Here is a 72,089-nt window from a genome sequence, read left to right as displayed (position 1 = left end):
ATAATATTTCAATACAATAAATAATAATTTAAATAATACTATGTAAATTCAATCTTTAGGAATTAAAACAACCGAAAAATGTTTGAATATGGAACAAAAACATTCTTAAAATTATAAATTTTAAAACATAACACGGCAACACACTATAGCATATTTCTGTCATTTGGATGTTTTAGTACCATATTATTGGTTGGCAACCCGTACAAAGTGTGACTTTAGTAGCAGAATATTGGTTGGCAACCCGTACCAAGTGTGATTTTGGTAGTAGAAGTGGGTTATTTTTGCGTGTGCATTAGTGGAAATCTTAGGATTGGTTACTTGTAGATTTATACAATGCAGTTTATCGTCAATTCTGATTTGTTCTGGTACTCGTGTTCGCCACACTGCCATCTACCTAAGTCTGATCGTACCGACTAGACATATTTGCAGTACCAAACGCTGCAAGCCGTTCCAGATGAACCACCTTCATTTTATCCCTTGGTCTTCGAATGGTTTGTATGCAATACACTACATCGTTGAGTCGTTTAATAATCTGATATGGTGCTTCCCAATTACACAGTAATTTGGGAGACAGCCCTTTCTTTCGTTGTGGGTTATATAACAATACCCAATCGCCTTCAATAAAACCCTCAGAGTTTATTGCCTTGTCGTATTTTGCTTTCATCTTATCGCTCATAATCCTTCCTCCGTTGGCGTTAATTACAAATTTTAAATTAATCGGTAGTCGAAGATCATTACCAAAATTACCCTTGCTGGAGTCTGCCCCGTTGTTTAATGTACAGCAGACCGATAAGCTATCAGAAACAAGGATATATGGGTATCCCAATCTTTTTGATACTTGTCCACAACTTTCCTCAAATTTTCTTCCAAAGTTCGATTGAATCGTTCTACCATGCAAACGGACTGCGGATGTAGTGCAGTTGTACGTGTTTTCCGGATACCCAGCTTCTGGCATATCTCCTGTATTAGAGCTGAATCAAAATTTCTCCCTTGGTCAGAATGTAATTCTATTGGAACACCATATCTCGATACCCAATTGTTGATGAATACATCCGCTACTGTTTCTGTCTCTTGGTTAGGAATTTCGTATACCTCTGGCCATTTGCTGAAATAGTCCTTACTACTAAAACATATCTGTTTCCTAATTTACTGATAGGAAATGGACCAGCTACAACCGTGGCTACTCGCTCAAACGGCGCACCTGAATTGTACTGCTTCATCTGACCATGACTTCTAGACCGCGGCCCTTTAGCAGTAATTCACTCGACGTAATTGGCGATCCACTCCGTAACTGATTGACGACAACCAACCCAATAAAATCTTTGTTTTAATTTTTCCAAAGTTTTAATGATACCCATGTGTCCTCCACTTGGACCGTTGTGCAGCTCGTTGAGAACTTCAGGAATTCTTACTTTTGGAACAATCATCAGAGCTCGAGAACTTTGCCCATTTTCGCTTTCCCATACGCGATACAAGCAGCCAGACACTAACTTCAAAACATTCCATTATGCCCAATAAGCCTTTGTGACTGGGCTTTTTGCAGTTATTCTTCTCTCGTTGGACGTTTATTCATCTCCAATCCGTGTATTACACTTTTCAAATCTGGATCCTCTTGCTGACATTTCCGTAGCTTCTCCGGATTCCAGTCTGATGTTATAGTCATTTATCGGACAGCTATAATGTCTTCTTTGGCCTCAGCTTTTGAGCAATGTCTGCATTCCAGATTACAGGGACGGCGGGACATGGCATCAGCATTTCCATTACTACCACCTTTGCGATGTTCTTTAGTGAAGTCGTAACTTTGGAGTCTCTCAATCCACCGTGCCAACTGTCCTTCTGGGTTCCTGAATTGTAGAAGCCATTTTAATGCGGCATGATCTGTTCTCACCCCAAAATCGCTGGCCATAAAGGTACTTATGAAAATGTTTGATACACTTCACCAACGCCAGTAATTCCCTCCGAGTAACACAATAATTTCTCTCTGGCTTGCTTATGGTCTGGCTGTAATACGCAACCACTTTCACATGCCCATCAATGACTTGTGAGAGAACGCCTCCTACTGCAAATCCACTAGCATCCGTATCCAAAATAAACGTTGATCCTGGGACCGGGTATGCCAACATTGGTACTTAACCGTTTCTTCAGATTTTGGAAAGCCACTTCTTGTTCTTTATTCCATTCAAAAACTCTGTTCTTTTTCGTGAGTTCATGGAGGCTACTAGCTACGCTGGCAAAATTTGGAACAAATCGTCTATAATAAGTACATAGTCCAAGGAAACTCCGAAATTCATGTAAATTTTTAGGAGTGGGCCAATCTCTTACTGCCTCGATCTTTTCATTAGCTGTGCAAATGCCCTCTGTTGTCACTTTGTGTCCTAAGTAGCTTACTTCCTTTTTGAAAAGAGAACACTTCTTTGGACTCAGCTTCAGACCAGCGCAAGCTATCCGTTGAAAAACCTCTTCCAAGTTCTTAAGGTGTTGTTCGAAGCTTTTACCCAACACGATAATATCGTCGAGGTATACCAAATAGGTCCTCCAATGTAATCCTTTTAATAACTGGTCCATAAGTCTCTCAAAAGTAGCAGGAGCGTTACATAATCCAAAGGGTATTACGGTAAATTGCCATAGACCATCTCCAACGCTGAAAGCCGTCTTTTCTTTGTCTTCTTCGTTTACCTCCACTTGCCAATAACCACTTTTTTAATCACCATTTTGTGCCTGATAACGAGTCAAGTGTGTCATCGATTCTAGGTAGTGGATAACTGTCTTTCTTCGTTACATCATTCAACTTTCTATAGTTCACACAAAATCATAAAACCATCTTTCTTTTTCACAAGTACTACTGGTGAGCTCCACGGACTCTCTGATGGTTCGATTACGCCGCTTTCGCTCATTTCACGTATGCTCTGGCTTACAACTTCACGTTTTGCTAAAGGAATGCTCCGAGGAGCCTGTCGGATTGGTTTCGCATCACCTGTGTTAATAAAATGTTTCACAACTTTGGTTCTTCCTGGTTTGACATCGTCTTTATCAAATATGGATGAGTATCTGAGAAGAAGTTGTTTAGCCGTAGTTTGATAGTTTGTCTGTAGTTCCTCAGTCCATGCGTTAATTTCGCTCGATATCGATCACGATCACGGCCTCAATCTCTTGACACTGCCCTAATACAGCTCCTTTGGAGAGTTTGATTGGTAACTTGCACTCATTAAGTACTCTTACTGGAACACGTTTATCTTGTCTTGTCGTAGCCCGGGTTTTGCCTATAAGTAAGTTTGGTGTAGATTCTTTTGTGGCCTCAACAATCCACCACTTGTTTGACCCATAGTCTCCATCTATTTCTGCCCAAATAACCACTTTTGATGTTGGTGGAATCTAACGTTGTACTTATTATCGTAACCGAACATAAGTGGCACTTCCATATTTCTATAGGACATAATCCTGTTTTCATGTCAATTTTGATTTCTGATTCGCTAGAAAGTCTACTCCAATTATGACTTCGTCAACGATATCTGCCACTATAAAATTGTGTAACACGGCTGCCTTTCCAATTACGATATCGCACGTTACCTTTCCGAGAACTAGGGTATCTTCTCCAGTTGCAGTACGCAACTTTGCCCCAGCAAACGATCTCCCTTCTTTCTCAACCAGATCAGATCGAATTATGGAATGTGATGCGCCCGTATCCACAGTCAGTATGCGCTTTTTACCATCTACACATCTACTAACGGTAACGTTACTCGTATTCCTGCTTATTTGTGAAATGGAGATTACAGGGCATTTGCTTGCGGGAGTTAAGGAACGTTTACTTATCCTAAACAAACAAACATCAAAACAACCTTATCTCTGAATGAACAGAATGTATGAAAACAACATTAAACAAAACAACCTTATCTAAGAACAATGTAAATGTATTTAAACAAACAATATGTTATGTGTAAAGAAACTATCAACTAGTGAAAGTTAAAAGGCGAATGTTTTTAACTTTATTGATTGCGATATCTTTATTGATATATATATAAAGAACAAAAATAAGTGCTGCTAGTTAAAGCAACGTTCCCATCAGGATGTCGATCTTTGATGACTGCTGAATGCTGACTGCTCGATGGTAATTGATTTGCCACAGGGTGGTCATTCGTTTACAGTCGGCCTTTCCTGACCAACTTGAGCGACCTCGATCAATTCGTTGTTGTCGATATCTTCTTCTTTGGCATCGTCATCTTCTGGTAACTGACACCAGCGTTTTAACTTGTCGATTGAATAAACAGAAGAATAATGTTTTCTAGTTCGTCGAGTTTGGGGAAGATCTTCGACCACATAACGATCGTGATCAAGAACTTTGGTAACTACGAATGGTCCTTTGAATCGTGGCTCGAGTTTTCTTGACGTGCCTGTACTCGGTGGTTCATTTTCAGCTAAGACTAAGTCACCTTCTTGGAAAATACTCGAAAATCGATGCTTTGCGTCAAAACGAGATTTCGCAGCTGCCCGTGTTTCGTTAATTCGTTTGGCTGCCGTTTCACGAAGATTCGTTAATTGTATTCCATCTAATGCTTCATCGTTTGCTTGTAAACTAAAAATAATTCTGTTGCGTAAAATATCACGTGGTTTATACCCATATAACAACTCATGAGGAGTGCAACCCGTGGTACTGTTCTTCATCGTGTTTATGCACCACTGTACACAGCGTATGTTTTCGTCCCATTTTTTTTCGGTAGAATTCGTCGGTAACAGCATTGACAATATTGTACGATTTGTTCTTTCTGCATGACCGTTTGCTCTCGGTGTACGAACTGCCGTAAGAATGTGTTTTATGTCATTTTCGAAACAATACTTTTCGAACTCTCGGGAGGTAAAAGCGGAACCTCTGTCCGTCACGATACGTAATGGCATACCAACATAACTACTTGCTTCATTTAATGCTTCGATTACGTACTTCGTTGATGTATTTTTAACAGGATATAACATTGTAAATTTTGTGAATGAATCGACGATAACCAGGAGATGTTCCTTTGCTTTTGAGCTTTTTGGAAACGGGCCCAAGTGATCCATATGAATAGTTCTGAACGGAATCGATTCTATTTCGTCGTAATGATACTGCATTTCGGTTTTCCCACCTTTACGTTTATTGTACGCGCAATCCATACACGATAAAATGAATTGTTTGACGAAGTTGCGCATTCGTGGAAACCACATGTAAGATTTCAATCGTTCTAACGTTTTTTCGACACCCATGTGTCCTGCTTTTGTATGACAATCTTGAACCACTCTATAACGTAGTGCTCGCGGTACAACCCATAGAAGTGCATCGTCAACCTTTCGCAAAAGTCTTCCGTTCTGCAATATATATTCCTTATCTTCAACTTTACTATTTGTTTTAAGATTGTGTACAATTTTACATATGCGCTCATCTTGTAATTGCATACTAAAAAGCCAGTCATCCTCATCGATAACTGCTTTATCAGTACGCAAATCTGCTACTTCGATTGTTTGTGATTCTTCATACGGAGTTCGACTCAGTGCATCCACATGTTCCATACGACTGCCCGGTCGATGTTCTATTTCGATTTCAAAATCCTGGATTCGTAGCCACCATCTGGCAATTCGTGGTATAAGCTCTTTCTTTTGCATAGTCGTTCTTAATGCGCTACAGTCTGTCTTGACTGTAATCTTTTTACCGTAGATATAATATCGGAAACGTTCTAGAGATTCTACAACAGCCAGAGTCTCGAGTTCATAACTGTGAAACTTTTGTTCGTCAACGCTAGTGGCTCTACTATAATACGCAACCGGTTTAAAATCATCTTTTTCGCGCTGTAATAATACACCAGCCAAACCTACTGCACTTGCATCTGTGTGTACTTCGTGTTCTGTGTCGATACGATATGCTGCTAGTACTGGTCGTGACACTAATTTGGATTTTAATTGTTCGAATGCGACCTCTTGTGTTTTTGTCCACTCAAATTTTTCGTCTTTGCGTAACAGTTTGCGCAGTGGTTCTGAAATTATAGCGTATCCAGGGACGAATTTTCTAAAATAACCACTTAAACCTAAAAATCGTCGTAAATCAGCCACATTAGCTGGTATAGGAAACTTTGATACGGCCTGAGTTTTGATTTTACCAGGTAAAATACCATCTGGCGTCAACTCATGACCCAGAAATGTAATCGTGCTTTTCATAAATTCACATTTTCTGATATTTAGGGTTAAGCCCGCTTTTCGTAAAACTGTTAAAACTCTGTTTAACTTTTCTAACATTTCCTCGAACGTTTGGCTACCTATTAAGATATCATCCATGTAAATTATAAGGTCATCTTCGTGTACTTGTTCTTTAATTTTTAGCATCAAGCGTTGAAAAACAATAGGCGCGTTTTTTAACCCAAAAGGCATGCGCTTGAATTCATACAAGCCATCCGGAGTTATGAAAGCTGTATATTTTCGACTACCAGGTACGATTGGGATCTGATAATATCCACTATTCAAATCTAATATCGTGAAAAATTTATATTGTTTAGCTTGGTGCAATTGCTCCTCTATATTTGGAACAGGAAAATTCTCTTTTTCAATTATGGAATTCAACCGACGGTAATCTACGCAAAGTCTATCGCTTCCATTTTTCTTTTTAACTAATACAATAGGGCTTGCGAATTCGGATGAGGATTTTGTTATAATATCGTTATCTTCGAGGTCTTTGATCATTTGCGTTAATAACATTCGCTTTGGAGCTGGCACTCGATAAGGCGCTTGCGCAATAACCTTTTTCGATTGTACGACTATTTCAAATTCAATTAAGTGTGACTTACCGATACCCTTCAATCCGTCTGAGAATACATCAATGTAGTTTGTTAGTAAATTTTGAAGTTTTAGTTGCTGATCTTCTTCACTCACATTTTCCGTTAACTTGGTCATTAACTCATCATTAGGAAAAACAGCACCATAATGACAATCAGCTATGAACTTCGATTCACCATTTTCCACCGTGAACAATAAACCTTTACGCGCTATCACGTCCTGACCCAGTAGGAAATCCGTATTTAACATGTTATCGGCAACAATATATACCAACGTATTAACCTTTACTTCTCCAATCACTATATCGAGCACACACCTCTCTTTCATCGTATATCTTCCACCGCTTATACCGTTTAAATGTATACAACACTCTTCATACTTCAGTTTCAATATATCTGCTGTTGACTTTCGAACTAAACTGCACTCACTACCGGTATCGATTAATGCTTCAAACATTAGGCCATTTACGTTAATCCTCTTAATAAAACATTTTTCATTTTGCTTCATTTCAGCTTTTCGAACGTTATGCGTAGACTGCTTAAGACCACAATTGACCGGTTCCCTTCGTTTGTGTACTTTACCACAATCAGGGCATCTCGAACGCTTCTGCTCTTTTGTACATTTATTTGATATGTGGCCTAACTCACCACAATTATAACATATAATTTGCTCGTTTTCATCAATCGTTACTCTCTGAGGCGGTGCGTTCACTACTTTAGCTTGACTTTCAAAATTACGTTTAGGGGTGGTATTTTTGATACGATTTGTTAGCCATTCTTCAACTATTTCGCGCATTTGTTTAGCATTTTCAAATCTTTGCGCTGCTATAGCAATTTGCAAGTCACGATGATTTAACCCTTGCCGTGTATATTGAATAATAGCAGGCTCACTCAGTTGAAAACGTTTTCCTAATGCATAAACTCTAAAACAGTAGTCAGATATACGTTCACCTGTTTTGCGTACCGACTCATTCATAATTCGATGCACTTGCGCTTCATCGTAATTTACACAAAATTCTTTTTTCAATTCCGCAACGAACTCATTCCATGTCGTGTGTACAATTGGTAATGCATCTAACCATATGCGAGCTACTCCTTTTAATCGACCATAAACTGCTAATAAAACACATTTTTCGTCTAACTGGTAAGCGCTCATAACGCTACTGACTCGATCAATAAACTGTTGTACTGTTAACGACTGTGTATTTGTTGGATCAAACTCCGGAATCATGTCTGATATTTCTTTAACCGACTGAAAACCCCTAACATACGTATTTGTAGGGCTTGACGGCGTTACGACTTGTCTAACATTTTCGTTTTGGTATTGATTATTTACGCTCGGTTGTATTACAATTGGGTCACTTATCTGTTGCCTGTTTTGCTGTAACATGCCTACAATAGTTTCCATCATACCACGTAAGTCATTGATCTGCTCCTGCAACCCAGAATTCATAACTATTGGCGCTTCTATTTCATCATTCCCATATAGTTCCATTAAACGTAGTTCCAATTCCGCTCTGGTACCAGACGTAGATACCCCTTTTTCCCGCAAGATAACTTTTAATTGATCAGTTTTTAATTCACTTATTTTCGGCATTGTTGATTTTTATATTTGTATCGTAGATTTATATCAGTTTCGTTTTTTAATGTCTATTGTAACTTCTCGTTTACCATATGTTCACTCGTTCTTATGTTTTAGATTTGTTTTGACTACAAATCACAACTCGTTGATTTTCGTTTCGTTTCCTTTCGTTTTTGTTATTTCGTTGGTACTCGTTTATTTTAAAATTCGTTTCTCGTTATATAACGTAGCTCGTTCGCTGTTATCGTTTAACATTGCTTCCTCTCTTCGTTGATCGTTTAGTGGTTCGTTGTCGCTGCAGATCGTAGATACATATTTACATAAATGTGATAGCTTTCCGTTTCACCTCGATGCTTCGTTTTAGTTGACGTTGATTGGTTTTGCCTGATTACATGACTGATTCTTTCGCACTCATTATCAAATTAGTCTTTTAAATGTAACTGCTGAATCGCCGCTTGCTTGCACGTAATGGGAATGTCGGAGCGCTAGGGCTCCTGCACTTTTATGGCTATACTTTTCTTATTTGAACAACTTTACATGCGTTTGTGCGTTCACGTATACTTTTAGCACTCAGATTCATCCCACTTCTGAACTGAAAGTTAAAAGGCGAATGTTTTTAACTTTATTGATTGCGATATCTTTATTGATATATATATAAAGAACAAAAATAAGTGCTGCTAGTTAAAGCAACGTTCCCATCAGGATGTCGATCTTTGATGACTGCTGAATGCTGACTGCTCGATTGTAATTGATTTGCCACAGGGTGGTCATTCGTTTACACTAGTAATAAGTAACACTAGTTAGTATAAATAGCAGTAAGATGTATGTAACAAGGTAGTCTTAAGAATATCAATAAAGAGTACACATTTCGGTGCAGCTCAAAAGTATATTTCTTTCGACTCATATCGTGTAAACGATATTAACTCGGGAGCCAGCCCGTACCCTTTTCGGCTGGCTCGCTTTAATTTAACGATTGGTTTGATTTGACATTTGCTTGATCTTCTTCAGCTTTGCGTTTACGTCCAACTGGATTATTGGGCTGGTTACAGTGGCGTGCAATATGGCCACTTTTTCCGCAGTTGAAGCATTTAAGCACACCATCATTTTTCTTATGCGCTTCCGTAGATTTTTCCAGTGTTTTCTGCATGTTGTCAATTTTTTCAAGTAATTAGTTCACCCAAGTGTGTTCCTCTATTTCTACTTTGTGAGCTTTAAATGTTTGATTGCAAAGCAGAGATGCAGTTTCCTGTGTCAGAGCATACGAAACAGTTTCTGCAAACGTCAATTTTGGACATGCTAATGCAGCGAATCGTGTAGTGCTATCTCGTATTCCATTGACGGAAGTCTGAATTTTCGTGTCCTCGACGTATTCCATGGATTTATGTGCATAAGCTAAGTGAGCTAACCTCTCAGTCTCTGTAGAAAACTCCTGCAGAGACTCATTGGCTTTCTGGCGGCGATTTCGCAAGTCGATTTGAAAGATCTTCCTGTGCTCACTACCATACCGTCTTTCTAATCCACCCATCAACGTTTCATAACTACTCGCCTCGCAGTTTGGAATGTTTTGTAATATCTCCGCTGCAGATCCTTTAATGCAACGAACAATGCAGCTACTTTATTTTCAACGTTCCAATTATTTGAAGATGCCGTCTTTTCGAATTGAAGCTTAAAAACGTATAACGGAACAGTGCCATTAAAGGAAGGAGGTTTTTCCTTGGCAGAAGCTGACGACATAATTGGCCGATTTAATTGTAGCTCACGGGGACGATCTCTCAATTCATCCACTTCAGTTTTAATTTTATCCTGCTCTTCCGAAATCTGTGAGCACACTTTTGCTAATATACGTGCATCTTGCGCTGCGAACTACTCTTCCAACCGCGTTTCTTACGAGGACAATTGGGATTGTTGTGTCAACATTTGGGATGACACCTCTGGAATTTTTTTATATTTTCGTTGACATTTGCGATATTGCAGCAAAAACCATGTTTATGTTCACAATCTTTGACGAGCATTAAGCCTCTTCCTTTTTTTTCTATCTTTGTTGTCTCTTCCTCTAATTCCATGTGAAAGACATAATCCTCAACATTAATGTTTTCCGCCTCCATGGCCTCTCTCAACCGTGATTGTAATTCAGTTTTTAGTCAATTTAAATTTTTAACAAAAGTTTGCTACTAGAACATTCTGGCAACTACGAATTCGCTGTCTAGTTGCTTCCGGCAGTTTATGGTCAATTCTGATTTGTTCTGGTATTCGTGTTCGCCACAATATAATAACCTTTTGTTTCGAAAATATTCTTGAAAGTTTTCATTGGTATTCTCCTTACAAATACATGTTTACAACAATTGTTAAACTACATTTCTTTTATTTATATAAAATAATATATAAAAAGGCAGATCGATCAGGTGATGTCAGCTGTGTCACACACATAGGAAAACAGCTGATTCTTTGGTTACCTGTAGGCTTATACAATGAATTTGACATCCCTTTATCCCTGGTTTTGACGTTTAACTATTGGAAAAGAGGGACGTCCAGATTGAAATCCCGCAAAATTATTCGAATAGAGACATATTTAATTTTTCTCTCCATTTGTATCGGCCGTTACTACGAAAAATAACATTTATTTTGTAACAAAATTTTTTAAAAAATATATTTTCATTCCCAATTTTAAAAATTGTGTGTGTTTCCCAATTGTAGGTTTTTAGCTTCCTTTGTTAGTGGTACATTACAATGAGCTAAATTTTAAATATTAAAAAAAGGTTTATTTAACAGACCGGTTACTTTAAGAGACTCTAAAGTTAGGATGTTTTTAGAAAGTTTTGTACATATAAATGAGATTTTGGGATTAAATGTAGGTATTTGTACATATTATGTATACTATTTTTATAGTTGTAAATATTTTTTATTCTGTGATATGAAGTGATATTGCTTTTGTTAATTTTATTTTATATGTATATATCTGTGAATTGTTTTCTTTTGTTTTTTACTTTTAGTTTTAATGCAAATAAATTTATAATAAAAATAACTTTGGTAACGCGCCCTTTGGGTACCTCATAGGTGGTATTGAAAAGCCAATTGGGATTTTTATTTGATATGCTCAAAAATAATTTTAATTTTAATAATGGAAAATGTTATAAAAAACGCAAATTTTGAGGCGCTCTCACACTGGAATAAGTTGCACATCCCTTTATCTCTGCTTATGACCTGTTAGTCACTGTTTTATTGCTATTTTTTGCCTGTGAGATATTGATCGCGCAAGCTACGCCGAGTTTCTTTTACATATTTCTACTAAATAGTAGGGAATTACATTAGAAAATGGTGAATTCCCTACTCGATGTTTCTTTGCTCTAGCCGTCCAATCGAGCACCATACAAATTTCGATTATCTAGTATTTTATGAAAGTAAGTTATGTATATAATATACACATAGCATATTACGAAACAAAAGATATATTTAAAAAGTGTGCTTCCTTATTGACTGTGATAACGTTGAAATAGAAAAGGCGTGCAGAAGTTCATAACGTTATTTTTTATTTGGCGACTACAACATCTACAAGCGCGGTGACGCGTTTTCATTGGTCGACAGAAGTACATTTCGTCGCTGTTTTGTATAAGTTGCAAATACATATATCGGATAATTGTGTATCGTAGAGTTAGAAATTTCGAGGTCAATTTTATGTATTCGGTTGAATCGACAATATCAAAAACAACAACGAAATAGGAAGTAATTGAATTTGTTCCCGTTTTCTTTGCATGTGATTTCGCAACTTTTAACGAAACTAGAATTGACAGCGTTCATTTTATTTTGGTGAGTTAGAAAATTTCAGGTTTTTGTTTGATAGTTAAATTTTTTACCATTTTCGTGTTTTTGTTTGTAAACAAAATTGTGAACATAAAATACAACATATGTTCGGTAGGCGATATTTAGTGATAATCAGTCATTCATTCAATTAATAAAAAACGTTGCAATTGTGTTTGTTTTGAACTTCAACTGTCAAAATTTTACTTTTTGGTACAGCAAAATGTAAAATTTATTTACACCATAGGAAGTTTTTTCCTCCCAACTTAACACAGAATAAAATGCTACCCTTTGGCACACAGCCTTTCTCGCACATATGTCAAGGATGAAATGATGCGAGACTCTTTGAATCGAGAGAGAGCTGTCAAAACCCACATTTTTTATAACATTTGCCAATCATGCCACTGTCGAAAGAAAATGGATTGGGTATTATAAAAAAAACTTTTGGGTATTTTGTATTTCAGTATTATTTTTAGGTGCTCCGTCCCCGAGTAGGCCTATATAACGCATATACATCCCTATATACGTGTATTTATATTATAAAATTTTTAAAAAATCATATAACATAAAAAAAATTGCATATAAATAAAAAAAAATTATAACAAAGAAACAAAACAAGTCATAATAAAAGATCATGGTTTTATAATGAACGTTTTAAATTAAATTAACAAATAAAATTTAGTTGCACGTTATTCAAATGTATTTGTGTCGTTCCTTGAAATTTCGTTTCGCACTGCTTTTGTTAGCTATTTTTGGCTGGTTTATTTCTGGCATCCCGTTTTTTTTGACATCAGCTGTTCGAAATTCCCTGATTTTAATAATCAGGGAAAGAGAATAACAGAAAAATCAGCGAAAATGAGAGAGTCTCGCATCATGTCATCCTTGCATATGTAGGTGAGGTATTAAGTAATAAGGTTAGGTGTTTCAAGTGTAAGCACGTTATAATGTGATTTTACCGCACTAAGAGGCGTGTGTTTATTATTAAACGAACAGTATTTTCTTTTAGATCAAATGTCAAAAAATGTGAATGATATTGGCGTGCAGTTTGTTTGCTACAATAGCTACTTTTGCGAATTTGGCTAATGTAATTATAAATAGCATTGTACTATATGTAATTATAAATAGTACATCACAAGTTTAATTTTTGGATTTACATCTACATTTATTTTCACTCAATTTCTACCAACATTCATAAAAGTTGAACAATGGTTATGTTGTGGAAGCTACTTAAAAGAAAACTATCTTTGTGTTGGACAAAATCTAATGTGCAAAATAAATAACCGATAAATGTATGGGCTTTGTTGTCACCGATTAAAGTAATAGTGATATATTTGTGTGTATTTCTAAAACAGTGCATAGTGAAGTGTAATCTAGTTCATAGAAATAGGGAGGTGTAAAATAATTAAAGAAACCTTATACATAAAAATTTTTGCCACAAAGGACTGCAAATGAGAATGTTATAAAAGGGGAAAACTTCAGTATAACGTCCCACGCTTTCGGGGATAAAATGGGTATGGGCGGATATAGGAGATCCTCCAGATCAAGAATATATATAGATATAGCCGCGGGAAACTTATAGTTTTCAAGATAATTGGGTTTAAAGTTCAAAATTTCGACTATTTAAAGTACGCATTTTTCCCATTTCGAATGAGTTATACACTTATATTTTCCACTTTTATATCCACTAACACTTCACTAATTCGTTTGTACACATTTATTTTACATTATATAGTGCAAAAATAGTTTAATTCAATAATTGAATTATTGTTAAATTCTATTAATTCTGACCATAACAAAAGGGTTGCAAAATTTCAAATAACCAGTGTTACCTTATCGACATCTTTTGTAATTGAACTGAAAGAAATTAAAACAGATAATACCCCAAATATAGGAATCCAAAACCTAGAGAAATAAACTATTACAAAGCATTGATGTTAAGTAGTATGTTATACCCTCAATGACAATATTACTTTTTTCTTGTAGAACTTCTTTTTGTGTTGGCGGCCTTCGGCCGCGCTTCAAAATAATAACCCTGGTCGGTCCAACACCGAGGTGTATCAAAATATTTTTCGCGCAGAACTTCTTTTTGCGTTGGCGGCCTTCGGCCGCGCTTTAAAAAAATAACCCTGGTCGGTCCAACACCGGGGTGTATCAAGGTTTTTTTGCGCAGAACTCCTTTTTGCGTTGGCGGCCTTCGGCCGCGCTTCAAAAAAATAACCCTGGTCGATCCAACACCGGGGTGTACCAAAGTTTTTACGCGCAGAAATTCTTTTTGCGTTGTTTCCTGTATCTAGGGTACAATCTCTCTGTTTATTTTATTTTTCTTCGTTTACAAAATATATTAGTATGGCAACAATGATGTTTGGACATTCACAACCATTTTGTTATTGTCAAAATTAATAAAATTGGACAATGATTTAAATATTGAAATAAAGCTATTTTTGCAGCATCTAATATAAAAAAAATTTCTAAAAACGAATTAGTTAAGTGTTAGTGGATATAAAAGTGCAAAAAAAAGTGTATAATTCATTTTAAATCTCAAAAATACGCACTTTAATTAGTTGAAATTTTGAACTTTAAACCCAATTATCTCGAAAACTATAAGTTTCCCGCGGCTATATCTATATATATTCTTGATCTGGAGGATCTCCTCTATCCGCCCATACCCATTTTATCCCCGAAAGCGTGGGACGTTATTCTAAAGCCGACCCTATAAAAGCGTTGAAAACTTAATTTTTATAAAAATTTAGTGCACCTAAAGCAAGTGGACCAAGTACTTCTATAATGGAAGATGTTCTATGATTGCGATTTTTTTTGTGTTGTTTATTTTTTTCTTTAAATTCCGTTTATTATATTGTTTATTTTTTTGCGTAAATGGTTCCTACTCTCCTATTATTTAAAAAAAACTACGTTTATATACGTATGTTTATGTTTATTGGCATTCATATACAAATTATTATAAATGATAAGTATTAGGCGATTATAATTTCAAAATGCCAATTAAGTAGTAATATATCACCGTGATTAATATTTTATCGTGATGATTTTTTAGATTACATATAAAACATAAAATTAATTTCAACGGAAACATGTGTTGACTGTTAGTTAACATTAACATTTAAATATGAAAAATCAGTAGTGTGCGAATATAATATACTAATATTCAAGATTGAAGTGCGTTTTTATTCAACAACTTTGATCATCCACATTATGGCATTGTTGAACAAACTTTTCTTTCCAACGGCCAATACGTCTACCATTTCTACAACAAACTCATTTACAACGTCTGCAACTACATCTGGTACTCCATCAACATCTCTCCACGCTGTAACCTCTGTTCCAGGAGTCCCTTCAGTAAAATCTTTAGAACATTCGCGAACTTCAGAGTCTATCTTCAAAGGAGTAAGTGGAATATCTAGTCAACGCGTACTTAACAACAATCAAGCAGTACACTCTAAGAATTATTTAAGGTAATGTAAATTAACAACACAATAAATCCGCAGATGCTTATACGTGTATATAGTCATTATTAAGAAAATTTAACTTTAGAGCAAAGGAAATTCTTAAGCATTTTAACAGCCATTAAACATTGAAAATACCATTTAATCATTATTATCTTCTGATTCACTGTGATATATGATACATGTTATAATGGTATATTATGGTATAAACTTCCGCCAAAAAGAAAATTAATCGATCTTAAAAGTTTACATACTATCAATAAAACCCGAGATTAGCAGGAAAACTACAAATAACAAATATATTTCGGTAGTTCATAATGTTTTCTTATTAATCTTCCACAAAGTACAATTTTTTTTGTTTGTGTTTTGAATAATGAACGTAACATATTTCCCGCAGCAGCATCGATTGTCCAATATACAAATGAAGTATAAGTTGTCGACTAACGAAGTTTGTTATTGTCGTGAGTTATGGCTTATTTACATGCAAATTTCCTTGGTTTGATTAACCATTGATACTTTGACATTGAAGCGAAAAAAACCAAGTATATGCAAGAATGAAAGCTTAGCTTTCTCTGGGAACTAAACTAATAAACTTATTTCAAAATTGTATGTTGATCCAATTAAAAAGTAATACAAATAAAAGAAATAAGTCATAAAATAGCAACAGCTGTCTGTCAGAGAATAAAAAGATGAGAGTTGTCCAATATTTTGCTTATTTTTACTTTGCTTCGTACCGAAAATATTTAACGTGAACGTACTCATACAAAAGCATATTTGAAACATGGTATTTATCAAACCCAAAGTCTTAACCAAAGCCATAGTAGTATGAGAATCAGTTATTATTCTATAAAAATAAAAACAACTACATAGTATCCTTATCTATTTTTTATACTCTCATAACCTGTTGCTACAGAGTATAATAGTTTTGTTCACTTAACGGTTGTTTGTATCACCTAAAACTAATCGAGTTAAATATAGGGTTATATATATATAAATGATCAGGATGAAGAGAAGAGTTGAAATCCGGGTGACTGCCCACAAAACGCCATTAAAAAAAAAAAATTGCCATAACTATGCTCCACAATAAGATACAAGACTGTTATTTGATACACAGGATCACATTAGGGAGGGGCATCTGCAGTAAAAATTTTTTTTCAAAGTTTTAATGTGCATATTTCCTAAACCGATAAAGCTATAATAACTAAATTCACTGGGAACAAATGCTTTTTGCACCTCTATCGACAGTGTGAGAATCCGTTCCCACGACAGTCGGGTCTAAGTAACCGGAACGGACGCGGATTTTTATCCGGCCAAGGACTGTCAACTCAGGCACCATTCCTCGAAATTACTTCAGAAATGTTTTTTTGCCGCTACAACAACAACAACAGTGGGCAAATGCCCATTCCCCATATAACGGTACTGCTAAAAACTACTAAAAGTGCGATAAATCAAACACGCCAGAGCATTAAATTTTATCTCTGGGATGTTATGAGATGACTTTATAGGAATCGACTTCGAAATTAGACAGTAGGAGTGACACCGCCCACTTTTAGGTGAAAACCCAATCTTGAGATCTGCTTAACCGATTTCAACCAAATTCGATACATAGCATTCTTCTCATATTTCTACAAGCACGCCTATTTCCCATATAACGCCATTTTAAATTCTATCTAATTCTTTCACTTTACTCTAGGCAAATCAAGCAACAATGATTGTATCGGGGTAAAACTTTGCGTGAATAATGCGTTTAAAGTGTGCTGCCTTGTTACCTAAAAATTGTTTTATTTCGAACCAAAAATGTTCAAGCCCCTAGGTAATGAATTTGTGGACCCCAGTGCCTAAAGTGAACTTTTTACCGAAAATATCAGTAAATAAATAAATGAAACCTTCGATAATAGTATGTTTTGTGTCAAAAATGGGTTGAATCGGATCAATACTTTAATAATTTTTCCAACACCAGTAATTTCCCGGCTTTGATCCTTGCAAGTTGCGAGAGTATAAAATGTTCGGTTACACCCGAACTTAGAACTTCCTTACTTGTTTTAAATTTTTTTTTTTCTAAATGTATGTGAGTCGTAGATTGGCCAAACTATATTAAGTGTGTCTAACAAAGTATTTTATATACATTTTATATTGTATATGTATTAGTAAGATCAGACCACGCGTTGCTGGGGCTGTGGAATACATTAAATACAAAATAATAATGAAATATTCAATACGGTATAAAGGCGAAAACGTTATTGAATCCATAGATTGTACTTGAGGTTTAATAATGAAAATTATTCATACAAATATTTCTCAATGGAAAAAATAATGAATTTTCTATTTGACATTTTACTGAAAATTATAATGGTTTTTATTTAATTTTTTTTCGTTTTGAACACAGTTTATGTTTAGAAATACTTTTTGTTTATTTATGATTTTTTTTACTTGTAACATAATTGAGATATAAACTATCCTATTTTTTAAGTTGGATCAAACTCGTCACAGTGTGTTAAATTTTACTAACCGCGCAGAAAACGTGACACCTAATCTGTATAGTTATATGGTATATAGATATGTTTAAATATTTATTTTGACTGTGAATTACCCTTATTTACTGCTCGTATTATTTTCTCTTCAAGATATTTTATGTGGTTTGTTGATGTATAGTTTATGAACCCGTATTAGAGGAATTCATCCAAATATTTAATATTTTGATATTTTGCAAAAATGGTTTTAATTTATGAAAATATTATTAAATTACGAAATATAAGCGTAAGCAAACTTTATTTACGAACATAAACATATGTATGTATGTAGGTATGTTTATACATTAGTAGTAAAGCGAATGCAAATTGGCACACTGCCACATAAGCTAGTAGCCTTTGAGTTGATGCGGTCTATTCATTAATTCGCAAACAAGATCGCAAAATAAAAATGTGTATATTCGTATGTATGTATGTATGTACATCTGTAATCTGCAATATAATGATGCTTGCTACCTTAGTGTTTTTCGCTAACGCGTGCAAATGTTTACATATATACAAATGTATATGAGAGCGTTTGTAAATAAAAACAATCACATGACTCGCTAATCGGCTGCCACCCGTGATTATTATGTCATATGTTCATATACTGGTCGCTTGCTGATATTGCCTTTTTACTTTGTTTCATTCGTATTATTTACTCACTCTCTTAATGTTCCCAGTGTGTTTAGAGTTGCCAATAAGGTATAGTAAAATTTGTAAAACTAGATTGCTAATTCAAAACTTAGTATATAAATATAATATTATATATGAATGGTTGAAATAATGGATAGTTGACACTTTAATCACACACATTAATCTCGTCAACGAGGAGACTTGCAGCTAATCTCCCTGTGTAAGCAATGCATCTGAATTCACCTGGCAATCGACTTCCTAAAAAAAATGCGTCTATTATTTCCATTCCATTAAATGGAAAAACAAAACAACTTTTATAACAAAGTACGACATTACAATATTTTCTTTTAATAAATATTGAACGATGTGAATTTTTTAATGTCTAAATGTTTTATAAATATATAACGGCAGTGAGGACAGTCTAGATTAGTAAATATATTTCGTATTAATAATTGGTGAAAATGCAAATTAACAAAATTGAAGTGATCTGTATTTATAGTATTTAAATTAATCAAATTATTCCAACACTTTTTGAGTATAATTATATTCCAAATTGCTTCAAAACCTTAACTCAATAATTGGTTTCACGAATTTAATGGATTAATATATTATAATTGAGTTCGGTGTTAAATTTGTTAATCAAAAATTCTGTACAAACCGTATATATTTATTATATGCATCTTTAATGTTAAAAGGCAATATAGTTTTATATAAGGAGTTTCTTTCCTACCCGCAAATCAATTTTTTTATAATTTGTAATTTTTGTTTGTATTCTTGAAAATTTTAATTAAAAATTATTTTTAATTTTTTAATCGAATGCATATAATTAAGAATTAAACAAAGAACATTTTTCGCATGTAAGTATGCACATCGCAAAATCGGAATTAAAAAATGAAAATTACATTTTTATTCCAAAATCATGGATTAAAAATAATTTTTTAATTTTAATCCCAACATCGGAATTAAAAATTGGAAATTGAAACAAAAATTTTTGAATTGAAAATTCACAACCATGTAGCGAATATTTCTAAACTTTGTTAGATATTCAACAGGAAGAATTTGTGAAGCCAATTGACAGAATTGACAAATAGTGTAAAGGTTTCAAGCACTGTATGGTTTGTTGCAGCGTTTACTGGGACCATTAATTACATACGAACCCATTACAACTGCGGCATGCAAACCACAGCAAACAGTTACTCTTTTTTTTTTTTTGGATGCAAGGAACCTTTTACATTCTTTGCCCTTCAAATTTTGTTAATTTATGCACCCGCTAAGCTAGAGGAATAGTACCTATTTGCAAATTGACCCTGTAATCTACATGTGATAATTCCTATAAATCATAATGAATTGTTAATAATTGCGGCGTGATGAACCAGGTTAAAAACAAAGTAGTTCAAATGTGCTCTTAGACTCTACTCTAGGTCAGATAGAGTGGACAAGGGCAAGGGTGCCCTCTAAGCAAACTCATCGACTTTCGAGTTTTCGGCGAATCCGCAAATAAGTCGTATAATAAATTAGCTTGGTGCTATTGTTAAACAAGTAAAACGCAGTTCGTCTTTCTTTCAGACTACTATCGGTGAGCTTAATTTAGCTGCACTATTCGAGTGAATGCAAACTTCTCTGAAGGAAACTACATGTCGGAGTAGTACATCTACAACTACCTTGATGGCAGTCAACTGTGCTTGAAAGACACTGCAGTTGTCTGGTAGCCGGACTTTAGAGTTTCCTTGAGCTTTAATTTATCCATAAAAAAGCTCATGCTCGTGGTCCAGGTTATCAGCTTCCCTAAGTCTTATACCAGCCTTCGTCGTAATGACCCCAGCTACACACTCCCTCATAACATTTCTGTCGCAAAGTATAGATGAGGCGCTTGAAATCGTAGAAGGAGTCGCTATTTAGAACCCTCCATTTCGAATTCAAGGGAAGAATTTTGCAACACTTTTGTTTTTTGTGAATGAGTCGAATTTAATTATGATTCTAAGATATTTGTGCACTATTTAACATGAAATAAATGTGCGAAAGAGTAGAGCGTAAGTATCAACAACTTGCATTACTATTTTGTTAATTTTGCGTTTGAGTGATAAGTTATCATTGCTTCATTAAATTTGGTTGGCCAATAAAATAGGTGTAAGTAATATTTTTTAGAAAATAAGTGTTAGGTTAGGTTAGGTTAGGCTTGGACAGCTTAAGACGCCAGTCCGTTGTGATACCTACAAAACTCCTATAATCTGGAACAAAAGACCCTTACAAGTCGACGAGACGCTTTGTGCTTACTACAAACTTGTTAAGACGGCCAATATCCATTTCGGATAAGTATTCAGGTCCGCCAAAAGTGTGATTGCCGAGATATTTCAATCGCAGCCTAGCGAAAGCCGGACATTGGAGGAGAAAGTGCCGGGATGATTCCACTTCGCCCTCCTCCATGCACCGCATGAGTGCCCATTGGACAGTGTCCAGTGAGAACTCCTACCATAGCGGCGAGATGCACTTTGCTCAGGGCGAGAAGTTCCCCCGACCTCCTGCGATCCATTCTCGGCCAGAAGGATCTCGCGGTCGCACTGGACCTAGTCGTCGACCAGCGTCTGATGAGTGCACGCGAGGTCCATTGATCCAAGGCTAGAGCGCAAGACGCTAACGGAGATCCAACCCGATCCTATTCCGATCTGAGCGGGGCAAAGGTGTCCCCCCTGGCTAGCTCATCGGCTGTGCAGTTTCCAGCGATTCCGCTGTGACCAGGCACCCGAACGAGCCTGATGTTGAAATAGCCAGACGCTATCTCTAAAGAGGACAGACACTCCTTGACTAGCTTTGATTGCACGGTACGCGCGCTCAAAGCTAGTATAGCCGCCCTACTATCAGAGTGGATGCTCACTTCTACAAACAAGGCTGCACTGCGCAGCAGTACTTCTACCTTGATAGCAGCCACTTCCGCCTGAAAAACACTACAGTGATCCGGTAGCCTGAAGCTAAGACTGACGGAGAGCTTCTTGCAGAAAACCCCCCCTCCAATCTTCCCTCCTAGCCTCGATCCATCCGTGAAAAAGCTCACCGCGCCCCTTCTCCAGCGGCTTCTTCCCATCCACATGTCCCTCGTTGGAATATGAGCGGAGAAGGAGCCGCCTTGAGTGGCCTCAGTGACGCAGTGATCTATATTTTCCGGAATGCCGCTGAAGGAGGAAAGAATTTCGGAGTGTCCTTGTTCGGACCTTTTCAAAAGCCCAGCTTCCCTGAGCCGTAGAGCACATTTCGCGGCAATGCACCTACCGGCAATGTTCACAGGTGCTATGTTTAAAATAGCATTAAGAGCTATTCTAGGTGTGGTCCGCAGTGCACCGGAGATTCCGATGAGCGCCGCTCTTTGGATCCTTTCAAGCTTTTTAGCCAGTGTGGACCTTTCGAGCGCCCTCCACCAGACGAACACACCATAGAACATTATTGGCTTAACTACGGTTTCGTATAGCCAGAACACCACCTTAGGTGAGAGTCCCCACCTTTTCCCTATAGCCCCTTTGCAGCAGTATAGGGTGACCGAAGCAATTCCCACAACAGCCGGTTCTGCGATACCGGAATTGACCCGGATTTTATCCGGCCAAGGGCTGTTATTTCGACGATCTAACCCTGTTTGGATCGGTAAGTTTTAGATTAAGTTTGTCGTCACTGGAGCAACGCCTAGCAGCAGGGTTGCTCCGTATCCTCCTGACCCGTGCTGGCATCGAGTCCAACTCGGGCCCCGAGGTATTCTACTGCTGCGTATGCGCAAAAAGGCTCCATCCAAATTCCACCTCGGTTAGGTGCAATACATGCAATGGATGGAGCCATCTTAAGACCTGCTCGGGCCTTAAGACACATAGGGAGTGGACCACGAGTTACGTGGCCCCATGCTGTCAACGCAATAATGCGACATCTGCCTCAACGGCCGTGCAACCTGCACCATGTTCGCGCACTGCGCTGCCACTCCAGTCGAGTGGCCAAAATAGGACCTCCACGGTCCTAAGGAGCTCACAAAGACAGCACAACTCCCAATCTGACCAACCTCCCCCCCACCCACCTTCATCCAGCTCCAATCCCCGTGCGAGAACCACACAGCAACTCCTGGTTCCTCGCACAGTCTGTTCCGTGTGTCAGACCATAATACGCCGGAATGTCACATCAGTCAAGTGCAATTCCTGTACTGGCTGGTGTCACTTTCTGTCGTGTTCTGGCCTGCGCACCACACGAGAGTGGAGTGCGTCGTATGTTGCCCCATGCTGTGGGAGTCTGCCCCCGCAATCACAAACAGTGGCGTCGCCAACCAACACCATAGTGCGACAACCGCCCATGCGGATAGCACAGCTGCAACAACCACCACCTACACGCACCCCACTCACCCCCAGGATCACGACTGGACACCCGCGACAAACGCGACTCTTACAATTTAACTGCAACGGACTCCAGAGCAAGATCGAGGAGATAGTTGCATTTATGAGCCGGGAGCGCGTAACGATAGCTGCGGTCCAAGAAACCAAGTTAAACAGCCGCTCAGATCTTCTGAGCTGTGCAGGTTTCAACGTTTTACGTAAGGATCGCGAGCGAGATAATGGTGGAGGCCTAGCCTTCATATTGCACAACACCGTGCAATATCGTCTAATCGATGTTGACATCGACCGCAGGGACACTACCCTAGAATGTCAGGGAATAGCTGTCCGGTCAGGCGATGTCGAGCTCGAAATATTTAATATATACATCCCCCCAGTTACATGTTGCCCAACAGGATATCACCCGAATATAGATGCGCTACTTCGTGGTGAAAACCGTCTGGTGCTAGGCGACTTTAACGCGCATCACGATCTTTGGCATTCCTGCCTGTCAAACGATCGTAGGGGGATGGAGCTGGCGGAACAGATAGACGATTCGACATTCTGCACAATGAATGACGAACCCCCACCAGAATTATGGGCACCTGTAATAGCTCGCCAGATATTACCATCGCTAGCGGTGGTCTGATTAATAGTATAACCTGGCGACCTATGCTAACTCTTGCATCAGACCATCTGCCCATAATTATCTCGATCGAGAAACCTCCTGACTTTATTTCTGTGGATAACCGCACCTATGTTAACTTTAACAAAGCTAACTGGGTCGGCTTCACAGAATTTACTGAGAGCACCTTCAACGCACTATCCATTCCTACGGACGTCATCGTTGGCGAGCGTCAATTCCGCAAGGTGATCGTTGCTGCTACAGCTCGCTTCATACCGGCTGGAAGAATAGCGGAACTCCGCCCTAATTTCCCAGCCGAAGCAGCTGTATTAGCAAATGAGCGCGACACCTTACGCCATGCCGATCCCTGTGATCCCCGAATAAGGGATCTCAATTTGGAGATTCGGCAAATGGTAAACCATCATAAGCGGACAAAATGGATAGAGCACCTGAAGTCCTGCAACCTCTCCACCGGTGTGAGTAAGCTTTGGACTACTGTCAAGGCCCTGTCAAATCCGAGGAAACATGACGATCGGGTTGAAATCCAATTCGATGGCCATGCCTCCTCGGACCCGAAGAAGTGCGCGAGCTACTTTAGCCGGCAGTTTATACTGCACCCTTCGACCGACAAGGCCAAACGATGTGTTACCCGACGGTTGCGCAAAATGCCAAAAGACTGCGCACCACTTACTTTCACCGATGAGGAGGTTCAGAATGTCATCAAAAAGGCGAAATCGTCGAAATCCATCGGCCCTGACGGAATAAACATGCTGATGTTAAAACATCTAGGCCCAACGGGAGTAAACTACCTCACCAAGGTCCTCAACCTGTCGATATCCACTCTTCAAATACCCGATGTGTGGAAAGTCGGAAGAGTGGTCCCACTACTGGAAACCCGCCAACAAAGGGGAGTCTTATCGCCCGATAACTCTCCTTTCCCCAGTAGTGAAGACACTTGAGGCCTTGTTACTCCCGTCATTCACCCACCACCTGAGCCTAGCAGACCATCAGCATGGTTTCCGTAAAGTGCACAGTACCACCACAGCACTTAGCGTCATAAACGCCCAGATAGTTCATGGCCTGAACCAGAAGCCACCCTGCGAGAGGACGATCCTCGTAGCGTTGGACTTGTCAAAAGCTTTTGACACAGTCAATCATGCAACGCTACTTGAGGACCTGGAACAATCAACGCTCCCTCCAGGGTTGAAGCGGTGGACCATGAACTACCTGAGCGGTCGACACTCATCCGTACTATTTCGAGGTCAAAACTCCAAACTCAGGAAAATTAAACAGGGGGTTCCGCAGGGCGGTGTCCTCTCCCCGCTACTGTTTAATTTCTACATTTCGAAACTCCCCCAGCCACCAGCGGGAATTTCAATGACCTCGTACGCAGATGACTGTACGATATTGACGTCAGGCAATGGAATCGATGGCATGTGTTCAAAAGTAAACGGCTACCTCTCCGATCTTTCTCGCTTCTTTTCTGCAAGGAACCTAACACTCTCCCCCACTAAATCCACAGCGACCATATTCACCAATTGGACGAAGGAGTACAGACTGGACCTGAACATTTCAGTCGATGGCACAAAAATTCCGACAGTAAATAACCCTAAAATTTTAGGCGTCACTTTGGACAGTCTGTGCTCTTTCACTCCTCACACGACCGCGATAACTGCCAAAGTACAGAGCCGCAACAAAATCCTCAAGTCGCTTGCCAGCAGCTCATGGGGAAAGGACAAAGAAACGTTGTTGGCAACATACAAGGCAATCGGCCGGCCGGTCCTCAATTATGCAGCCGCAATATGGTCGCCTGGATGTAGTGACACGCAGAATAAGAAGCTCCAGACTTGTCAGAACACTGCATTCCGGACTATCACGGGGTGCCTCTTGATGTCCCCAATCGAACACCTACATAGCGAGGCCCGTATGCTTCCGGTTAAGGAACATAATGAGCTCCTCTCCAAGCAGTTTCTGCTGGGATGTTTTCGCAGAAACCACCCCTGCAGACGCCTGCTTGCAGCGGAGCAGCCTCCTAGGAACATCAAGAGGTCCTTCCTTGACTACGTCGACGACATCAGACAGCACGTCGACCAGACTTCGGACGCAACTAACTTCAGACAAGCACTGACCGCCATTCACAGTGGAGCCATTAACACCTTCACCGACTCCCTTTCAGTGAATGGCGTAATACGAGTCAAACCACCACCCATTGCAGACACAGAGCTCGAGTTGCCTCGCGAATCTAGAGTGACCCTCGCGCAACTTCGTTCTGGATACTGTAGCAGGTTAAACTCCTACCTATCCAGAATAGACCCCGACATACTAAACACATGTCCTGCATGCAATGAGTCTCCGCATGACACTAACCACCTCTTTGCATGCCCTACAAACCCCACTCATCTAACACCCCTTTCCCTATGGTCCGACCCCGTCGAAACAGCTCGTTTCCTGGGCCTTCCGTTAGATGACCTCGACGACAACGAATCTAGAATTTATCACCCAAACGGGGATTAGATAATCGTTATAACAACAACAACAACAACCGAAGCCTTCTTAACTCTCTCCTCAAAGTTTGGCCTCCAGGAAAGTTTTCTATCGAGGATGAGCCCTAGGTATTTCACTTTCTCAACAGGTTGAAGAAGTGAACCCCCGAAGGAGGGGAGAGGCACATTTCGTATCTTATACCTCCTGGTAAATAAAACCATTTCGGTTTTACTTGGGTTGACGGCTAGGCCGCTTCTATTCGCCCAGCTAGACACCACGTTCAGGTACCCCTCGGTGAGCTCGTAGACGGTATTCAGGAACTTTCCCTTAACCATAAGAGCCACATCATCAGCGTAGGCTGTCACCCGACAGCCTTGCGTCTCGAGTTTTATAAGTAGGTCGTTTACCACCATTATCCAGAGCAGTGGGGAGAGTACTCCCCCCTGCGGAGTTCCCCTATTCACTTTTCTGGTTGTCTTGGCACCCCCCCACTCCGCTGCGACAGTTCTGTCGCAAAGAAGACCAAAAATAAGGTGCTTGAGGTTAGATTCCACCTCAAACTTTTCGAGGGCTTTAATCACTGCCTCTGGTCGCACATTGTTGAAGGCCCCCTCGATGTCGAGAAAGGTGCCCACAGCAAATTCCATGTGCTTGAGAGCTATCTCCAGCCATGACACTACATCATGCAAAGCAGTGTCGACCGACTTGCCTTTGATATATGCATGCTGCGCCCGTAACAGTTTACCCCTCGGTATTCTGCTCCTAATGTACAGATCCATAAACCTCTCTAATGTTTTCAACAGAAACGAGGATAGGCTGATGGGTCTGAAATCTTTTGCACCGACATGAGAGCTTTTGCCGGCCTTCGGAATGAAAGTAACCTTAACCTGTCTCCAGACCTTCGGGACATGGCCTAATCTGACACAGTTCGCGTAGATGGGGGCCAGCCAGCTCAATGACATCTTAATCGTACGCTGTAATTGCACTGGAATAATGCCATCGGGCCCCGGGGACTTAAAGGGTTTGAAGGATTTCAACGCCCAGGTAAGGTGACGATCGTCCAGAAGGTCCAAGAAGGCTGTACAGCCCTCCTGCAGCTCCCCTAGTGGCACTTCTTCAGCAGAGTGATTAAGTGGAAAATGAGCATCCAGGAGTAGTTTCAACGACTCCTCGCTACTCGTTGTACTACTATCTGCCATTTTTAGATACCCCACTGGAGTAGAATTTTTCGCAAGAATGCGTCTGAATCGTGAGGACTCATGACAGCCCTCTACACTACCGCAGAAGGCTCTCCACGAAGCTCGTTTGGCTTTCTTCAACTCGGACTTGTAGATGGCCAGTCCGGCCTTGTACAACGCCCAGTCGTCACTAGAGCCGCTTTTACGGGCTTTGTTGAAAAGTCTTCTGCTCGAAGATCTGATCTCCGTTAGCTCCGAAGTCCACCAAGGGGGTTTCCCTTTGATTTTCTGAGTTCTCAGAGGACAGGAGCTGTCAAGAGTAGTTCTACTAACAGAGCTGAAAATCTCGACGAGCTCATCGACCGCATCCGCCGATAGGAACAAATCCCTGTCGGGTGCGAGTGGAAGAGCTGATCGAAGCTTCCTGCAGTACAGGACCCAGTTGGTATTCCTAAAATTTCTATAGGTTTTGAGCTCCGGGCGTGAGGCTTTTAAGCTGAAACCAATATATTTATGATCCGAGAATGAATGGTCGTCTAGAACCCTCCATTTCGAAATCACGGGAGCGATTTCCTTAGAGGCTAACGTAACGTCAAGGACTTCCGCCCTGCTAGCAGTCACAAAGGTAGGGCTGTTCCCCCTATTACATATAGAAAGATCTACACTACAAATAAAATCAAAAAGTGACTCACCTCTTGCGTTAATGTCCGAGCTCCCCCAAACGGTGTGCCTTTAATTGGCATCTGAGTCTATTAAGACTCCGGCCCTTTTGCGCCTGGCCTCTGCCAGAGCTCTTCTCAGCTCAGGTACGGAGGTGGCTCCACCTCGTCCTCGTGCGGCATGTAGGCTGAGACAAGCCAGAGTTCTCCAGCGATGTCCTCCAGTCTAGCAGCGACGACATCCTCGTTGCTGAAATAAGGTAAAAGAAAAACGTTAAGTTCGTTTCTGACCAACAAGCAGGCTCTGGTTCTACCTCTACTGTTTGCCGCCAGGAGCTTGTGGCTCTTTGTCCTTAGACCAGAGATACCGTTTCTGCTCAGCCAAGGTTCCTGGATAAGGACAACGTCGGCTTCGTCCCGTCCTAGACGAAGCACTAGATCGGCGGAGGCCGCCTTTGAGTGCTGGAGGTTAATTTGGAGGATCCTCATCGCTCTCCCACTCTCTTCCACCTCAGCTGGTGGCTACGGGCCATTCAGCCCTGGCTTCAGTTGGGAGAATCCTGAGGACGACCCTCTCGAAGCCATAGCTTATGGCCCCCTTTGCAATGCTGAGAGGAGCGAGGGACTCCTTGTTTAGGAGTATCAGCGTTCGCCGATATGGTTCCTCGGTCCTCTCCAGCCTAACCATCTTCCAATCTTGGGTGGGAAGAGATGGATTGCAGTACCGCAATATCTCTTCAATTTCGGTCGGGGTAGAGGGTTCGGCCGGAAGCCAGACACGAGCACGAGGTCGCATCGGAAGATCCGATTTGGCCACCGCCTCGAACCTTGCTCCCTTCCATACTTCCCCCACCCTGGCTACCGCCTCCTTATAAAGGAATGCCGACCGTTCGTCGGCACACCTTATAAGTTTGTGTAAGCCGAGGTTCCACCCGGCACTTTCACATCTGGGGGGTGGGCTGAGGGAGGATTCCCCCTCCTGCGACCTCTGTCGCTTCATCAAGGTTTCTTGCTGAAGGTGGATTCCCCCTCCTGCGACCTCTGTCGCTTCATCGAGGTGTGGGGCTCGCGGAAAGTGGGGCCGTTCCTGTCATTGACGTCGCTTAGCACCCTTTTGGCCCACTCAAGTGTGCTAGCATGCTGATCAGATTTCTGGTCAGCCTGCTTGCCACCGTAACGCTCCAAAATCTTGGTAGCCTGCCGACGGTCCGACTTCAGCTTTTTAGCTGTAGTCAGGCGTTTCCCATCGGAACCCTTAGCTTTCGCTGAGGACCCCGCGCCCCCTGGCGATTCCGCCGCGCACTTCTGCCCTACCTAAGGTGTCAGTCGGCAGATTCCTGCCCACTCCCCCCGCGTTACCGCCCCTAGTGATGGTAAGCCGGGCACCCCCGGAATTTTTCTTCTCACCCTTAGGCGGAGACGGTATCGTCCCCATAGGTGAGGATGCCCCCCCCAGGGAACTGTCCACTTTTGAAGAGGTCGGTTTCGACCCGCCTCCTCCCTCGTCCTTGGTTATAAAGTTGTTATTCATTGTAATTGGGTCCCCACTCAGAGCCGGTATCCGTCTCCTGGAAAGGTAGTCGCCTTTAAATGGTCCCAAAGTTGTCTCGGTTACGAGGCCAAGGCGAGGATTGACGCACGCCCTTATGAGGCAGTGCGTTCAGAGCCGACCAGCGCAAAGAAGGAGTCATCTCAACAAACACCTACCACACCAACTTAATGATGACAGGAGGGAAACGTACTCTGAGGCCTGTCATGGGTGTCACCCCTGCATACTCAGGTGACAGAATACCACGACCACCAGCCCAGGGTTCAAACCGATCCATCTAAGAGTCCAAGCTATGTCCGTGTCGAGCAAAGGTCAAATCCGTAGGAGTTCTAGAAGAGGCCGTGAAGGCCGCAGGTCATTTAGCGTTACCCAGGATGCACCGCGTGGAGGCGAACCTGCTCTACATTCCAAAATAAGTGTTATTTCGAAGTATTTTTCATATAAATTTAGGTATTGGAATATTTATAATTTTATATTCCTTTGAACACCATAAACTAAAAAGGAAAAAATATTTAGAATGGGTCCTAAAAGCCACTGCACCGATGTAGAGCGTCGATTGGTATAAATATTGTGTGATGGAGGAAAAACTTATAGGTTCATTGCAAATACGTTAGAAAGATCGGAAACTGGCCTGGCTTGATACTTTTCGTTAGCTCGCGGACAACTCGGCGTCGATAAGTGAACAGTAATCTATCGGGGCGTAAAGCCAGAAGAATTCCTCTTCTAAAGAAGAGAAAAGCTGTTGCCGCTGAACATAAAAATTGGTGTGGTCCCACTGGAGAAAAAAAGTGGCGAAATATTTAGTAGTAGTGACGAAGGTAAGATTACATTTTATGGAAATGATTATAAAAGACCTGTCCGCCGCCCTAAAGGTAAAGAATTTGATTGTAGATACACCAAAAAGACAATTAAGCATGTGGACGAAAACATAATGGTTGTGGGGATGTTTTTCCTGGCAAGGCATTGGTAATTTATTTTGGATAAACTACATAATGACCGCCATTGAGTACAGAGACATTTTGAAAAACGTTATGCTACCATATGCTGAAGAAAACATGCCGCTGAGAGGGTGTTATCAACAAGATATAACCCGGAACATACATCGAATTTGGTATCTGAGTGGTTTAGGGATGCAAATGTGACCTGTATGCAATGGCCTAGTCAATCCCCTGTTCTCAACTCGATTGAGAACTTGTGGAGAGACCTTAAGAGGAGATTGCGAGCCTTTTCATATCCAAATAAGGAGCAATTGTGCCGGAAAGCAAAGGTACTTTGGGATGCTACCCCATTAGAAACCTGCCAAAAATTAATTCATGCCGAATAGAATTGGAAAACGAATGAAAAACCACGGAGGATATACAGGTTGTTAAAAACCCATGGACCGAAAAAAGGATAACATGAATTTTTTGATTTTATTTAGAAAAGAATAATGGGTGTATATTTTGACTAATGATATTTCTATATATATTATCAGTTTTGAATTTCGGAATGGAAGATTTTCGACATATTTGTGTTTAATAAAAAAAAGCGTAAATATATCCAAAACAAAATTATTTTAATTGTATATATTTCAAAGTTAATATTATTATATTATATTATATATAAATTGTGTACACCTATGAATATGTCCACAAGTGTACATACATATATATGGACGTGTATTTAAAAACTCAGACACATGGTTCGCGTTTGTGTACATCAGGAGAGTAAAAAACTAAGTAATTGTTTCTTTTTTTATTTTTATTTTGATTTTATTTATATTATCTTTTGTTATCACTGATGTATCTATGGTATTGAACATAACAATTTAAAAACTCCGATTTGATTTTTACTTGGCACGAATATGGGTTAAATACTTAGAGAATGAACAATTGAAGTTACTTTTACCCCCTCAAATCAAATTTGCCCTGGACTGCACGCACAAACTGATGTCGATAAAAGTTTTCTTGCTAGATTAATAGAGCGTGTGAAGTTTGATCTCCTTACGTCAATTAGTGTGTGTTTAGCAGCGGTTTGTTTACAACAGAAAGGTTTGATGGTTTTTGGTATCAAAATCGTTTGAATTCAATGTGAATGAAATTAAAAAAAAAGTTAAATATGTTAGAATAGAAAAAATAATTAAAATAAACCAAAATCTTTTAAAATAAAATACATAAAGTTTTATCTCTTGCAATGTATACAAAACGGAAATTTATACTAACATAGAAGGTTTACCAAAATAAAAACTTGATATTAAAAATGTTCTAATGGCCTCAAAATTCATTATTCTTAAATAGATTACAAGCCTATTTGGTATCTTATTAACTTATATGATATGTTATAGACTTTCTTGGTTTGATTACTACGTTTTCTTCATGTCATCTCTAGTATTCTTACCATAAAATTTCGTTTTACTCATATTTTTGACTCACCCAAACTATTAAATTTTTTGAAAATAGTTCCTTTCAATGAAAATATAATATATTCGCAAAAAAATCCCATTTTTCCTGAATAGCGAATTTGAAAAACGAATTTTTAAGAGCATTCGTTAGACATACGCCAGACAAATGGATATACCTACATATGTGCATTGTTATTTTTCTTAATTTTAATTCAACCTTTGCATATTTAAGTATGATTTTTTTTGTTAAATGTTAGTAAGTAGTATTTAAGGAAACGAAAACATATTCAATGCTGAAAGAAAAAGTTCCAAAATTAATAAAACATCATTTTATACCATAGAAAATGGATTTACGTGAAAACTTCACATTTTTAGTAAGGTATTAACTTTAAAATAGATAAATAAACTTAAAAATTTTTTTTAGATTTTTTAAGACATAATTGAGCCACCCTTCGTAGTTTTATCTGATTTGTCATTGAATTGGCTAACTTTTGCAGTAATAACACGATTATCTTTGCCCATTCCTACTCAATGGAAAAAAAATTTTGCGTAAAGTGTGCCCCATAAATCCTCTATTGGATTCAGATGAGCCGGCTACTGAAGTAAAGGAATATTACCCGACTCAAAAAAGGCTTTTATATATCTTGCGACGTGGATAGGCGCGTTATCCTGCTGGAATATTCAGTTGTCGCCATGATATTCCTCAACAAACGTGATCTGCTCACTGTCTAGCAATTCCACATATATTTGGGAATTCATACGACTCAGAAGAAAGCAAATGGGAAGCTTCGCTTTAGCGCTGAAAGCAGTCTGCACCATTAGAGACCCACCGCCATGGTTGCGCTTATAGCAAGTTTGCCAAGGGTGCCGCGGATCCCTCCAATACTTATGATGACCATGTAGGCCATCTAAATTGAATTTTTTCTCATCACTACAGTCTTTTTCCCAGATTTAGCATTTTTCAAAAAAGGACAGGCGTGTCTTTTTATGACGATCTAACAAGCAAAGTTTAGGCACTTTGGATTCATATTCAAGATTTAGGTCCTCTTTCAAAATTTGTTGCACACGTTGTCTAGACACTTGTAAACCTTGTAGGCCTTGATTTTGGAGCAACAAATCATGTCTCGCGTTGCCAACTCACAAATATGCCATTTGGTACGTTAATTATATTCAGAATTAAGTTACGGTTTTTTTCTTTTAAGAATTACAAAAAAAATTTGCACATAAGTATATCAATTTTACTTAGGTAACTTATGTAAAGTAACTAATAAAACCAAACATTTTATTCCCTAAGTATTTTATACACAGGTGCAAAATGTTAACGGACATGTCGTTGTTAATTAGTTGAACGTTATTAATTTATTGATCGATATAAATGGTTTAAAGCTAACCAGATGTTTGAAATTATTAATACAAGGTATATGTGGACTAGGGGTAGTATTTTGTATATTTGTGGTATATCGACATACTATTATCAGAAAAACATGCTCTTGAGTTTCATTATGATACCTCGAAGATTGATCGATATGTATAGTATTGTATAAAGTTAACTAGAAGTTTGGAAATATTTATTTTAGGTATCTGGGTTCTAGAGGAATTGATTACATGGTTTTACCAATTTTTGAGATAAATGCACATTATGATCAGTAAAATATTCCCTCTGAATTTCAATAATATTCGTGCAAGCAAGTTATTAGCTTATTTTGTATGGAAGACTTAGCCAACATATTTATATTGATTTGTTAAAACCTATCTCGGCTTGTATATTGAACTAGAGGCATTGCCAGTTCCTCGTTTTTTTTTTCATTCACAGTAGTTAAATTTTTGTAGAAAAAAGAAGTTTGCAAATCCGACCTTATTTTGACAGATAAAAATTTTATCATTAAAGAAAGTTATGGGCTGATTTCAACAGTTGTTAGACGTGAGATGGAAGGAAATAATTGTTTAAAGTTCTATTTTGATTTTAACACAAAACCACAATTTTCCACATGCAAAACTCTTATTCTTATTTATTGATTCGTATGCTATCAATACTCATCAAAGCCTGAGAAATTACTTCAGGTGTTGGCAAATTTTTTTATTGAAGGAAGCATTGATCCGATTCAACAAATTTTTGACACAAAAATATACTATTATCGAGAGTTTAATTAATTTATTTTATTATATGAATTTAAATTATATAACTTACACATTGACCGATATTTCCGTTAAAAAGCCAACTATAGGCACTGGATGTGGACCCCACATATTCGATACCTAGTGGCTTGAACGGTGTCGGTTCGATTTGGATTTCGATTTTTTGGTCATAAGGGGTGTTCTTTAAAAGCATTATCGTGGTTTTAGTCCGATTTCGCACATTTTCACACTGTAACTTAGGAATGTCAGAAGAACGTTACATAACGACTTTCATTGAAATCGGTCGATCGGGTCCCGAGATATGGGTATTCCCATAAAGGTGAGCGGTGCCACGCCCATTGGGGAATTTTTGTTTTGGCTCCTATAAAGCTTAATTGTACTATCCTATGTATAAAATTCAACGTCTCTAAATGGTGTATTTAATGAGTTATCGCACTTTAAGTAGTTTTATTGGGAATGGGCGCGGTTATTACCCGATTTCACCCATTTTCAAACTGTCGATAGGGGTGCTAAAAATATTTGTACTGAGTGAATTGAGATATTATAACTTTAGCGGTTTAGGAGATATGCACATTAAAATTATTAGAAGGACCACGCCCACTTTAAAAACAAAAAAGCTACATAATCATTTATGTATATATAACCATATATCTAACTCGATTAGGTTTAGGTGATATAAGCAACCGTTATACTCTGTAGCAACATAGTATAAAAACAAGAAAGAACTTGAATCCGATCGTTTAATTTGTATGGCAGCTATATGAATAGTGATTTGATCTGAACAATTTCACCTGAGAATAAATTGTTGCCTTAAACAATTTCTCATGCCTAATTTCGTGAAGATACCTCGGCAGAAAAAAAGTTTTCCATTCAAACCTTTTACTACGATCGTTTAGTTAATATGGCAGTAATATGCTATAGTCATCCGATCGATACAATTTCTTCGAAGATTGCATTATTGCCTTAAATAATAAGCCATGCCAAATTTCGTGAAGATATTACGTCAAATAAAGAAGTTTCCCATACAAGTACTTGCTTTCGATTGTTCAGTTGGTATGGTAACTATATGCTATAGTGGTCCGATATCGATCGTTCCGACAAATGAGCAGCTTCTTATTGAGAAAAGGACAAGTGCAAAATTTCAGATCGATAGCTTAAATATTGAGGGACTAGTTTGCATATATACAGACGGACGGACAGACAGACGGACATGGCTAAATCAACTCAGCTCATCATGCTGATCATTTATGCATATATTTTATAGGTTCTCCGACGTTTTCTTCTTGGTCTTACAAACTTCGTGGCAAAATTAATATACCCTATTTAGGGTATAAAAATAACTGTTAAACCATTGCTAATGAGAGTTGTAGAAAATCAACATGATTAATTTTTAATATTAACAAGTAAGGAAGGGCTAAGTTCGGATGTAACTGAACGTTTTATACTCTCGCAAAGTGAAATGGTATACTCGTTTAAGATTTCTTTGTGGATTGACCGATATTTTCGGTAGAAGGTCAACTATAGGCACTGGGGTCCACATATTTAGTACTTAGGGGCTTGAACAGTTTTGGTTCGAATTAGACAATTTTTGGTCACAAGGTGGCATACTTTAAACGTATTATTCACGCAAAGTTTTACCCCGATATAATCATTTTTGCTTGATATGCATAGTGGAAAGTGAAAGAATCAGATGGAATTGAAAATGGTGTCATATGGGAAATAGGCGTGGTTGTAGTCCGATTTCGCCCATTTTTGCCTTATAACATAGAAATATGAAAATAACGTTATGTACCGAATTTTGTTGAAATTGGTTAAGCAGATCTCAAGATATGGGTTTTCATCTAAAAGTGGGCTGTGTCACGCCCAATGTCTAATTTTGAACGCGGTTCCTATAAAGTAATCTCCTACCATCCCAGAGATAAAATTTAATGTCTCTGGCGTGTTTAGTGCTTGATTTATCGCGCTTTTAGTAGTTTTTAACAGTACCGTTATATGGGGAGTGGGCGGAGTTGCTACCCGATTTTAACTATTTTCACACCGTCAATAGAAGTACTAAAAACATTTGCCTCCAGTGAATTTTGTTATTATAGCATTAGCGGTTTAGGAGATATGCACATTAAACCTATTAGAGGCGGGACCACGCCTGCTTCTTAAAAAAAATTTTAACTGCAGATGCCCCTCCCTAATGTGATCCTGTGTACCAAATAACAGTCTTGTATTTTATTGCGGAACTTAGTTATGGCAATTTATTTGCTTTTGATTAATGGCGTTTTGTGGGCGTGGCAGTGGTCCGATTACTCCCATCTACAATACCAACCGTCTTACGGTACCAAGAAACATGTTTACCAAGTTTCATAAAGATATCTCAGTTTTTACTCAAGTTAGAGCTTGCACGGACGGACGGTTTAGGTTTAGGTGATACAAACAACCGTTAGGTGAACAAAATTATTATACTCTGTAGCAACAGGTTGCGAGAGTATAAAAAATCGGTAGGCTTTTCCGATATTTAAAGAAAAAACAGTCTTAAATATATATGTTAGTGTAGATTTATGTATATGTTACTAGACGTATGAAAATATTATATATCTTTGCCTTTATATTATTCATACATTTTGATCTTCTAATTCGAATTACCCAATCGTTGTACTTGGGAAACAAACTGGTCTACCAGTAAGAAACTTAATTGCTATGTTGGTCAGCAAATTTGTGCACAGTTTATTGACTGGACAGATCATGTGATCTGCATACAAAATTCATCCCAACCATTTATTTCGTTTGCTGACGTCTGAGTTTCTAAAACATATTGTATGAATCGTTTTATTATGTGTTCAGATTGCTCACAGCTAACATACATATTTATGTCGCCCCAGTCAGCCGGCGAGAGAAAAGCTAGCACTACACAAAAATATATCACGATAGCGTCACAACAGTTAAGTTCTGTTAAAACAAATGTCTGACGCAAAGCGAAGCAAAAGTTCTATGTGAATTGGTCATTAGGCAGTCGTGACAAATGAAGACAGCTACTGCGGTCAAAAACTCTAGCAAACCATAACGCAGAGTGCGTTCAAATAGCTCGTCTCACATTTTGTAATACGCTCGTAATTAAATATTTTTATTTGCAAAATTTAAGCAAGTACAAATCGGTTTACGTGGCAAATAAAAAAATATAATAACTCAAATGGAACTTTATGTAGTACAATAGAATTCTAGTATTGAGCTATATTCAATCTTTAATATCGCGTCTATAATAAAACTGAAGATAAATCCTTCTATTGATTCAACAACAACGGTATAGGGCTAGTTTGTAGCTTACCGCGCGTTTAAAAGTGTTCGTAGTACCAAAACCGAATGTGTCTCCTCAACTGTTTCTTATTGCAGCGATTCTATCTTTTCTCAGCTATATAAATATGTGCATATGTATATACATAATGTGAATGATATTATCCACCTATTCATATTTTACAACCCCACGTTAATCATAGAGTGTGAGAAAGCAACGGTGTGAAACGATATTTATTTTCCAAGTGTATGGGGACATGTGCAATTAATATGTTTTATCAACTAATACGGCGGCGCTTTTATATTTTGTCATCATGATAATAAATTGGAATTGTTTACTGACTATTGGATACAAAGCGAATAATATTTGTCATAAATTTTTAGTGAGAATCTTAAGCATTTAAATTTAATAATTGAAAAATCTGAAACATATATAATATTAAAAAAATAAATAAAATTGTGATTTAAGGTATTTTACCTTTGCGAATGCGTTCCATTATTTTGCGCAACAAGTAAGTGTGTTCGAATATGTATATGGTATGAGTGTACATGTATATGCATTTCTACTATACAATGACCTCGATAATTAAAACTGCTCTACAAAAACCCAATTTTTTTTTGTTGCTCTGAATATCTTTCAAGTGTCCAGATTACCACCTTTTTCATGAAAATATTGAATATTTTCTTGTTTTTTAGATAATTGCATATCATATACATACGTTAATAAATATCGGCTTGTTAGGGAAAACATTTAGTTTTCCGATCATGATTAGGGTTCTGCGCAACTTTTTCGCACATGTAAACGTCACGTTATCCTTATCCTCAGGCTCCTTACCGAAAATATGCGAACAATTATAAAGTTTTAAGGTTTTACTAAAAATCAAACGTAGATCTGGAATTACAGTCTACAAAATGTACATTTTCACTCAGAAACAATAATGTCGCCAAATACCCAGATATCGATACAGTCTACGAATAGATGTTGATGGGAGGATGAAATATCTACACCAAAGATATTTCCTCAAAATGAACTTTGGGTTTTTACGCGATAAAGTTAGACACGATAAAACAATTTGTCAAAGCATTGGACTTGGAAGGATATTGTTTTACTTACATTTGTAGAAAATTTTCGAAGTTTAGTATGGAAAAGTTGAAAGGTGGAATAGTTGATACAGCAATTAATGAAAGATACAGATTTTATCAAAGTTATGACTGTTCTGGAAAGCGAATCGTGGAAAAATTATGTGCTGATAGTCGGAAATTCCCTAGGTAACTATAAAGTACCAAATTATGAAGAAATTGTGCAAAATATGCTGACAAATTTTCAGACTCTAGGAGCAAACATGAGTATCAAGTTAGACATTCTCCGCAATCATCTGAATAAATTTTCAGATAATTTAGGAAATTATAGTGAGAAAAATGGAGAGTCATTCCACTACGACCTAAAAGTGATGGAAGAAATGCATCAAGGTTAATGGAATCATCATATAATTGCAGATTACTGTTGGACCTTAAAAACAGAATGTTAAATGGAAAATTATAAAGGAAAACCTAATAAAAAGCGGTTTAATGAGATATAATTAACTGTGGTTTATGCCCACATATGTATATCCAAAATTGGTTTTATATCTCGTGTAGCAAAACCACTTTAGACCAGTGTAATCCTTAGACGTTAGAGAAAGATTTTTAGGTGAAATATAAATTCACTACTTCAAGTACAATAATATCCAAATGTAATCTGTAGGAACCAAATTTGATCCTTGTATACCAACTTACAAAAACAGTGTAGTGTTGCTTTCATTCTCATCATATTTGATTTGCAATACTTTATAAAGTTGTTTTTAATAAGTGGACAAATGGTCGTAGTATGTATAAATAACGTCATTTATATAATAATATTCTTGCAACATGTTGCTACAGACTATAATAGTTTTGTGCACCTAACGGTTATTTGTATTACCTAAAACTAATCGAGATAAATATAAGGTTATTTATATCGTACATACATAAATGATCAGGATGACGAGACGAGTTGATGTTTGTCCGAGCGTCTGTCCATGTAAGCTGTAACCTGAGTAAAAATAAAAATATCTTAATGAAACTTGGTCCTTTGCAAAAAAGTATGGACAGGTTCGTAGTTCGGACCAAAACGCCATTAATCGGAAAAGTATAAAGTGCCATAACTAAGCCTTCAAATTTGGCACAAAGAATCACAATAAGAAGGGGCACCTGTGGCTGGAAAATCTTTAAAAAGTGGGCGTGCCCCTCCCCCGCGCTAATAAGTATAATATATATGTATGTATCTTCCAAACCAATAAAGCTATATCACTCAAACTTATATAGGACAAATTCTTTCAACCCCTCTTACGATAGCATGAAAATAGGTAAAATCGGACGATAACCCCGCTCACTCCCCATATAACGGTTTTGTTAAAATCTAAATATCAGCCCTTCCATTTCTCTGCCCCAATGATTTTAGTATAAGGGAGGCTATGACCTTCAAAATAAGTTAATATTATACCAAATTTGTTTGTAATCTCTTTACGATTTCGTCCATTTCTCTACATTTTTTAATATTACCAACACCTGAAGATATTTAGCCGTGTTGGGCCATTGCAAGTTGCAAGAGTACGAAATGTTCGGTTATACCCGAAATTAGTCTTCCTCACTTGTTTTTTATTTGTATCTTATCATTTGACTAAAAAACTACCAGATAGAGCTGATGATCGTTATCGCTGCAATCATGCCCACTCAACTTAAATTGATTAGCACACTACACTCATGATTTTAATGAATAATACTCACGTGCTTCGCTAAAATTAGAAGAATCTCTAATCGAATGCATATATATGAATGTACATACACATGCATATTTTTAAAACTAGAACTACGAACCGGTCAAAATGATCGGTTGCATAAATTATTTATACCATTTACTCTTTATTCCTATTTAACATTTTACGATAATGTCACGATTTTTATAAAATTTGTATATAGAATAATTTTATAGATTATTTTGTTCTTACGCTTCTAATTCTTAGAGAAAGAGAGACCTATTTGAAATAGGTATATGGTATTTCTTCGTAGTTCTAGTGTTAAGTACATATACATATATGTTCATACATATGTACTTGTACAACAAATGTTAAATTTACAATATTAATTAAATTTTCTGTTAATTTTACAGCCAATTCCCATTTGATGGTCGACAAGTGCGAGTCCTGCTTTATCGAGAATGTGACAAGACCGGCCGCAAATTGTTGTTTGACTCCAATGCACTGCAAAAAGTGACATTAAAGGAAACAAATGGTAATATTGGCAAAAACGGAACTGATCGATTTACAAGGTTCAGTGAATACAATACAAACAATCGCAATCGAAATGGTAACACGAATTGTGGTAAATCTCAAGCCTATAAAACACATTCCAGTAATAGTTTCATAGAAGTTTGTGAAGAATATGGTTATAAGGTGAGAAACAGTACATACATGTTATACATATACAATGACGAACAATACTGTAACACGTTAAAGGCGCTTTTATTTTAATTAAGTATATATATTCTACCAGTTAGAGTTAAGACTTAATTTTTATTTTTTTGTTTAAATATAATAAACTACTATTATATAATATATATATATTCTACCAGTTAGAGTTAAGACCTAATTTTTATTATTTCTTTTGAAATATAATAAACTACAGCGAAAATTAAAAGGAACTAAAATGCTACAGTTATGCTCGCGCGTTGTGTAGGCGTTTATTACCGCTATTTTTTGTAATTGCGATAAGCACGCGGGAATTTTTTAGTTGTTAAGTGATAATTGACTTGTCAAGTAACAAATGTGACCATGCAGCCCGAAAATACACAGAAAATTTTAAAATTATTAAAGGCGCAATTTGTGCGTAAAATAGCAAAAGTATGTAAGGTTAGTCATATGGCCGTGCACGGTTTCAAACAAAATATTTGAAAACCTCGTCATACAACAAAGGTGGTCGGATCAGAAAAATTAACGACCGACCTTTCCGCCATCTCGCCCAATTGGTCACTTCGAACAATGCGGTAATACCCGTGGCAGTTGTTAAAGTGCTAAATATCGAAGCAAGTGAGCGGATAGGGCACCGTTTATTAAAAACCTTGATCTTAAAGCATCTGAAAAGGAAAAAACCCAATGTTGACAACAAGACAATGATTTTGTTGCAACGCATGAGCATTGGACTGAACAAGGTTGGGATATGGGAAGTTTAAAACAAAAAATTTTAAATCATAAATTGTTTACTTTATTTTTAATTTTAAATGTAATTTCATCTGATGAGACGAAAATTAATTGTTAACAGTCTGATGTACGATCCTGGTATAGTAATACACGAGACCCAAACACGATTAAACCAAACCGTGTTTCCCAAACTGTAAAGCATGGTGACCCGCAAGGGTTTGGAGTGTATCACAAGAATGATCTACAGTCTGGTACATCATTGATGGAATCATGCGTAAGATCAGTCTGACAATTTTACATTTTTCGGAAGTCATCGAAGATTTGGGTTGTCCTGCTGAAAAAGTTATCCTTCAGCAAGACAATGACCCGAAACACACGACTCGTCTTGTACAAAATTATATAAAACGGCAAATATTTTCGACCTTAACATTACCCCGTCAATGACAGTATATGAATCCAATCGAAAATTTGTGGAGTCATGCCCTGGTACAGCTAGCTAAGTAGTTTAGTCCTCGTAACGAGGTAAATTAGTTGTGAGAGCGGACTCAAGAAGTTTGAACGTTTTGAAAAAACGAAGGGTTTTTGGACCAAATATTAATTTTATGACTTATAGTATTATGTTTTAATATCACATCGAGTGCAAAACTGTAACATTGAGTTTTTTTGCGTTATTACTTTTAAACATATTGAATTGACATGTTCAGTTACAATAATAAAGCTAAGACTATAATTAATTGAAAATATAAATAGAGTCATTAAAATCATTGTTTATTTTTGTTTTTGGCGTCATTTTAGAATGGATCACTGTGGTGTGTTACAGTATTGCTCGTTAATGTATATATAAACAGAATTGATTTCTAACATAATGTTATACCTAATTCTTAGCATGTACAACCAAACTCTGCAGAATTCACCAGTATTGGGGAAATGGTGTTCGGAGCGTCGGCTATGTCCTTTCGCGGGACAGCTTTCAAAGTACATTGGTTACAACAGCCTCCCCGTATATTATGTTCGCAAGTTTTTCTCACACCTGTTTATTCCGGCAATGGTCATTCGCCATACTCGACTATTTCTACAAACAGTTTGGCCACACCACGTACTTCTATCTCAAGCGAACATGGCTCGATGGACAACTTTTCGATGAGTTCTTTTTCAATGCTGGGTTATCCCATGAGCATTGGCCGGCAATTTAGTCTAACTCCAAGCGATCGTAATAGTTTTATAACTAGCCCACTCGATGTACCGGATCAACAGTCATTATCAACAGCTTTTGATGGTGGGAGAGCAGATAGTGGACCACGTTTTTCGTCAACATACAGCACTGTTACCGATTCGGGTTACGATGGCATGAGTCGAAGTCAAATGTCAAGCGATCAGTGGTCAGCATCGTATCAGTGCTCTACACGCAGCAGTCTCGGCTCCATGTCGTCGGAGCAAATAGACACATTGCAAAAGTTCAATTTTGAGTCAATATATTTTGCATATACCCCATTGTTCGACGATTCTGTAAGTGACGGTAGCCTTCAGCGTCGCATCTGTCGTAACCTACGCACATCGTTCGAGAATGAATATGCAATTAATGATTTGATTGGATTCATCAGCGACAACTATACTTCAACGGGGAATGCCAATTGTGGTGGAAGTGAAGGAGGGAATATGGGTGTGCCGAATTACAGACGAGCTAGTTATAGTGCGAATGAATCACGCAGTAATCCGGAAATTGGACGACGTCGGGATACGTTATCAAGTGTTGGCGGTAAGCCTTCGCATCGACGTGCTAAGCTGGGTTTGGCTGTGTGCATCACTATGAGTGAGTCTTTCGAAGAGGAGATGGAACTATTTTGTAGTGAGCACATAGCATTGCTGGAATCGATGTTGGGCCGCTTGCGTGCTTTTACAGAGCGAGCATACATTAATCATAAAGAATTTTACCAGGTTAGTTAAAATAAGTGCAGAAAGCAGATTTTAAGTGATTATCTAACATTTGTTAAGAGCTTGACATCATTGACAACATTTGCAACATTTGATGTTCCAACAAATAACTTTTTACAGATTATGCTTCAAGCATGGCTGGAGACCCAACAGTGGTTTAGCGACTTGTTCACTGCACCTCGCATCAAATGCCCTATTTGGCTCAATATAACCACAAGCGGCAACAAATATTCAAAAAGCGTTGCAGAAAAATTTATGAAGGAATTATGTTGGCTGCTAACATTTGCTGATACTAAGGATACTAATTTGTGAGCGCTATATAAAATATGGAAATAAAAAGATCTTTTATGAAATTAATTACTTATTGCAGTTTTATCAGCACTATGTTGACGGCCATTTTAACACACCATCTTGGTTGGGTATCCACAGTTGCCGCATTTAATTCGATATCTTCCGTGACTGAGTCATCTACGGCAGCGATAGAACAACGCGCCAAACTTCTACAGGTATCACAAAAACACCCTTATAATGCCTTGTGGGCACAGATGGGTGACCTATATGGGGCTATTGGATTGCCTCCACGGTTAGCGCGGACGGTTATATATGGCACAGAAAAATTAGCAGTAGAAAGACTGCTTAATATACTCACCTACTTCATACGATGTGGGGAAGTAAGACGTTCTGCTAAGCGTGAAGACTTTAACAAGGATACACTTAATTCTCTTCTTCAAAAGCGAAAAAATGAAGTATTAAAAAAGTCTAGCAACGGTTCATATCAACGTGGTACTAATCTGAAAAAGGCAACTATCTCTGGGGACTTAATAAAGGATTGGAGTAACGATGGCGGAGGTCTAAAACGTATACACACTTGCAAAATAAATTTAAACACTATATCAGATAATGGCGAATTATCTGAGAATATTATAGGGGAAGAAGAGAAAAGCAGCGATGAGGAGATGGATGGTGCCCAAGTTGTCCGTACGTTAAAAAAGAATGAAATTCCAAACGTACTGGCGTTTAGAGACTCTCGTTTTGTTCAACAAGAATTGCGAATTGGCAATTACCTTATGGACACAGGCATTGAAAAGAAATCATTATTAAAATTTGGAACATCTCAAAAAATCAAAAACAGCATGTCTCTAACAGAGAAAGAGGGAAAAATACGAGTTTTAATTACAACACCTGATAATGAAGAACTGTGCATAGAAGATGAAAGTTCACTCGGTGGTGGTAGCACAAGTGAAGAAGGTGCTGTAGAAGCCATAGAAATAGACACTGGTAGTGAAGGAAACTTCTCATTAGCCGACGAAGGGGTTGTGGATACAGGAAAGAGACACTTTTTCTGGCAAGTTGTAAAAGAAGGTCTAAGTCCAAAGCAGCTACAACGCGGAGAGAACGCAATTAATGTGTCTTATTCAGGTGACCGTGTTCAATTACGACGGCAAATGGAATTAGATGGACCCATGTCCCATCTGTCGCTTTCGGATCTAATTACTCAAAATAGCATGGGAAAGACTGATCGTATGACGTGGGGCATTGAGCCGCGTCGTGAAAATGTGAGTTTAGAAGAAGAAATTCATTTTGACAATTGTCAGAAAAATCGTGGCAATGGGAATGCAAATTCCGCAAATTCTATAGGAGGTGTTGTATTTATGTTAGGCGAAAATGAGCCACTTGTTAACCTTAAGAAAAGCAACGAAAATCTTACTACAGCTATTGAAAAAGAGGGTACAAAAGCCACGCATGCTGATGACACTAATACCGGCAACACTCAACTACTTTGTCCGCTGCATCAACGTACACACGGCCCATCATCGAAGCGACACTCAGGCGTTAAGTTTAACTTTGAACAGTTTCCACAAATCGCCACTAATTACATGAAAAGCAAAAATTTAGTGTTATCCAACTATGACCTGTTAATGGACAAGAGTACTAAATTTAAACCACAAGGTGGTGTAACATTAGAAAGTCTAACTTCAGAGTGTTCGTCATCTGCATCGACAGCTATTGAAAGTACATCAGACAATTCAACGGAATGTATGGTTTGCAATAGCATACTCAACTCTTATCAAACGCCCTCCAACGCTACAGAATTGGAATTTGAAACGGATGAGATACGTTCTCCCCATTGTCAACAATCAGCAACCAAAGTGCTGAGGAGTCCCACAACACAGATGCCAAATAGCATGCGTACTTTGCAACCTATCGGTTCAGCTGCTTCAATTGATACGTTGAAATCTTCGTCTGTAGATAATTTTGCAGAATTCGAGCCTAAATTGTGCTCCCCACCATCTCCAACGGACCGACAAAAGACATACAACCCAAATACACGTAAATTATCCTCACATCGCGGTTCTATCTCATCTGTTGCTGCAAAGTGTGCGGCAGTAAATGAAGCACTACATTTGGTGAAACTACCGATACCCGGAATTAGAGATATACCGCAAGAAGACGAAATAAGTGCGGGAGATGGCATGAAATTGCGAGCAGGTTTCGTACCGTCACTTTTTCTTAATGTCACAGATCATTACGTATCTGATATGGTTTTACAGGTAGTTGAATCTTAGTTTAAATTGAACGAAGCAATGATAAATTATTTATAAAATACTTATTACTGTAGGGTACTTGTGCACCTCCAGAAACATGGCAGATGTCCCTTCGAGAAGATCTGGCTTTATCAGCTCGTGCTGCATCACTAATTTCATTGTCTGCTGAGAATGTTGCGATCGTAGCGGATATGGAAAAATGGGATGTACGACTGATTTCATCGCAACTTCAACATTTTCCATACGTAGGCGAACAAAGTACACCAGTGGGAATGTCGCAATTAGTTTCTAATATGCTGGAAACCGTGCATGCAATGAATACCGCTGGAATTTCCGCATATGAGGTTTGTATTGCTATTGATGTTTAAAATTACAGTAAATATTATCCAAAATTTTTCAGTGTTTGGCATTTCTGGAATCGAAAATGCAAGAAATATTTCTTCAATCGGAATCGTTAGCGGCCTTTCTACTTGAAACAGAATTTTGTCAGTTAAGTACTGTAACAACAGCACTTAATCTTAGTGAAAACGATATTCCATTGCTATTATCGATTGCATCCATTCATACACCTCAAATAGCTAAAAAGTGTGGAATTAGCTTCCGGTGACAAGCTATCATTCTAAAATGTTTTCAGTTTGGGTGAGGTACTTTAAAAAGTCATACAACGCTCAATTAAATACTCTTAAGTAAAATTGTTATTTTCCTCACATTCATTTTCGTTTTTGTTTTTAAAAACAATGAATTGTTTGATAGTTAGATCATTTGTATGATCTTGTGATATGTTTATTATGTACATATATTTATATTAGGAATATATGATTAGCGTAGGTTATTTATTTATAAAAAATCACATTCACAATTCGATGATTACAGAGATTTTGTAATTACTACAAATTCCAATGCGATATGTGTGATAAATATATATGCATGTATGTAGAGATGTATGTATAGTAAGATATTACTATAGTGAATATTGTATAAAACCTATGAATTTAAAATTGTCTGTGTCGATATTAATGAAAGTTAATTTAAATTTATTTATTGCAATTATCGAAATTGTGGGCATAGACTATAAGGATCAATAGCTCCAACAAGGCTATAATAACTATTTAAGAATAATGTGACATATAAATTTTCGTACGATAAGACTACAATGCAAGAGGTCAAATATATGTACTTTGTTTCATATCTACCAAAATCAGTTATTATAAGTATGAATAGGACTTTAGTCCGAGGAATAAATGCATTGATTTTCAATATACATAATTGAATATATTTTTGATAAAAATTAAAAGGTATTTTAATGAAAAATGAAAAGGGCACACAAAAGAATATATAAAAGTATTCTTATAAGTAGATTCGCATATTTTTTCCTTTGTTATAAACCTTGAGTAGTCAAAATGTAAAGAGGTAACGGACAGATTTGAGCCGATTTCACCAATTTTGGTACAACATTAAATATTTTTCAGAACTTTAAAAAAAAACCCCGTCGAAATAGCACGTTTTCTGGGTCTACCTTTAGATGGTTTCAATGACAACCAACCTGAACCTTACCACCTAAGCGGCGACTAGATAACCCCTACAACAATAGCACAGGAGCTCTTTGCGCACACTTAAGTTTCTTAGCGAAAGCAAAATTTCTTAGCAAAAATATTATCATTTGAGATAATTTACAGATTTTTTAATTAAAATGAAAAGTTACAAACCAGTATTTTTTTGAATAATGAATTTTCTGCCAAATTCTTTAAATTAGAAATATATATAAATGTATATGTCTATATATTGTATATACAATATACGAAATTATAAACATGATATAATATAAAGAATTATAGGCACACATTTTTACTTCTATATTTTATTTAAAATTAGTTAGTGTTTATGAGAATATACGGAGTTATTAAACCAGATTCAATGTAATCTGGCTTTTGGTTAACCCAAAGGTATTCAAGTATATGTAAAATGGCACACTTTCGAATGTATTGTTTATCACACACAGACAGTAACTTACAAAGGAAATTTCTACCGGTTAGAAAAAGGGAATAAGAATGAAAGAAAATCACCCATTAAATTTTTTCGAAGGCCCGGTTGAATTCTCGACATCGATTCTGATATTCATTTAAAGAAAATATATAGAAAGTTGTAGAAAACAATTTACAAAAATAAATTTAAAAAGAATGTTAACTCTGAAGCAAAATGCTTATCTAAATAATGCCTATAAACCAAGTTCATTGAACCAATATGAAAGGAATCAAAAGTGGGAAGTTTTTCAACCAATGCACATTTAAACGAACTTTGCAAAGGAACTGAATTATTATCAACATTATCATCAACTTCATTTAAATTTAAATTTGTAATAAATATTAATTATATTTCGTGTTCTGCTCAATTGTATATTTTCCCTATATCTTTGTCTCTGTACTCTCCCTAAAAGCGATGTCATGTAAGGCATGATCAAATAGATGCGCATCGACGACACTACACTTTAAAAAAAAATTATTAATTGAATGAATGATTGCCAATAAATATCGCAAATTGAAAGTAAATAAAAAAGGAAACTGACCAATAATAAAGTATTGGAATCGAATTGAAGTGCTGTCGATGTCTATTCAACCAACTAATTAACCTTGGAATAAAATGGTAAACAGTAAAATTGTCAATCAAACAATGCAGTTGAAATTTACCTAAAAATGTCTAAATCACCAAAATAAAATGAACGTTGTCAATTCAATTTTCGTTAAAAGTTGCAACAAACCAACCACATGCAAAGAAAACGGGGAAAAATTCAATCACTTCCTACTTCGTTGTTCTTGCTGACCTCGGAAAATCATTTTTCAAAAATCTAACTGTCACAAAAAGCATTTGATATTAATCTAGAAATTTTTAACACGAATGATATTAAATATTATTTCCACTTAATGTGTTTTTTTTTACAAACAATACTTAAAATTTAAAGGGCCTTAAAAATGTAATTATAACAATTCAGTGTTGCAACACGCAAAGTCCAAACTTAATTAAACGTAGTAAAAATCGCAACCACAAATCCGATGTAAACGATACACAATTATTTGATATATGTTTTTGCAAATTATACAGAACAGCGACGAAATGTACTTCTGTATACGACTGTGTTATGTGTAAAAAGAACTTGGTACATATGTTTCTTCGCCCTCTGTGAATGTTGGTGTTAAATATAGGTGCAATCGGACCACGGTTCCGATTACAAAATGCCTTTGGGCGAAACAATATAAAATGCTAATAATGAAGCCGGAAATTAGTATTTTGATCTAAAGTTTGATTCCCCTCTGTTTAAGAACCAATAAAGCTTTTCAATCAAACCTGAAAACAGGTATGAAATGTGAAAACATGCCCACCTCCACCTTTAACTCGGTGAAGCAAAACGTCAGAGGCATTAAATTTCGTAGTAAATTGGCCACGGAGAGACTAAATGGGGATAGGAGCGAAAATTGGACAATCTCAGAAACGACTTGACTAATTTAAACAAAATTTAGTGCATATTTTTACTTAGCTATATATAAATCCAGCACTGAAGATAACGAAATATTTTGTGCAAAATAAAGTGAACGTGTAATTTAAAATCCAACGAATTAATCAGCCCAAATTTGTCAAAGTATCACGTACTGCGTGAATTTTTGGCTTGCAACAGCATCACGTTCTACTGTCACTTTCTGCACGCAATTTATGCAAATAATCGGCAGCACTAAATTTTTGTCTGCACATCAGCAGAGTATCAGCAAATATGCAACACAGTAGCTGTACTGCTGCAATTATTAGGTAGCTCGAACGCACCCATAGTACTGGTTTCTAGTGCACTTTATGCCGAATATATGGGTCAAATTGCGAGTTATCTTAATAAAATAGCTTTGTTCTCATTCATACTTTAGTTTAGTGCTAAAAGTAAATGCAATTAGTTCAGACTTTCCGGTTGATTTTATACCGTTTTTATTGGTCAATATTTCAATATGTTAAAGAAATTAGGTGTACATTTGTTTTTTAACTTCCCGCTAAGAAAATGGAAAATTTTCTAAAAATCGGGAAGATATTGGTTTCACCCCATTTTGCAAAAATCGAGTTCTCAACAGATCTCGACGTTCTGAGGGTCGAGGAAGCTTCCCCGAACATTTCTACGATGATGTCCGTATGTCTGTATGTATGTGTGGATGTATGTGTGTGTGTGTGGATGTATGTGACCCTCTTATAACTATTAAACTGCTCAACCGATTTGAATAAACTAAACGGCATTCCAAAGGGTTTCATTGCACTTGAATTTCGTGTAAGTTTGGACCCAATCGGACCAGTAGATTTCGAGAATTTTTTCCAAATGACTTGACCGATCGACACCAAAAACTAATCAGTTCTAAACCTTGAACACATCGTTTGCCGCAAACCGGGTCGAAATCGGTTGATTTACTTTATTAGATATCGAAAACGAAAAATTTCAAAGAGCTCAAAAGCAGTGAAAAAAGCGAAATTTGAACGTTAGCGTATGAAATTAGAGGGAAGTTGCAGGGATGGCCTTGAGGCCAACCGTTTTCCACATTTTTTATAACACTTTTATTAGCTTCATCTGTATGTTTGTATGTATGTATGTTATTATTATTATGTGTGTATGTTTGTAACTTTTTCTGTGATAACTTGAGTATAAATTGAGATACCTCGATGAAACTTGTTACATATGTTCCGTAATCGGAATCCATTAATAGAAAACCTATAAGATGCATAAACTAAGCACTTAATTAAGATATAAACCGGTTATTTGGTACAGGGGATTTCTGTAGCTATGGGTACCGTAATAAAATAATTTTGAAAAAATGGGCGTGGCCCCGCCATCTAATACACTGCCCCGCCATCACATATACTGCACAGTTAAAGTCTGCGTACAAGGTACCCACAAAAATACATTGTTGGAAAAAATAACTTTATATAATTTTTATAAAACTTAATTTATTTGATATTCATTAAAGCTATTAAATATGCAGTTTAAAAAAAAAAAAGTGATTAAATAGTCGACAGTAACAGATAAACAAAAAAAAAAAACATACGGAAGAATAGAAAATCCATTAGAAAAAGTCTGCGTACAAGGTACATAAGTCGAGTAAAGTTATTCTTCCTACGAATTCTTCTTAAAATTTAATAGGAAGTCGGATGTACTCAACGTTTGAACTTCCGCTAAGGCTTATGACATGGAAAATACAAGCTTAGAGCTTTCTTAATTGTGCGTTGGTGGATTTTACGTACCAGTAAATCTTATAGGACCTATTTATGATTAAAATCTGGTGATATTTGAAGCTGCTTGGGAACGTTGTAGAATAACTAAAGCTTAACTATGTCTGCTGTATGCTTCGTGCCGTAATCCTGTAGAAAATCGGAGTCACTTCCAAAACCAAATTCTACCGCTCTTTGCTTCAAATTTATTTTTAAGATATTAAAGTATGCATATTTAATCATCGTGAACTCTATACATTCGATTTGGTCCACACAGTTACAAGCTATGCATCCCCATATCATTGCGTCTTCACCACTGTTCTTCACATCAAGATTGTTTTTCACCATAAAATCTTAAGCTCCTTGATTCCAAAGAGGCAAAACGTGCTCTCATGGGAAAAAATAACTTTCTGCTTACTTCAGTGCTCTTTCGCGACAACATTATGCACTTACCTATTGCACTTACCGATATGAATGAGTGCTTGTGTGCGACTTGACCATAAAACCCTGTTTTTATACTCTCGCAACATGTTGCTACAGAGTATAATAGTTTTGTTCACCCAACGGTTATTTATATCACCTAAAACTAATAGAGTTAGATACAGGGTTACATAAACTAAGTAGAAAAGTCTCCGCTTATTGGGAACAAATTCTTTTGAACCAAAATAAAAGTTTGACCAATTAAGAGATTTAAATTTTTTTTTGTTTTATTAAATCATATCTTTTTGTTTAAAAAAATTTACTTTTTTGTCAAATTATTCAATAAACAAAAGCCACAGAGCTCATTTTCATTTTAAAAACAATTAACTTAAACGGAAAAAGTCTCCGCTCATCAACCAGAACACAATAATATCAAGTAATTATAAAAAGTTTAACAGCTGTTGGAGTAGCCTCGAAATTTTAGAGCTTCTGCTAGACGTTTAGGCATGGAATGTACTAATTTTCTCGTATCTTGGGCTGACATTTTACTCCATTCGTCCAATATAACGGTCTTGAGCATTTCTTTGCTGGTAATCGTATGTGTGCGAATTCTGCCCATAAATGCTCAATTGGATTGAGGTCAAGTGATTGTGGAGACATTCAGCTGTTTTGTAGCATTGTAAAGAAGCTACAGGCGAACAAGTTCCGCTGTATGCTTAGGGTCATTGTCCTGTTGGAAACAAAGCACGTTTGGCAATCCGAATTTGTCAGCACTTTGCTTCATAAATAAACAAATTTATTAGTTTTATCTTCGATAAACTCAACGCCACCAACTCCACTTGCTGCCATACACCCCCTCAATTGAACTCCACCGCCACCATGCTTTACGGTTGAAGTAAGATTTCGCGCTTCAAAGGCCGTACCAGTTTTTCGCCACCTCATCTGTCTTTCTTTTTTTCCAAATATACTATATTTGGTCTTATCCGACCATAAAGCTGAATCCCAGAAAGATATAAGTTTTTCTTTGCATTTTGCACTCATTTCGATTAAAGCTGAATAATCCGAAAAATTTACTCACAAATAGCAGATTTTTCCTTCAATTATCTAAATCTATATTATTAACAACAACAACCAAAAAATTATCAGGTCTTAAACGCGTAAAAACTACAATAAACTAATGTAATAAGCAGTGAGCGGATACTTTTTCTGCTTATTCTCCATTAGTAGAATTCAAAAAATGCCACATAGGAATTCTATGAAATTTGGCGACGTAATGCTATTAGCATGCGCATATGATATTCTGAAAAGAACTTCAAAAACGCATATATTTTATTAATAACACAATAAGATACAAGAATGTTATTTGGTATACGGAATCACATTAGAGAGGGGCATCTGCAGTTTCAATTATTTTTAAAAAGTGGGCGTGGCCTTTAATAGGTTTAATGTGCATATCTCCTAAGCCGCTAAAGCTATAATAACAAAATTCACTGAGAACAATCTATCGCGGTGTGAAAATAGATGAAATCGGGTGGCAACTGCGACCACTCCCCAAATAACGGTACTGTTAAAAACTACTAAAAGCGCGATAAATCAAGCTCTAAACACGCCAGAGACATTAAATTTGTTCTCTGGGATGTTATGAGATGACTTTATAGGAACCGCATTAAAATTAGGCAGTGGGCGTGGCATCGCCCACTTTTAGGTGAAGCCCGATATCTTGGGATCTGGTTAACCGATTTCGGTACATAACATTCTACTCATATTCCCATGGTATAGTGCGAAAATGGGTGAAATCGCATGACAATCACGCCTACTTCTGACACCATTTAAAAATCCATCTGATTCTTTCACTTTCTACTATGAAAATCTAGAAAATATAAAAATATATAAAGAAATCTCAAACAAGTATACCCTTAATTGTTTTTTTAATTTTGCGTATGGTGTCAGTGCAGAGGGAAATTTCTTAAAATGTTTCTGAACATTTTTATCGATTTTGGATGCAGTAAATCGAAGGTTTTGCTTCACGCTGTATATTTATTCGCTCTAGACGCGCCGAGATACAAAAAAGCCGGTACGTATGTAATTTTTATACCCTTAACAGGGTATATTAAGTTAGCCACGAAGTTTGTAACACCCAAAAGGAAACGTCGGAGACCCTATAAAATATATAGATAAATGATCAGCATGATGGGCTGCGTTGATTTAGCCATGTCCGTCTAGTCTCTCAGTTTTTGAGATATCAATCTTAAATTAATCATGAAACCTTTTCTCACCAAGAAGCTGCTCATTTGTCGGAATGCGAACTGCCATACAAACTGAACAATCGGAATCAAGTTTCTTGTTTTATTACTCTTTGTATGAAAGAATGTGTTCTTCCAATAATTCGACCGATTTCAGGGTATGTTTTTCATTCTTCGAAAAGTTTACCCATTATTTCCCTTACAGAGTGGCTTATTCATTTTCTTTTAAGCGAAATTCGATATTCTAAATTTATTTAAACAAACTGAATAGAACAAAAATCGTTTAAAATTACTAATTTTACGAAAACGATAACCAGAGAACGTATATCATCGTTGCGGAGTAGCATGATAATAGTTTTACGTTTTCTGTGCCGTAAACCTTCCCTATGATATACGTTCTCTGCTTTAACTTCAATGAAATTTAAATATTTTGTTCAGAGGGAAATTTTTTGTTCAAAAAAATAAGTATATATATCAGTGCTATTTTATGCTTCTGTTAGTAAAATAATATTATATTTGTTAGACCTTTGAATAATTTTACATTTCACATAATAGTGGCAACACTAAAGCTGCCCATTTTCGGCGGAAAAATTAGAACTGGTTTTAATTTAGGGACAGCGAGAACTGCAAGCCTGCTGTTGTGAAATCGTACTGCTGTCTAAATACCTGTGCCCATAAAAAGGTGTGTATTTTAATTTTTGACAGATGCTACCTGTTGCAATGTCGTCATCTCTGTGTTCAGCACTTAATGCTTATGGCTCTTTCATATTTGTCTATATAAATATATAAATACTAGTAGACCACAGACGTTGTCCCGTACACACGTCGTTAGCTCGAAAATTTCAAACATTCTTTAATAAGCTGTAACAATCTGGACCGTTTTGATGAAAATTATTATTCAAGAGTTATTTTAATATCTAACGTATGCACTTATCCAAATTCGACTGATCAGTAGCATGTGAGTATATACTGTGTGTGTAAGTATGCATATAATATGAGTGAAGTGAAATAAAGAAGCTGTTTTAACTAAAAAGATGCATCTATTACCACACTCCACGTATAAGATGACAACGAAAATAACAATAGAATAATAGATTTTTATCTGTTTCAATATCAAGTTAAAGAGATGAAGTACAGATGGCGCTATTTTATAACGCCAACTCTTACCGCGAAAGTGATGAATTTTTAAATTTAAAATCTTACGTAATACAAAGTTCACTACCCCCCTGCCAATGGTAAGAAGTTATAAGAGTCACTAAACACCCCCCTCCCCTAAACGCCTTACATAATTTATGAATGCCCCTTATAATAAAATCTCAGCACCATTTACCATTGGCAACTGCAACTCAAATATACTTTTGAATATCTAACACAACTGCAGCGCAGTCTGCCGGAATTCTATGCAACACGTTCTAACATCAACAACAATTTAAAAAATAAATAAATTCATTGTTAAAACATTATCTAGTTGATCGAATTGTGAATCTAAACCATCCTCGACGCCCCTTGAACTCACACAAAAAATTTCATCAAAATCGGTTCAGCCGTCTAGGAGGAGTTCAGTGACATACACACGCACAGAAGAAATATACATATATATAAAGATTTTATTTATAAGACCCATGTATATTAATTGAATATTTAGGTAATAATACAAACCTTACTTTATTATATATATCAAAAGATTTTATGGAATTCATCATGAAATAGGTAAATATGTACATATACATATAGCTTTGATACCAAATATATACTACAGAATATCTATAAATTAAATATTATATATGCAAAGTCGTTTGCGCATTGTAAATAAACGAATCTGTAAACGTACATTTCGAGAAGGTGCTACAGAGAACTTAAAAGAACGATTTGCACCTCCTCGTTCTTTTAAGTCCTCTGGTGCAAATCGAGTTTTGTATGATGCTCGATTGGACGGCTAACATATTTGAAAAACAACGAGTAGGGAATTCACCATTTTCTAATGTATTCGCTACTTTTTAGCAAAAATTAGAACTTTTAACAACGTTCTCTGGCAGAAATACGTTTATAAAGAAAGTTAATGAATATCCTTCTGCTTCAATTCAACTCTTAACGAGTTTGTTGTTGTTTTCACATGTAAATTTTTTGACAAGAGAGCAGAAGCGAGCAGAGAAATTACCAATCGAAGACAGCTATTAATTCGAGCATGAAATTAAAAGTAATCCAATCAGTTCAGACCTCGATCAGGGTTCCTTCAATACTCCTAATGGTATAATGACTCACACGCCTCTGGTGATTTTAAACACTGTTAGTAAATCTCTGATGATAAGTGGTTGTTGATTAATACATATGTCAATAAAATTAAATGAGAACCTATAGCTTGCCGCTTATTAAAATCGCACATATACCATACTTATGAAGTTTATGAATTTCAAAATATTATTACTTGCGAATTTATACTGTGTTTAGAAACTACCAGAGGAACAAATGATACAACTAAATATTATATTCAACTCTATTCAAATATCCCTGTGCAAACTACATACACTCTGCCTGCGCTTGAAATTTAAACAGAAAGATATAGTAAAATATTCTTTTTAATATTTTTAAACTTTTGGACTGTTAGAATCAGACTCTCTCTAGCAGAACTCTTATCCGTTGAACATAAATGCATCTTTCCTTCTTTTATGAAAGAGTTATAAGGGAAAAGGCCCACCTTTTGTTAAAATAAAATGTTTGAGATAAAACTGATTTGGCTTTGGCTAAGACATTTGGTGTGTAAATTCTTAACATAAGTAGCATTTTTGATATTTTTTGTGATTTATAAGTAAGAACTTTGATTAATGATTTGACTACACTTTTATTCTCTTCTAACATGTTGCAACAGAGTTTAATGGTTTTGTTCACCTAACGGTTGTTTGTAACACATAAAGCTAATCAAGGAAGATATAAAGCTCAATATATCAGAATTATCGGGGTAACGAAACGAGTTGAACTCCGAGCGAGTGTCTGTCCATCCGTCCGTTCGGAAAAGCGGTAACTTGACTGGCGTTTTGAGAAAGTTGGTATCGCAGATGGGCGAAATCGAATCTTTGCCACACCCACAAAATGTCGTTAATCAAAAAACTATAAAGTGCTCTAATTAAGCCACAATTCAAGACACCAAGCTGGTAAAACTAATTTGGTACATGTCATCGAAGCTGGAAGGTGTATCTAAGGGAAAATTTTTTAAAAATTGAGCAATGATTACCTACTCTAATAGATTTAATGAACATATCTCACAAAAAACTAAAGCTACATTAACCAAACTTTCGTGGAACAAGTCTTTTTTGCACTTTACTATACGGAGAAAAGGCTGAAACCAGATGATAATCACGCCCAAAACCCATATAACAGTTACTGAAATGTGCGTTAACTCACTGTTGAAAAAATCAGATCATAAGCATTATATTTCTCAGTAAGGATAACACAGAGGAACTGCATGGAAATCGATAAAAAAAATTTAGTAATGCGTGTGACATCGCCCACTTTTCTGTGAAATACCACATTTCATTACTTACTCGTCTTATTTTAACCAAATTAGGTGTATAACATTACCCAGGCATACTTATGTTACGTGGGCAAATGGGCGAAGTCGGTACAGCCATATAAGAAATTTTATTACTTACTGTCCATATACTCCTGCGAATGGCAGGCACCTTGCCGTGGTGCAGGGGCTTAAGTCGCAAGGCATTCTCGGCATCTCCCAACCAATGCGAGAAGTGCTGCTCAGCACCTCTCACACGGGTTGTCAGAAGCCGCATGCGTGCGACAACCAAGAGCTGCCACCTCCTAATCCAGGGTGTTATGCGACTCCCGTGCTCATTGGATGATTTGCAGCCAGGAGGTAAATTCGGCTGTATTCTAACGGAGCCTTCCCAACACCGGGCCGCATTGGGAAGTAACGGTGGCCTTACCGCGTCATGGGGCTCTGGCGCGGTGGACTTTCGCGTTCCCCTCACAAAACGTAGACCGGACGGCTCGCCATGTCGAGAATAAGGTCGTTGTATGGAGACAACAAAACAAAAAACAAATAACTCAACAACGGAAACAAACGGGCAACAACAACAGCAAACGGACAAGGACAAGGCTAAGAAGACCAGCGCCAGTGCAGGTAAGGGAGCTTCAGGGGCTAAACAAAAGTTTAGCTTCCTGGACGCCCTTTCGCCAGAAGAGCGGGCGCTGTTCGAGGAGCATGCAAGGGCGGACGATGACGACATGCCCTCGTGCAGCGGCGCTCAGCAGGTGAAATTGACTGCGCCCGGCGGTGAAAAAGCGAACCCCAAAGAGGCTCCCCCGAGCAGGATCACCTCCGGAAGACTCCGGAGGAAGCCGAAAAGTTGGCGCGCAACAGGGTGAGAGGAAACAATGCCTCCCCTGTCTCGGAGAAGCGGAAGGGTGGCAAACCGCGACGAGCAGTAAAAAGAGCAGCGGTAATCGAAGCCAACGCCCGGTTAACGCAACTCAGGCCGCAAGGCGTGGTTGCGAAAGAGCAGCGCCTTCGACCACCCAAGCCACAAAGCGCAAGAGTGGGCAACTAACGCCACAGGAGCCGCCAAACACCAAGCGACAGAAAGGAAGCAACGCACAGGGGACCGGAGGCAACAACTCCGCCCCAAACCCCCCCGAGTGGTGGAGGGACAGCGCAGATATGCGGATGCTCTCCAAGGCATTCGCATGGCTGTGCTGCCTCTAAACTACCCGGCGGAGACACTGGGGTCGGAGGAGCTCACTGTGCTCCAAAATCTGCTCATGGAAGAAATATTCAGAGGATCCGGATATAAAGCCTCATTCCATGGAGTATATTTCAAAGGAGGCATGTTTCAGGTGGACTGCAAGGACGAGAGGTCTGCCGACTGGCTAAGGGAGTCGGCTCCCAAGCTGGAAGGCTGGAAGGGCCCCGTCCTCTGCGCAAAAAAGGGGGAAGACATACCACCCATGCACAGCATGACAGTGTTTCTCCCCAGGTGCGCAGGTAAGCCATATGAGTTTGCTCTCGGGCTCATACAGAACCAGAACGTGGGCCTAAGCATATCGGCCTGGAAAGTAGTTACCAGCACGGTCGAGGATTCAGGGTGGAAGCTCAATCTCTGCATCGACGACGAGTCGTATAAATTCGTCAGGAGAGCGAGCTTCCGACTGAATTACAGATTCAGTTCGGTGGTCCTGAGGCCATTTAAGCCCAAGACGGTCACCAAAAATGAAGCGGCGGAAAAAATGCAGGTTGATGAAGGTGCGACTCATCCCGACATCAGCACGGCGGAGCAAGCGGCAACTGCCGAAACCACGGTGAAGGTCCCTACGGAGAAGGCTGGCGAACAAGGGGGGGCGCTACCCTCCACGCAAGAGCTTCTCGAGGGACTTAGGGACCAGCGGGTGGAAACGCGGAGGACGGTGAAGATGAGGAGCTCCTCACGGAACCGATCCTCTAATGGGTCCAAATATTGAAATTTCCCAGGGGAACCTGCATCACGCGGCGTCGGCCTCGGCCGTCATCGCGAGCAGGTTCACAGCGGACGGTCTGGGCATTCTACTGATCCAGGAGCCATGGATCTACAAAGGAGAGGTCAGGGGCCTCAAAATGGTGAATAGCAAGGTAATCTGGGATCTCTTAAGCGAGAGACCCAGAACCTGTATAGTAATTAGGAACGATATTGATTACTTCTGTATTTCAGAGTTCCTAACACAAGACCTTGTCGCTGTGCAGGCAAAAGGTAACGAAGGAGCGGACTTCGTCCTGGCAGCGGCCTACTTTCCGGGAGACACGATGACAGCACCCCCAGAGGCCGTCGGGAGCCTCGTGGATTACTGCAGGAGGAACAACCTGCCCCTTGTCATGGGATGTGATGCCAACGCCCATCACACCGAATGGGGCAGCACGGACTGCAATGCACGGGGTGAGTCTTTACTTGAATTTATAGTAAGTAGTAATCTAAGTATTGTTAACGTGGGGTGCGAACCCACCTTTATAACCAGCGTAAGAAGGGAGGTGCTTGACATCACCTTTGGTAACGAGCTCATGACAGGGCTGATCGAGCAGTGGAGAGTGTCATCGGAACCCTCCATGTCGGATCACCGCATCATAAGGTTCGCACTAGGGGTAGAGGTTAGGCAACCCCCTCCCAGGCGTATCCCCAAAAACACGGACTGGGCCACCTTTAAGGATACGCTTGAAATCTATCTCAATAGGAGGGGGCAGCTTGACGGCAGTGCCACTGCTTCTGGACTGGAGAGCAGATTGTCTGCGCTAAATCAGTCCATTATAGAAGCATACAACAGTAGCTGCCCCTTAAAGACGACCACCAAGAACCGCAGCTGTCCCTGGTGGTCAAGCAGGCTCATAGACCTAAGGAAAACGGTACGCAAGCTATTTAACAGGGCTAAGCGTACCGGGGACTGGGAGAACTATAGGTGCGGCCTAACTGCTTACAACAAGGAGATCAGGTCAGCAAAACAGAAGAGCTTCAGAAATTTCTGTGAAAGTGTCTCCTCAACGCCAGAGGCTGCAAGGCTGCATAAGGCTCTGGCTAGGGGCAAGACCGGCACAGTTCTAGCAATTAATTATCTCGGTAGGACTTCGACTATCGAGGCTGCAACGACTTGCCTGTATCTGCGCGTCGGGCGCGATGCGTACGTGTCCGACTGCAGCACTGGAAGTAATGCTGGAGCTAACACCGCTACATATAGTGATCGAGCAGACGGCCAAACAGACCTTGCTTCAAATTTCAGCAGAAGGGTCTGGCAAAGGGAAGGTAATCTCGTCCCAGCAGATGAAGGCCTTAAGTGACGCAATGCCACTGGCCCTTCTTCCAAGGGACAGCATCACCAAAGCAGTAAGCTTCACTAGGAAGTTCAGGATCACCCTTGGTAGCAAGGCAGAGTGGAACGATTCCACGCTGGACCTACTACTAAAGAACAGTACTATCAAGTGGTACACCGACGGCTCGAAAACGGCGGAGGGGATTGGCGCAGGGGTCGCAGGACCACGCACCAAGCTCTCCATTCCCATGGGAAGTTTTCCTAGCATATTCCAGGCGGAGGTATATGCTATAAGTCGGTGTGTAGAAATAAACCTCCAACGCGACTACCGCAATAAGAGCATCGCCATACTCAGCGATAGTCAGGCGGCACTTAAAGCGATCTCGGCTTTTGAGGTCAAATCGCTGCTAGTGCAGGAGTGTATAAAACGGCTGAACAGCCTATCAAGTTTCAACAGAGTGCACCTCATCTGGGTGCCTGGTCACAGGGGTATAGCAGGAAATGAACTTGCTGACGAGTTGGCCCGCTCTGCAGCCTCTACAAACATGGTAGGACCAGAACCGTGCGTAGCGGTGGGTCCACATACCATTAAGGAGTTGCTCCGTAGAGAGGAAAGAGCAGGCAGGGAGAGACATTGGCAACATCTTCAAGGCATGCGCCATGCCAAGTTGCTAATGGGGGGCTATAACCTCAGACGGTTTAAAACCGTAATAAATCTCCCGAGGAACAAATTTCGACTTCTGGTCGCGTTCTACACCGGACATTGCAGGCTTAACAAGCATTTATTTAACATGGGCTTGGTCTCCTCTGCAAACTGCCGGTTCTGCGACATGGAGTCGGAAACCCCAGAACACCTACTAATGGACTGCACAGCTGTCTGCAGACGTAGAGTCAAGGCCCTGGGATCCATGTTTCCAAACAGGGATGGCATCGCCTCATTGGCGCCTAGCAGTATATTGGAATTCATCAATACGCTAGGGCTAGATGAGTCGCTGTGACTTAGGGGAGGGCACAATACACCATAGGTCGCGGTGCATACCTCAATCACTATCTATCTATCTATCTACTGTCCATATAAGAAAATTTTCATTCCAACTGATTTTTTCACTTTAGAGTAAATATGTAAATAATATACGAATAAAACTTTGCATAAATACTGTCTTTAAGTCACCTCATATCTAAAATATAGGACCATAACGTTGCCCAGGAAAAACCACTAAATTTCACAGATAAGAAAGGGCTAAGTTCGGGTGTAACCAAACATTTTATACACTTGCAACATGGAAGAATCAAAGACTCGGAAATATCTCCAGGTGTTGGCAAAATTTTGTATTAAACTAAGAAAAGTATCGTCATGATTTCAACCATTTAAGGCAAAAGGTTACGATGTTATTAGAAAATTTCATTAAAATGTTGTATATATTGACCGATAGATGCGGTATCAAGTGAAATGTTTGGAAAAACCACTAAATTTCACAGATAAGAAAGGGCTAAGTTCGGGTGTAACCAAACATTTTATACACTTGCAACATGGAAGAATCAAAGACTCGGAAATATCTCCAGGTGTTGGCAAAACTTTGTATTAAACTAGGAAAAGTATCGTCATGATTTCAACCATTTAAGGCAAAAGGTTACGATGTTATTAGAAAATTTCATTAAAATGTTGTATATATTGACCGATAGATGCGGTATCAAGTGAACCGGAAGTTCGAAAATATTTATGTCCTGATTTTACCCATTTTTAATATTTTATTTTAATTCGATTTATATTTAAATTATAATTCGATTTTGGAAATGTTTGGAAAAACCACTAAATTTCACAGATAAGAAAGGGCTAAGTTCGGGTGTAACCAAACATTTTATACACTTGCAACATGGAAGAATCAAAGACTCGGAAATATCTCCAGGTGTTGGCAAAACTTTGTATTAAACTAGGAAAAGTATCGTCATGATTTCAACCATTTAAGGCAAAAGGTTACGATGTTATTAGAAAATTTCATTAAAATGTTGTATATATTGACCGATAGATGCGGTATCAAGTGAACCGGAAGTTCGAAAATATTTATGTCCTGATTTTACCCATTTTTAATATTTTATTTTAATTCGATTTATATTTAAATTATAATTCGATTTTGGAAATGTTTGGACTTAGATGATATACCGTGAGGGCACTATTTATACAAAGTTTTATTCTGATAACTTTATTGATGTTTGATTTTGACTAAGCTAAACAATAAGATACAAGACTGTTATTTGGTATACAGGATCACATTAGAGAGGGGCATCTGCAGTTAAATTTTTTTTTTTTTAAGTGGGCGTGGTCTCGCCCTTTAATAGGTTTAATGTACATATCTCTCCCCATATAACGATACTGTTAAAAACGACTAAAAGCGCGATAAATCAAGCACTAAATAAGCCAGAGGCATTAAATTTTATCTCTGGGATGGTATAAGATGATTTTATAGGAATCGACTTCAAAATTAGACAGTAGGCGTGGCACCGCCCACTTTTAGATGAAAACCCATATCTTGAGATCTGCTTAACCGATTTCAACCAAATTCGATACATAACTTTCTTTTCATATTTCTATATTATAGTGCGAAAATTACAAGCCCGCCTATTTCACATATAACACCATTTTAAATTCCATCTGATTCTTTCTCTTTCCACTCTCTTTCCACTATGCAAATCAAGCAAAGTTTCGGGGTAAATAATGCGTTTAAAATATGCCACCTTGTGACTTAAAATTGTCTAAATTGAACCAAAAGTGTTCAAGCTCCTAGGTACTGAATATGTGGACCCCAGTGCCTAAAGTTGACTTTTTACAGAAAATATTGGTCAATATGTAAGATATGTAATTGAAATTCATATAATAAACTAAATTAATTAAAATCTCGAAACCTACTATGTCTTTGTGTCAAAAATGGGTTGAATCGGATCAATACTTCCTTTAATATAAAATTTTGTCAACACTTGAAGTAATTTTCCGGCTTTAATCCTTACAAGTTGCGAGAGTATAAAATGTTCGGTTACACCCGAACTTAGAACTTCCTTACTTGTTTTAGATTAGTTTTAGGTGATGCAAACCACCGTTATGTGAACAAAATAATTAAACTCTGTAGCAACATGTTGCAAGATTGATATACTAGGAAACATTCATATATTAGTAGATGGAAACCATTACAAGTATATTGCTCAAATAAATTTCATTTTCACACGTTGCAGATTCTTAAATACATAGTAAGGCGAATATACTCTATATGGAAATCTGTAATAACGGTCAGGGATGACCTTTACCATTGATAAATAGGACTCCACATTTATACAAGCTATGTACGCACATTTGATGTATTTGCAAAACTGAATATAAGGAATGCAGCGACTTAAGAACTTAATTTAATTTATTATCGTTGGAAATACTTTTTAAATACCATAAATGCCAATTTGTGCATGATTGAGATTGTTTGTTAATTACTGATGTTTCTTATCCCCCTGAATGCTATTGCTTGATGATGATGTTTTTGTTAAAGGATTTTCAGAAGCCGATTCGAATGACCTTAAAATTCCATGCGTCATTTTCTTGCTTACGTCAAAAAAAGGCTGTGATGAAGTCAGTGTGTTGGATGCATTGGCTGATATCGATGTTCCAATGTCTTCTCGTGTTTGCGATTGTAACGGAGTCCGTATGTTGGACGCATTACCCGATATCAATGTTCCAATGCCTTCTCGGGTTTGCGATTGTTTCTTTAAAAGTTTTAGTGAATCCGGTACGTTCGACAGCGATGGTAAAGTTTCACTATTCAATGAATTTTGTGGTCCTTCGATCCAAATACGACGAGCTGATAACATGCAAGTGTCTTTAAAATTCAAGACAAGCTGGCAGAGGCAACCAAAGAGAGCTCCGATGGTGTCAAATTCATTCGGAACGATTCCATCAATAGAACTCTCAAAGTAACTGAACATCGGAAACCAGATGCGAGTTCGTGTTGAATCGTGTGACATTAGCGCCTGTTGTTCAATAAATGAAAATTATATAATTTCTATATATATATATATATATACATAATATAATATAATACACACCTGATTATTGGCCAGTGTGTGATAATAAAGAAAAAGGCGGGATGTAATGTAAAAAGCGACAAACACATCTATTGAATAGTGCTCGTGCGCAGCAAGAATGAAAAATATACCGAACATATTTAAAAGCCAGGTCATAGTATGCAAAAAGTACAAGTTTCGGGGTGTATCTGTTTTGGTAGAGAAAATATATTAATGAATTAGCATACATTTATTATAATACTGTACTACATTATACGCTTAAAGTATTGCACAAAAATTAGTCAATTCAATGACGAACAAAAAAAGCTGAATTTATTATGCATTGTGTATATCCTCAACCGGAATTAAAGAAGCTGGTTTATTAGTCTAATATTACATTTATATACGCTTAAAGTATTGCACAAAAATTAGTCAATTCAATGACGAACAAAAAAAGCTGAATTTATTATGCATTGTGTATATCCTCAACCGGAATTAAAGAAGCTGGTTTATTAGTCTAATATTACATTTAGATTCCGTGTCATTATTTGTTGAATCTTCACCATTCCACCAAGTCCAACAAATCCTGACATTATCTTTAAAAAGCTTAAGGATCTGTAGATAAGAGTGGCCAAAATATCTAGCACAAGTAACCGCATCTGACCGAATTAGGCGATACCTATCTTGAATTCTTAAAATGTTGGCTTCCTCTACCGAAATATCTTTAGATTTAACATTTTTAGACAGAATGACCGAAAGCTCAATCCACTGAGTTTCAGCAGCCGATTAAGTTATAAAGAAGGTTAGAAGCCTTTTCAAAACCTTGAACATTTTTTTCGTTTAATAGATTTCGAACCGTAACTTGGTTAGATAATATCTTTCGGTTGAGCCCTTTTTTAAATTTAAAAATAAATGTTCTTTAAATTAGTCAAATTGCCACTATAATCAGTTTCTATAACATTATTTTTTCTCTTTACTCTAATTCGTTGGGATTGACGTTCGATTTTAATTTGCTTATTAACTAGGTTATCTCTATAAAGGCAGTTCTGAGTTTAATGACGTCTTTGATTCAAAATTTCTTCCTTTGCATAAGCTTCTCTCTTTATTTCAAAATTTTTTCTTTCATGTTTCCTTTATATTTAAACATGTAAGCGCTCTAAATTTCTATAGTCAGGATTTCTTTCGCGACGTTCTTTATGCTCGGTAGTGTTCCAAGTTTGCTTTTCAGAACGAATATGAGGATTTTATAACCTAGTCTTATGTTGAACAGTACTTATACTTTGTTCAACAGACCTTACCTCGAGATTTTCGCTAAGATCTATGTCTTCAAGTATTTCTACATAGATTTTTAGAGCGAATTTGGTGATGTTGTAGCCTTTTCCTATGTTAAATAGTATTTATACTTTGTTCATCAGAATTGAAATTTACAAATCATTAAGATTTCTATGAGAGTAACATTATGAAGTGATCTGAAAATGGAGTTATCGAACATAACAGTGGATATGATTCTAACTATCCTAAATAAAACCTTCAATTTAATGCAAAACTAATGGCTTAATTTTTACTAGAGCCGATTTAAACATAAGTTTCCCGTGATTTCTGTAACTTGCTTTTTTATCTGATTAAAGACCATTTGTCAACATAAAGCTTAAAGCTTAAAGGTAATAAGGTTAAGCGTTCTAAGATACTCAATATAATGCGATTTTTGCAGTAACTTTTCATATAAAGGAATAAGGAATATATTTACTTACATTCTGTAATGAAAAAATTTAAAAGAGTTAGGGCCACTGTGTGTCCACTAAACATGTAGTCACCACATGTACGAACACCTTGAATAGACATGCCAAGCCCACTCCAAATCGTATAGGCACGAGAAATACGTAACTGCAAAGCTTCGATTATAGATAGACTAGAAAAACAAGCAAACATTTGTTTAATTTTTGAGTAAAAAGTTAAAATTAAATCAATATTCCTAATGAGCTTGATGCTATTTACCATAAATATAGTTTCATTAGATTTTTAATTGAATTAGACATCAGAGTAGACAAAAACAATAAGAATGATTTTCATTCTTAATTTTATACACATATATTAATACAAAAAAAATTGTATCCAAATACATTTTAACATATCATCAATTTCCATTATCTTCAACATAATTAATACCTCTAATATATAGGACAGCAGCCGGTAATATGGTTGTCCACTAGGGTGGAGCGAAACCTGTTTTTTTTTCTTTTTTGATTAGCCTAAGTGTAAAACTTGTAGATTATAACTCAAGAAAATTTTTAGAAAAAAAAAATTTTAACATCGGCCCACTAACTTTTAAAGTAAATTTTGGACAAAAAAAATATTCACATTTATATAAAAGTTACCGTTTTTGACTCAAAATTTATTTTAACGCTTAAGGAAAGCATGTTTCGTTTAAGACTTTTTTTTAAACTGCAATAATGACTACAAATTTTTTTTTTAAGTTGATAACTTTTAATTAGCCAGAAAGCGGACTCTCCACAGTTTTTAGAACACTTATCAAAAAATTTTTACGAAATAAAAAATTTTGATTTTTTTCCAAAAATTTTCTTTCTTATAATCTACAAATTTTACCTTCAAGCTCCACCCTATTGTCTACCAAATTTTTTCTTATGTATAACATCAGCTACCAATTACAGGTGACAGAGTAGCTAGTCGCCATTTCTTTTTATTATCTATTACAACCATCCCGTTATATTAAAATTAAATGTCAAATTCAGACAACTGATCAAGACCAGTAGCCTACAGTATTTAAAGAGCATATGTATACTTAATTTTTTTTTATTCAGGAACGTTTCCAAACTCGATGACTCTTAAATACTTTTTGAAAATCGATATCCAACTCTATTACTTTAAGGTGCCACAAAAACCATTACGTGAACAAAGATATTATAAGTATTCTGTGCAACATAGTGAAAATTAGTCAAGCAAATTACCAATATTTAGTGAAACTTTAAAGAAATAGCAATCATTATTAAATGTATCAATGGTCGTGGGACCAAAAAGTGTGTAAAATTACCTTGACACTTTGCAATTTTATACAAACGGAGTACAACCAAGTACTCAGACTTCTCATGTAACACAATTTTAAACTCCATCAGCTGCATTCATTTTTCAAAAGATAAATCAAATATAAATAAAGATATCGGAATAAAACTTTGAACAAATCTTTCCTTGCCTTCAAAATGTGGCACCTCTAAAAATTGTCTGTATGACTTTTTACCGAAAATATTGGTTAATCAGTGAGATATATTTTTGAAATTTTTAGGCATCTTTTCCTGATAATAATCTGTTCTAAAAATTATTCAAGTCTGTTCAACACTCCTCCTGAGAAGTAGAGCAAAACAATTGCGCATGCGTCGAAGGACATGTTAACGAAGGGTTGCAACGCAAGTGTTGCCAGTTTGTTTAAACAACTGGCATAGTTTGATCGATTTACTACTCTACAACGCTTAGAAAATTAAAGACAGACTAGTTAAGATAAAATGACTGAGATAACTAAATATTAACCATACAATATGCATAATAGATATTTAGTTACAACCTTAGTCTTAAAATGTAAATTGAATCTACTTACTCGGTATCGTCAACTGCGTAATCATTTTGATTACATTGCAAATGTGTGCCTGGTACACTTAAAGATGTTATCAACATTGTGACACATCGTAGTAAGAATACTGTTCCAGCAAGTGCGAAGAAACGTCGTAAAAGAACAAGGCGATATTTGTGGAAGATGCAAACACAGCACCAAATCATAAACAATAATGTGCCTGTTATCTCACACATATGAAATGCCCATGGTATGTGTGGTACATTGTCGAGAAATATATCCGGTAATGGCGGATAACGCTTCATATCAGGCACACGCTCGTGAACTATGACCATAACAAAGGATGTTATCCATGTGACAAGAAAAGAGTAACCTGCAAAGGAAAAACCGATTACAATGCGCTGCTTGAAAAGTTATGAAGAAACGTGTAACAAATGACGATCGCGTTGAAAGATAATGTTTAATATAATAATATAGTTATTACCTAATGTGTATTGTAATAAGCGTTATGAAATGTTTGAATGTAGAACACCTGAGCGTGAATTTTTACGCCCATATTACGGTTTACAGCTCAACTTCAGTTAAAATCTTGCAATTCGACATTGACGATAAAAACTTAACTTGCTAAAAAAAATCGTCTTTCAACTTTTGTAGAATCGGAAGGAAACAAATGGTTGAGAATAAGATATGGAAAATACAGCAACTCCTTCGAACACGTTTGTAAAATATTCCCTAATCTCATAAAAGGTGGTATAATATTTTCAGGTTGTTGGTATCATATTTTCGGTATAAATCAACCATACCAGAGCTTCTCACATTTGATTTTTAAGCATGGAAGTGCCACACAAGTGTCAATGCACTGTTTGTACAATGTTTGATTTTGAGATCTTCATTTGTGCATCTATAGTGGAAAGTGAAAGAATTAAATGGAATTTAAGATTGAATCAAGATATCTCAAATTTTACTCAAGGTATCGCTTGTAATGATGGATAGACAGTCGGGCGGACTCATCTCGTCATCGCGATCAATTTGACATATAAGGTATAATTTTGCGAAGTTTTCATCAGCAAAATCATTCGCCATAAAAATGAACAAGTAGAAAGGTGCAACTTAATGCCAGATCCAAACTATAAGTTGGATGCATAAAAATATCCCAAACAAGCCAAATTTAAAGTCTGAGGGAAGCAGATCATTGTAGATAATTTCCTCCTAGTCTCACCGAACAGCAAACCTTTTTTACCATCAATTATGTCTGGGCCACCGTTAGCATCGGCTCACCGCAAATCGATCAAAACCGTTTTCCCAACTGCGGGATTAAAAATTAAATCAAATTCTAATCCCAAAAACTTTCGGATAGAAAAAAAGAACATTTTAATCTTAAGCATATAATTAAGAATTAAAAAAAGAAATTTGCTTAAGGATTAACAATTTTTAGCATTCATTCAAATCAAAAAGTAATATTTTCCACTTTGAATCCCAAACATCTTGGATTAAAATATGAAAATTTAATTTTTAATCCCAACATCGGGATAAAAAAATGAAAATCTAATTTTTAATTCCAACATCGGAATTAAAAAAATTTATTTTATTTTTGAATTAAAAAATTCGCAACCCTGAATATCATACGTTAAACCTTTTCTTTTCTTGTCCCACATAAGCAATGTCTATAAGTTCTCCACTTTTTGCGAGCACCATTAGTTTGAAGTCAGAAAAACGGCCGAAGGTATATGATTGGGCCCACGTTTTTGCCGTTTATTGATGTTTAATTGTATACGTGGAAGTAAAAGAATTAAAAGAAATTTTAAACATTGATGTATGGTAAATAGGCGTGGTTGTCATGCTATTTCGCCCATTTTCATTGTGTATAATTAGATTGTTTGGATAATCAAATTGTTAAAAACTGGTAAAGTAGTTCTTTAGATACGGGATTACACCCAAAGGTGGGCGGTGCCACGCATGCTTGTGACGCATTTATTCAGTGAGTTTTCGCACTTTAGGGCGTGGTTATTATCTGATTTTACCGATTTTCAAAGTGTATGAAGAGTTGGCTTTAGCAATTTGGAAGATATGTAAATTTAACGAGTTTGGATATGTACATTTAACCAGTTAGGGGGTATGGCTCCGCTCAGGTTTAAAAATATTTTAGTCCACAGATGTCCCTCGCTAATGCGATTTTCTGTACCAAATCACAGTTTGGTTTCTTAATAAAAAACTTTGTTATTGCACTTTATAGTTTTTCGTTTAATGGCGTTTTTTGGGTGTTGCAGTGGTCCGATTACACCCATCTGCAATACCGACTGCCCTTGGTTGCCAAGAAACATGTGTGCCAAGTTTCATCAAGATATCTCAATTTTTACTCAAGTTATCGCTTGCAGGGACAGACGATTGGAAGGAGAGCCAGTCACCAGAATTTCAACACGTCTCTTTATCCTAATTATTTATATATATTTAACTCCATATCTATCTTGATTAGTTTTAGGTAATACTAACAACCGTTAAGTGAACAAGCCTATATCTGTACTATACACTGTAGCAACATGTTGTAAAAGTATAAAAAAGAGACGTAAATAGGCTATATACATCATACGAGTACGCCACTTAAAATAATTAAACATAAGTTATTCATTAGTTAACGATAGGAAAATAATCTGTTTTTGGTGATGTGAGTGTGAAGAGAGTTGACAAGGTTAGCAATCCTATTATGCGTCCGTTGAATACATAGTTTTTCTGGATTTTCATCGTTTTTAATTGGCATAGATGTCTACAATAGAATCCAAAGGGAATAGACTCAAAACTGTGTAGTGTCAGGGGCAATAACTTGACCATTCACTACAAAAACAGTAGGTCAGTGAATTAGATTGTTAACTTTAAAGCAAGAGCGTGGGAAGTTTCTGCGGTCTTAATGATGGCAGGAACGACAACGCCTAACAGAATATATTTTGAACCCTTCCGGCTCTTTATGCCCTGTAGCACCATTCGTTGGGAAGATATTTGGTATCAAATCAAGTCCGGCACTTTTATTTGTTTCAGATTAAAAAACTGTTTGAGAAAATCATCATAATTGCCTTTAAAGTTATTCAGGTTGACTTAAAATCCGTTGGATTTTACTTTGATCGGATGATTGCTATTGATTAAGTAGCAGAACACAGCGGGTGAGATTGGGTTGAAATTTAAAATGTATACCATTGTAGTCTAATCCTTGAGCTTCAGACCATGTCATAAAAGCTTCATCAGTATTCACCGCAGATGTCACTTATCAAATTATAATACCCTACGAGTACCAGCTTGGCGTTATTCAATTTGTTGTTAACGTATGTGAGCGTTGTAAGTAGACTAAAATATGTCCCGTATGATGTGAGCATCGTCATGTATACACGACCAACAATTACATCCTACACTACCTTTGTTTCTGACGAGAACTACCTCTATCATGAATGGGTATTGAATCAGTATAAATATGACGTTGGATGACAATGAAAACACTACAACCACGTTCAAGGGCAGAGAAATTTTGATCCTATCGTTTCTAAAAATATTATATGCCGCCATGAATGAACGAGTGTAACGACGACTCAGTAACTCTGATTTAGTCAAAGTGTCTGACCGCTGACCGTCTTTGAGCTGTTTTTTTCGATTCTGGAATACCTAGAGATGACGTTTCCCTCTCTCCCTTTTCGGTCGTAGATCTCCTTTATGATATCATTTGATGAGGGTGCA

General features: G+C 37.5%; 2 protein-coding genes across 8 annotated transcripts in view; one reads left to right on the top strand and one right to left on the bottom strand.

Moving 5' to 3' along the window:
* Positions 1-13,175: 13,175 nt before the first annotated feature.
* Positions 13,176-47,351, top strand: LOC106623594 (folliculin-interacting protein 1). Of its 6 annotated transcripts, none has more exons than XM_070112191.1 (8): positions 13,176-13,249; positions 15,218-15,635; positions 40,581-40,863; positions 42,493-43,542; positions 43,660-43,847; positions 43,910-46,091; positions 46,160-46,429; positions 46,486-47,351. In XM_070112191.1, the coding sequence occupies exons 2-8, from the start codon at positions 15,376-15,378 to the stop codon at positions 46,690-46,692; spliced, it is 4,440 nt and encodes a 1,479-aa protein (XP_069968292.1). In that variant the 5' UTR covers positions 13,176-13,249; positions 15,218-15,375; the 3' UTR covers positions 46,693-47,351. The 6 variants fall into 6 exon arrangements, with proteins under 6 accessions (XP_069968292.1, XP_036216228.2, XP_036216227.2 ...); XM_036360335.2 differs by having other exon boundaries at positions 13,189-13,276; XM_036360334.2 differs by having other exon boundaries at positions 13,196-13,454.
* Positions 47,352-64,134: 16,783 nt separating this feature from the next.
* SMSr (Sphingomyelin synthase related) overlaps positions 64,135-72,089 on the bottom strand; it is a 9,638-nt gene continuing 1,683 nt past the window's right edge. For both annotated transcript variants that reach the window (XM_036360337.2, XM_036360339.2), the window contains 4 exons: positions 68,400-68,745; positions 66,544-66,701; positions 64,835-65,001; positions 64,135-64,759 (listed from right to left, as the gene is read on the bottom strand). In XM_036360337.2, the coding sequence (XP_036216230.1) occupies positions 64,223-64,759; positions 64,835-65,001; positions 66,544-66,701; positions 68,400-68,745 (1,208 nt within the window). In that variant the 3' untranslated portion in view covers positions 64,135-64,222. The remainder of the gene's footprint in view (positions 64,760-64,834; positions 65,002-66,543; positions 66,702-68,399; positions 68,746-72,089) is intronic.

The sequence above is a fragment of the Bactrocera oleae genome, chromosome 6 (assembly GCF_042242935.1).
Source record: "Bactrocera oleae isolate idBacOlea1 chromosome 6, idBacOlea1, whole genome shotgun sequence".
Classification (NCBI taxonomy): Eukaryota; Metazoa; Arthropoda; class Insecta; order Diptera; family Tephritidae; genus Bactrocera; species Bactrocera oleae.
This window is presented reverse-complemented; position numbering and strand designations above follow the sequence as displayed.

Excerpts from the sequence above, each read along its gene's own strand:
- LOC106623594 (XM_070112191.1), top strand. The coding sequence starts at position 15,376 with ATGGCATTGTTGAACAAACTTTTCTTTCCAACGGCCAATACGTCTACC. Across the intron at positions 15,636-40,580 it reads CACTCTAAGAATTATTTAAG|CCAATTCCCATTTGATGGTC; the intron begins GTAATGTAAATT and ends TTAATTTTACAG. Across the intron at positions 46,430-46,485 it reads CTGGAATTTCCGCATATGAG|TGTTTGGCATTTCTGGAATC; the intron begins GTTTGTATTGCT and ends AAAATTTTTCAG.